General features: G+C 45.5%; 1 protein-coding gene across 4 annotated transcripts; it reads right to left on the bottom strand.

Moving 5' to 3' along the window:
* Positions 1–11831: 11831 nt before the first annotated feature.
* On the bottom strand, positions 11832–61761 carry LOC132389082 (NACHT, LRR and PYD domains-containing protein 14-like). 4 transcript variants are annotated; one of them, XM_059961498.1, is made up of 14 exons: positions 61694–61743; positions 51029–51131; positions 47839–48007; positions 44293–44384; positions 42530–42696; positions 39735–39906; positions 39571–39636; positions 33092–34841; positions 18762–18848; positions 13917–14087; positions 13591–13761; positions 13265–13435; positions 12942–13109; positions 11832–12777 (listed from the first exon to the last, which is right to left on the bottom strand). In XM_059961498.1, the coding sequence occupies exons 4-14, from the start codon at positions 44300–44302 to the stop codon at positions 12690–12692; spliced, it is 3021 nt and encodes a 1006-aa protein (XP_059817481.1). In that variant the 5' UTR covers positions 44303–44384; positions 47839–48007; positions 51029–51131; positions 61694–61743; the 3' UTR covers positions 11832–12689. The 4 variants fall into 4 exon arrangements, with proteins under 4 accessions (XP_059817481.1, XP_059817480.1, XP_059817479.1 ...); XM_059961497.1 differs by lacking the exon at positions 51029–51131 and having other exon boundaries at positions 47839–48003; positions 61694–61761; XM_059961496.1 differs by lacking the exon at positions 51029–51131 and having other exon boundaries at positions 61694–61759.
* Between the last annotated feature and the right edge of the window lie 10328 nt (positions 61762–72089).

Here is a 72089-nt window from a genome sequence, read left to right as displayed (position 1 = left end):
AAGACCAGCAGAGGAGGACAAAGGGCTTAATTAGGAAAGGGAAAAAATATTATGAGAGAAAGCTGGCAGGGAACATAAAAACTGACTGTAAAAGTTTTTATAGATACGTGAAAAGAAAAAGATTGGTCAAGACAAATGTAGGTCCTACACAGTCAGAAACAGGTGAATTGATCATAGGGAACAAAGACATGGGAGACCAATTGAATAACTACTTTGGTTCTGTCTTCACTAAGGAGGACATAAATAATCTTCCAGAAATAGTAAGGGACCGAGGGTCCAGTGAGATGGAGGAACTGAGAGAAATACATGTTAGTAGGGCAGTGGTGTTAGGTAAATTGAAGGGCTTAAAGGCAGATAAATCCCCAGGGCCAGATGGTCTGCATCCCAGTGTGCTTAAGGAAGTAGCCCAAGAAATAGTGGATGCATTGGTGATAATTTTCAAAACTCCGTAGATTCTGGATTAGTTCCTGAGGATTGGAGGGTGGCTAATGTAACTCCATTTTTTTAAAAAAAAAGGAGGGAGAGAGAAACCGGGGAATTATAGACCAGTTAGTCTGACATCAGTGGTGGGGAAAATGCTAGAGTCGGTTATCAAAGATGCTATAACCGCACATTTGGAAAGAGGCGAAATCTTCGAACAAAGTCAGCATGGATTTGTGAAAGGAAAATCATGTCTGACTAATCTTATAGAATTTTTTGTGAAGATGTAACTAGTAGAGTGGATAGGGGAGTGCCAGTGGATATGGTATATTTAAATGTTCAAAAGGCTTTGACAAGGTCCCACACAGGAGATTAGTGTGCAAACTTAAAGCACACGGTATTGGGGGTACGGTATTGATGTAGGTAGAGAATTTGTTGGCAGACAGGAAGCGAAGGGTGGGAGTAAACGGGACCTTTTCAGGATGGCAAGCAGTGACTAGTGGGGTACGCAAGGCTCAGTGCTAGGACCCCAGTTGTTTACAATATATATTAATGATTTAGACGAGGGAATTAAATGCAGCATCTCCAAGTTTGCGATGACACGATGCGGGGCGGCGATGTTAGCTGTGAGGAGGATGCTAAGAGGATGCGGGGTGACTTGGATAGGTTAGATGAGTGGGAAAATGCATGGCAGATGCAATTTAATGTGGATAAATGTGAGGTTATCCACTTTGGTTGCAAGAACAGGAAAACAGATTATTATCTGAATAGTGGCCGATTAGGAAAAGGGGAGGTGCAACGAGACCTGGGTGTCATTGTACACCAGTCATTGAAGGTAGGCATGCAGGGAAAGCAGGCGGTGAAAAAGGCAAATGGTATGTTGGCATTCATAGCAAAAGGATTTGAGTCCAGGAGCAGGGAGTATCTACTGCAGTTGTACAATGTCTTGGTGAGACCGCACGTAGAGTATTGTGTGCAGTTTTGGTCCCCTAATATGAGGAAAGACATTCTTGCCACAGAGGGAGTACAGAGAAGGTTCACCAGATTGATTCCTGGGATGGCAGGACTTTCATATGAAGAAAGATTGGATCGACTAGGCTTATACTCACCGAAATTTAGAAGATTGAGGGGGGATCTTATTGAAACGTATAAAATGCTAAAAGGATTGGACAGGCTGGATGCAGGAAGATTGTTTCCGATGTTGGGGAAGTCCAGAACGAGGGGTCACAGCTTAAGGATAAAGGGGAAGCCTTTTAGGACCGAGATGACACACAGAGAGTGGTGAATCTGTGGAATTATCTGCCACGGGAAACAGTTGAGGCCGGTTCATTGGCTATATTTAAGAGGGAGTTAGATATGGCCCTTGTGGCTAAAGGTATCGGGGTTATGGAGAGAAAGCAGGTACAGGGTTCTGAGTTGGATGATCAGCCATGATCATACTGAATGGCGGTGCAGGCTCGAAGGGCCGAATGGCCTACTCCTGCACCTATTTTCTATGTTTCTATGTCTGCATTGAATTCTATCAGCAATGACCACTGGCCGCTATGCTCTGAATCTCGATGGCTTCTGCAAATGCAGTACACCGCAGTACCAAGGAAATCCATTTTTTTTCTATATCCAATCCCTTCGAAGGCCTGCCAACAATTTAACCACGACTGATGTTAGGCTGAGCTGCCTTTAATTCCCCTGCTTACCCGAACGGGACTTTTTTGAACAACCGAACAACATCAGCAATCCTCATCACTTTTGGCTATAAGCATTTGAAATATTTCTGCCACGGTCCCTGCAATTTCTGCGCCAGCTTTTCACAAATGCGGAGATGACACCCGGTCAGGATGTGAACATATATCGCCAGAATTTCCCTGAAGTCAGCAATAATCTCCTTGTACAACACAGAACACGGAACAGTACAGACCAGGAACAGGCACTTCCGCCCACAATGTTGTGCCGAAACAGATAAAAGGTAAGTAAACATACCAAAATCTAATCACTCCTACATATACAATTTCATATTCCTCATATTAATGTGCCTATCCAAGCGTCTCTAAAGAGACTCTAACGTAGCTGCCTCTGTTACCACACCCGTCAGCACATTCCAGGCACCCGCCACTATCTGCGTGGTTAAACAGAACTCTCTGAATATTAGACGGTGTTTAACATGGCGCGAATGTGGAGTGTTGGACTTTGACAGATCAAATGTCAAGGGACAACTTGCTGTTAATAGCAAGTCCCTTAGCAGCGTTGGAGAGCAGGTGGATCTTGGTGTCGGAGTCCGCATCTCCCTCAATGTGGCTGCAAAGGAGGAAAGCGTGACGTCAGGAAGCATATGACATTCTTGACCTTATCAGCTGAGGGGCTGATTTCAGGAGTCGGGAGGTTATAAAGCTGTCACAGCATAAGATGTTGGAGCAGAATTGGGCCATGTAGATCATCAAGACCGTTCCGCCATATCATCATGGCAGATCCATTTTTTTCTCTCAGATCCAGTCTCCTGTCTTCTCCCCGTTTACCTTCATGCCGTGTCGATCAAGAATCTATCAATGCTGCCTTAAATATACCTAAAGAATTGTCCTGCAAGCTACGTGAGGCAAAACATTTCACAGGCTCGTCGATCTCTGGCTAAATAAATTCCTTCTCATCTCCTTTATAAAAGGATGTGAGGGTGTGTCCTGTGGTTGACTCTCCCACCATAAGAAATATCTTCTTGACATCTACTCTATCGGGGCCTTTCACCCTTCATTCTTATGAATTCTTGTGAATTCATGCCATCAAATGTTCTTCATACGACAGCCCTGGAGGTACTTTCGTGAACAACCTTTCAACCCTCTGTGATTACATTACATAACTGCTGAGCTAAGGCGTCCAAAACTGCTCACAATACTGTAAGTGAGATCTCACCGATGCTTTATAAGGTCTGTACTCTAACAAATGAAACGTCAAACAGGCGGTGCTGACACATCCAAGAACGACGAAGTCACCTTTCTGAGCGAGATCCTTACCCCTCTCCACCGGGAGGAATCTCAAGTGGATTACGAGTCACCACTGACATTGATCGTGTGGTGTGTGAAGCTGTAAGCTGCGTCTACCACCCGCTCTGCTGGTTTGAATAAACGACTAGAGTCAATCATTCTCTCTTGCTGTTTGTGTGAAGCGACTTAGCTGGTATCCAGACTGTGGAACAACCTCTTTATTTTGTGGACTGACATGCCTGATTACATCCTGAAGCCGGGGATCTCGTGAGACAGTTTATCTGAAGTCATTTCTTTATATTTTCTGTGAAGTCTTTGCCTGACTATTTTAGTGTGAACCCGAAGAAGTGTATGTGGCAAGAGCGCCTCGGACTATTAAAGTAACGGTTGAAATCATTTGACCCATACTGTCGCTGTCTCTGTCTGCAAACACATCAACATTACATCCTTTTTTATAGTCAATTCCCCTTGGAATGAATGCTAACCTTATATTTGCCTTCCCCACTACATACACAACCTGAAACTTAAACTTTAAGGAATCCTGCACATGCACTCCCAAGTCTCTTTGCGCCTCAGGTTTTTGTGCTTTCTCTCTATTGAGAAAATACCCTATCCTTTCATTTCCTCTACCAATATACACTCCCCAACACCGTATTCCATCTGCCATTTCTTTGCCCTTTCACCTAACCTGTTTGTCCTTCTGTAGCCTCTCTACTTCCTACAACCTACTTTCTCCTCCGCTTGTCGTCATATCGTCTGCAAACGTTGCAACAAAGCCATCAATCTTATCACCCAAATAATTGACATTTAATGTGAAAAGAATCGGGCCCAACACAGACCCCTGTGGGACGCTACCGGCAGCCAAACAGAAATATTCCCATTCTTTCAGCCATTGCTTTATCCACACTACATTCGTTCCAGTTATACCATGAGACCGTAGCCCGGGGGTCGGCAACCCGCGGCTCCGGAGCCACATATGCCTCTTTTACGTCTGTGCTGTGGCTCCCTGTTGCTTTGGGAAATAATTGGTCAGTATTTAATTAAAATGTATTTTATGTTAGTTTGTTAGTTTTTGAAATGTAATTCTAAATTTGAAGATTATGGTGATCTTGTACAACCTAATTAAGACGTTGTGGCGACCCATTTCCTGACACATCCGAACCGGCTCACAATTAGCCAGCGTTCAGGCTAAGGGAGATAGCCTACGGGGGTTTGTGAGTACGTGTCTTTTGCAGCATCCGCGCCCATGGGGGGCGGGTTGAGGGAGGTTTAAAAGCAAGGCTGTTTAGTTCGAATAAAGCTATCTTTGACTGCAGTTTACTGACTGCGTGTAGCACACCGCTACAACGTGCTTTTATCGCTGGCTGTCCAGAGGGGAGGTGCTGAAACGCTTTGTCGCGTGTCTGGAAGAAGTGAAAACTTTCCTGGGCAGCAAAGGGCCCACCTTTCCTGAGCTGGAACAGCCAGAGTGGCTGGAAAAGTTACACTTCATGGTAGACATGAGAGCGCACCTGAACACGCTGAACACAGCTCTTCAGGGGTAAGGACGTACAGCCCTGCACATGTTGGAGGATGTTTTGGCATTCGAGCGCAAGTTGAAAGTGCTTGCCAGAGATTTACAGAAAGGCACATTGTCTCACTTCCCCAATTTGAGAGAGTTCAAACAAGGTTATGACATGATAAATTCAGAGTATTTACATTCTGCAATCATCGCAATGCAAACATCGTTTGGGAAACGCTTCTGTGAGTTCAGAGAGGAAAAAAACACATTATCCTTCCCGGTCACTCCCCTAAGCATCGATCCATCCCTACTGAATACGACTGCATTGTCAGGTGTGAGTCAACCTGACCAAGTATGATAAATATTTTAATTGCCTATTATTTTACGTATATTCATATGTTTTCATTATTCAGTGAAATAGTCCTTTTATTTTTCAGGTTGACAGCTGGCTGACGTTATTTTTGGTTTGCTGCTGGCGGCAAATTTAAGTTTGGCGTTTTTCATAAATACAAGAAGGACTCAAATAGACGTTGAGTATTTTACTTAAAAGTAACCTTCAACCCAACGTCTTTTTTTCGGAGTTCAAAATGTTTTTGTTGCATGCAGAAATGTAATTTCGTTTTCTCTGCAGGAGTTCATCAATTTCATAAATGCAACACATTATAGTTTGTTTATACAAAGCATAAAGGCAAAACAAAACGTTGTATGCAGTGTTATTTCATTTTAAATGTCAAACGGGTTTTGCGGCTCCCAGTGTTTTCTTTTCTGTGGGAAACGGGTCCAAGTGGCTCTTTCAGTGGTAAAGGTTGCTGACCCCTGCCGTAGCCTGTTAAGCAGGATCGTGTGGTACCTTGTCAAAGGGCTTCTGAAAATCCAACTACACGGGGATTGGGATCCAGTCCCTGGGAAAGTGCGGTCCCTCCACGTGCTCTACTCGGTACTTCATGTCCATGCAATCGGCGATCTACCTACAACCATCCTGGAGATCATACCTTGCAGCTCAGCTATTATTACTTACCCGTGACTTTCTTGGAAATCACCCTGCTATACAGTGTGGTCTCTGTCCTGAGAGTTGTAGCCACTGAATATTCTGTCCGGTTCACTATCACTTTTATGTTTGATCGATTTGACGCCATTTGTTGGCAGCAGCTGATAGCAAAATATGGTACCAAAGATACTGTTGCGTTCTGCTCTGTTTTTAGAAATATTCCCTATTTCTTCAATATTCATTCTTCGAAACTGATTGACGATTTAGCTTTGGACTGTTTTATAAAGCTGGGGTACTATGCAGATCGCGAGTGAAGTTGGATATGACTGATTACTACCATTCAAACAACATTACCCGCATTCGTGTTAATACTACAGAACAGAAGGGGAGGGAGCAGAAACTGTACTGGGTGTCTTTCATATATACCCCAATAGTAACAACATACCGAAAAGCTTCGAAAAGCGGTAAGTCAGAGCATTCGCCAGAACCGGACAAGATATTGTTCAGGCTACAGTGCGAATTGAGGGAGCTGATTGTTGAGCCTCTGGTTATGATCGTTTCATCATCAATAGGGACGGGAGAATTACCGGAAGATTAGAGGGATGCAAATTTTCTTACCTTGTTCACGAAAAGTAGAAGAGATAACCCAGGAAATTATAGACCAGTGAGTCATACTTCAGTGCTGGGCAATTTGTTGGAAAATAACCTGAGAGGATCTATGAACATTTGGAGAGACATAACCTGATAAGGAATAGTCAGCATGGCTTAGTCAAGAGCAGACCGTGCCTCACGAGCCTGTTTTAATTCTTCGAGAATGTAATTGACATATTGATGACGGTAGAGCAGCAGATGTAGTGTATTTGGATTACAGTGAAGCGTTTGATAAGGTTCCCGATGCAAAGCACATTGGGAAAGTAAGGAGAGATGGAATCCAAGGAAACCTTGCATGGTGGATCCAGAATCAGCTTGAAATTTGCCTCCAACTTTCACCCTGCCCTCAAGTGCCAGGAGGGAGATCGGTGGGAAGGGATGGGGGAGGGACGAGTGGACAATGTAGTGGCGTAGGGAGCGATCCCTGCGGAAAACAGAAAGGGGAGGGGAGGAAAAGATGTGCTTGGTAGTGGGTCCCCGTTGGAGGTGGCGGAAGTTACTGAGAATTATACTTTGGACCTGGAGGCTGGTGGGGTGGTAGATGAGGACAAGGGGAACCCTATCCCGAGTGGGGTGGCGAGCGGATGGGTTGAGGGCAGATGTGCGGGAAACGGCAGAGATGCGTTTCAGAGCAGAGTTGACGGTGGAAGAAGGGAAGCCCCTTTGTTTAAAATGAAAAACATCTCCTTCGTCCTGGCATGAAAATCCTCATCCTGAGAGCAGATGCGGCGGAGACGGAGGAATTGTGAGAAGGGGATAGCATTTTTGCAAGAGACAGGGTGGGAAGAGGAATAGTCCAGGTAGCTGTGAGAGTCTGTAGGCTTGTAATAGATATCAGTAGATAAGCCGTCTCCAGAGATGGAGACAGAAAGATAATGAAAGGGGAGGGAGGTGTCGGAAATGGACCAGGTAAATTTGAGGGCAGGGTGAAAGTTGAAGGCAAAGTTAATGAAGTCAGCGAGCTCAGCATGCGTGCAGGAGGCAGTGCCAATGCAGTCCTCGATGTAGCGAAGGAAAAGAGGGGGATGGATACCCGTACAGACTTGGACATGGATTGTTCCACACAGCCAACAATAACGCAGGCATAACTGGGACCCATACGGGTGTCCATGGCTACACCCTTGGTTTGGAGGAAGTGGGAGGAGCCAAAGGAGAAATTATTGAGAGTAAGAACTAATTCCGCTAGACGGAGGAGAGTGGCGGTAGAGGGGAATTGGTTAGGTCTGGAATCCAAAAAGAAGCGAAGAGCTTCGAGACACTCAGGTTGGAGGAGCAGCACCTGATATACTGGCTGGGTAGCCTCCAACCTGATGGCATGAACATTGACTTCTCTAAATTCCGTTAATGCCCTTCCTCCCCTTCCTACCCTATCCCTGACATAGTTAGTTGTTTGCCTGTTCTCCATCTCCCTCAGGTGCTTCCTTAACCCCTTTCTTTCTCTCGAGGCCTCCCGTCCCATGATCCTTTCCCGTCTCCAGCTCTGTATCACTTTCGCCAATCACCTTTCCAGCTCTTAGCTTCATCCCACCCCCTCCGGTCTTCTGCTATCATTTCGCATTTCCCCCTCCCCCACTACTTTCAAATCTCTTACTATCTTTCCTTTCAGTCAGTCCTGACGAAGGGTCTCTGCCCGAAACGTCGACAGCGCTTCTCCCTATAAATGCTGCCTGGCCTGCTGTGTTCCACCAGCATTTTGTGTGTCCTGTTGGTAGTAGGGATGCGTTGCTTTTTTAGTAAAATATTAAATAAACTCGTCAGAAAGAGGTTGTATCGGGGTGGAGGGTGTAGAATCTCCAGGTAGGGGATTCTACTTCTGTGGTGGGGATTTACGGACATTCATCTCCTTCGGAGTGGAGACATTTCCCCTCATCTCAGTCCCGGACTGTACACCCCCTTTTTCAGAGACTGGGATCCCTGGTTCAACCGTTAATGATGTTGTGCATTTCAATGTGTTCACCTCTCAGTCCTCGATTCTCTAAATGAAAGGGTTATCGCATTTGATCTTTCTTCATATGATGACCCACCACTCCAGGGATCAGTCTGGTGAATCCTCATTGCACTCTCTATAACAAATACTCTCTAACCTCTTTGTTAATCCTCTGTGGAATTATTTTCAATCTTCTGCAGCCCCGTGTTGCCCCAACCACTCACCTCCCACCCCTGTCACTATTTCCACCTTCCAACCTCCCCCCTCACCTGGATCCACCTCTCACTCTCCAGCTCTTGCCCATCCGCACACCACACCTCTTTTCTCTGACTATTTCCCCTCCACTCTCAGTCCAGAGCGACGGTCTCGGCCTGAAATTTTGACGGTCCATTTCCAACCGCAGATGCTGCCCGACCCACTGTAAAGTCCCCTGTTATGTGTCCGGCTGTGCCATGTTGTTGGTGGAGTGGACAGCGTGGTGTTTGTCTCTATTCGGGTCACAACACCAGAATTGCCAGCGTGGTCCACACACAGTGTATTAGTCAAAAGAAAACCTCTCGTCCCTGCAGTCTTTGTCTCCTGGTAAACCCAACCCTCTGACAGTGTGAACGATAGTTATCCTTCCTCACCCACCCCGTTTTTATTCACTTTATGAACATGCAATCAAACCGTGCACAGTATGTAAGCTGTGGAGATATGTTTTAACTATTGTGTTGTTGTGTTGCATTGGTGCTGGAGTAAGAATTATTTCGACCTCCATCACATTTGTCTGCTGAAAATGGAATTAAACAACCCTGAATCTTGAATAAACATTTCAGCAGGCTGAAGCGTCACTTTTCTGTCTCTCAGAATTATTGCGGCAGAGCGCCACCTGGTGACAATGGAGTCCACAAATCAGGGGCTCCTGTTATTGCGGCAAATCACCGCCAAGGGGCAGTGTTGTCCACAAAAGTGAGAGGTTTGCGGCGATAAGGCGGGGTGGAGAGTGCTGGAAGCCAATTCTGCACGTGGATGAAGTACTAGACCTGCCCCAAACTACACACCTCACCAAGAGTTAGGGTCCGAAACGAACCTTCCATCTGAGGCAACTTTTCAACATCGTGCCTGTTGGGATCATCTGCTGTTTCCAGTTTTCCAGGTTTTCCTCGACATCAGTGAGACCCGATGTAGTCTCTGCATTCTGCTCTCCATCCCGATGAGATTCTGCAGATGTTGGAGATGCAGAGTCACAGACACAAAATGTTGGAGGAAGTCAGGAGGTCCGGTAGCTTCTATAGAGGGGATAAAGCAAAGCAGAGATTTCCTGCCGAGACCCTTCATGAGGACTGGAAGTGGGGAGAAGCCAGAATAAGATGGTGCGGGGACTGGAAAGAGCCCAAGCTGGTAGGTGATAGGTGAAGCCAGATAAGAGCGAAGGTGAGTGGGTGGGCGAGGTGGGAGATGAAGTGAGACGCTGTGAGGTGGTAAGTGGAAAATGTAAAGGACGGAAAAGAAGGAATCTGATCGGAAATGAGAGCGGACAATGGGGAGAAAAGGAAGTAAAAGAGGAACCAAAGGGAGTCGATCCGCAGTGGAGAAGAGAGAAGTGAGGAGGCAGAATGGAGGAGACTGGCATGTGGGTTGATGAAAGAAAAGATGGAGGTAGTGGTTAAAGATACCGATGATCCTGCCATCAGGTTGTAAACTACCCGGATGTAATATGAGGTGTTGCTCCTCCAACCTGATAGTGCGCTCATCGTGTTAGTTAAACAATGAACCGGAAGAGAGAGTGGGTTACTAATTTTCCCCTGGGATCCCTATTAAATCAATCCCCTCTCACCTTAAGCTGGTACCCTCTGGTTGCTGATTCCACAAAGGTGGGGAAAAGGACTGCACACATTCCCCATTTCTGTACACTGATAGTTTGGAACACCTGCATAAGGTCACCTCAATCTCCTGCACTTCAAGGTGTGAAGTCCCAACCTGTCCAACCTCTCTCCAGAACTCAGTCCCTCGAGTGCCGGAACCATTCTCGTAAATCTCCCCTGCACTCATTCCAACTTGACGTCCTCTCTCCTATAGCAGACTGACCAAAACTGAATACAATAATCCAGGCGTGGATACCCTAACAATATGCGAACCCAAATGCAATTTCACTGGCCTCTTCTTCAGACCATGAGCCATGAGATATCATACAGGGGCTGCTCAGCCAATCAAGTCTGCTCCGCCATTCCTTCGTGTCCAATTGATTATCTCTCAACCCCATTCTCCTGCCTTATCCCCATAACCCTTGAACATCTATTTAAAATACACTCAGTGACCTGGTGTCTACTCCGACCGTGGTAATGAATTCTAAAGATTTACCACTCCCTGACTAAAGAAATTCCTCCTCATCTCTGCTCTCAGTGGGTGCTCTGTATATTGAGGCCGTGGCCTCTGGTCCCAGACTCACACAGTACAGGGTGCATCTTCTTCATGGCCACTCTGTCGAGGCCTTTCAATATTTAATAGGTTTCAATCAGATCCCCTCTCTTTCTTCCAGACCAGCGAGTACAGGGTCAAAGCTATCTATCGCTCCTCATTCGTTACTGGAATCATTCTCGCGAACCTTCTCCGGATCCCCTTCCAATACGAGCACATCTGTTTCTCAGATAGAAGGCCGGAAACTGTTCACAAAACACCAAGAGCGATCTGACCAATGCGTTTTAAAACAATAGTGTCACAACCTTGATTTGATATGCTGACATTACAGTTGTCATCCTTCATCAACACAATCTGCAAGCAAAACTTTAGGGACTCCTGCTCAAGGATTCCCAAGCACCTATGCCTCTCCGATTTTTGAATTTACTCCCATTTAATTGTCTTACTACGCCCTTATTCCTTCTAACAAGTGTACATGACCGTACACCCGCATACACTGTATTTCATCTGCTACTTCGTTGCCTGTTCTCCAAACCTACCGAAGACCTGCTGCAGACTCCTGCTTTGCTCTAAACTACATGTCCCGTACCTATCCTTGTATCAACTGCAAAGTTCCTCACTAAGGGATCAATTCCGTCATCCCTATCATTCAGATTTAACATGAAAAGAAGCGGTCTCAATACCGACCCAGCGGAACGCCATTCGCCACCGGCAGCAAATAGAATCGGTTTGCATTGTTCTGGCCATCTCCTGCCAGTAAACCAATCTTCGACCGATGCTAGTATCTTTCCTGTAATACCATGAGGTGTGATCTTGTTCAGCAGCTTCATGTGGAAGACCTTGTCAAAGACCATCTGAAAATCCAAGCAAACAGCATCCACTGTATTTCTTTTGTCTATCCTGCCTGTTATTTCATCAAAGAACCTCTAATGAGACTCAAGTCCAACACCAAGACAGGAAGTTACAGTGGTTTATTGATTTCATCAAGACAAATGTAATTAAACAATGTGTGAGCTGCTGACGTGCGGGAATAAATAAGCTGCTCCCGACTCACTCACAGTCAGACACAATTAACTGACCAGCGACAACGGGTGACCGGTTGAATAATCAGTCCCGTTTCTCACCGTCACTCTGCATCGGGGAACCGATGATTATAAAATCACACTTCAGGGCCGTGCCCGGGATCGCTGCAGATCCAGGGTCACTGCCGAGGGATTTGTCCATTTAACATCATTATATGGGCCAGGCTGCCGAATGCACCGTCCTCAGCAAAGGGGGCAAAAGGATTCTCTCCCGGGATCATCCCCCCCACCCCGGGACACTGGAGTCCCAGACTGAGCCCCGGACCCCCGGGCTCTTCCCGTCCGGGTAATTCCCCGGGGTGCCACGTGGGGAGTCTCGTACACGCACTTCCGGCGGAAGCTGCCCCGCCGGACAACAGGCGGAAACACGTCACTGCGGGACCTCTCCGAGCGACGCACACAGCGCGAGGCTTGAGCCGGTCCAGTTAAAACCGTTGGGAATCAGCCCCGGCGCGCGGCCGTTAAAGGCGGCGTTAAAGGTAAGGGCGGGAGTTAAAGGGGAGGGCGGGGAGTCGGCCAAATGTCCCCATCCCGCGGGCGGGGATGTTCACACATTCGGATGTTCACAGATCCACTGTCAGTCCGGGTCTGGGTTCCTGCAGAGATCTCAGTTCCTTCTTCCCGGTCTCACTGAACTGATTCACCACATTCAGATGTTCACAGATCCACCATCAGTCCGGGTCTGGGTTCCTGTAGAGATCTCAGTTCCTTCATCCCGGTCTCACTGAACCGATTCCCCACATTCAGATGTTCACAGATACACCATCAGTCCGGGTCTGGGTTCCTGTAGAGATCTCAGTTCCTTCCTCCCGGTCTCACTGAACCGATTCCCCGCCAGCCTGAAACAGATGGGAGAATAAAGATGAAATAAACAGATTACACAACAGTGTCAGTAACAGGGGACCGGGGTTAATGTTTCAACAACACTCACAGACAAATATCACCAGAAAACCCGCGGATCCGCTGATATTTTATCACATTGAACATTAACAAAAACACTCACCAGATCCACTTCAGACTCGGGAGGGTCAGTATGAGGCGGCGGAGACCGGGGACAGATCGGTCTGTCAGAGAGTTTTCACTCAGGTTCAGCTCCGTCAGTGATGGGTTTGTACTGAGAGCGGAGACAAGATCCTCGGCACCAGAATCTGTGAGACCGACATTGTTCAGCCTGGAGATGAGAGAGAGTGAGGGTGAAGGACATAGAAAGACAGGAGACAGTACAAATCCCCAGTGTTTATCAGTAACACAATTACTAATCACATTAATATTCAGTGTCAGACACCCAGTGACTGTAAACACGATCTCCCACAGTCTGGTACTTACCACAGTTTCTGTATTTTACACTCCCGGTTCCTCAGAGCCGCAGACACCAGTTTCACTCCTGAATCTCCCAGTTTATTATCACTCAGGTTCAGCTCCGTCAGTGATGGGTTTGTACTGAGAGCGGAGACGAGATCCTCGGCACCAGAATCTGTGAGACCGACATTGTTCAGCCTGGAGATGAGAGAGAGTGAGGGTGAAGGACAGAGAGAGACAGGAAACGGTACAAATCCCCAGTGTTTATCAGTAACACAATTACTGATCACATTAATGTTCAGTGTCAGACACCCAGTGACTGTAAACACAATCTCCCACAGTCTGGTACTTACCCCAGTTTCTGTATTTTACACTCTGACTTCCTCAGAGCCGCAGACACCAGTTTCACTCCTGAATCTCCCAGTTTATTATCACCCAGGTTCAGCCCCGTCAGTGATGGTTTTGTACTGAGAGCGGAGGCGAGATCCTCGGCACCAGAATCTGTGAGACCGACATCCCTCAGCCTGGAGATGAGAGAGAGTGAGGGTGAAGGACACAGAGAGACAGGAGACGGTACAAATCCCCAGTGTTTATCAGTAACACGATTACTGATCACATTAATGTTCAGTGTCAGGCACCCAGTGACTGTAAACACAATCTCCCACAGTCTGGTACTTACCCCAGTTTCTGTATTTTACACTCTGACTTCCTCAGAGCCGCAGACACCAGTTTCACTCCTGAATCTCCCAGTTTATTATAACTCAGGCTCAGCCCCGTCAGTGATCGGTTTGTACTGAGAGCGGAGGCGAGATCCTCGGCACCAGAATCTGTGAGACCGACCTCCCTCAGCCTGGAGATGAGAGAGAGTGAGGGTGAAGGACACAGAGAGACAGGAGATGGTACAAATCCCCGTTGTTTATCAGTAACACAATTACTGATATTTTTTCTTCAGCACGACTGCGCAAGTCGGCCAGTGAGAACAGCGAGAAGAGTTTAAAAGGAAGACAGATTTACAGAGCGAGCGTCAGAGGAGCGGGAGACAGAGTAGGAAGGCTTTGGCTCAACGGGGCTTTGGCGATAAAGGGTCGAGGCGAGGTAGGTTATCTGTTTACAATACAGACAGAGAGTATGTGTGTGAGGCTGGGTTTCTGTGCTCGGTGTCAGATGTGGGAGATCCTGGAGACTCCCAGCCTCCCGGACGGCAACATCTGCACCCGGCGTATCGAGCTGCAGTTCCTTAGGGACGGAGTTAGGGAACTGGAGATGCAGCTCGATGACCTTCGTCTGGTCAGGGAGAGCGAGGAGGTGATAGAGAGGAGTTACAGGCAGGTGGTCACACCAGAGCCACGGGAGACTGAAGAAGTGGGTCACAGTCAGGAGAAGGAAGGGCAACAAGCAGGCACTAGAGAGCAAGAAGGAGATACTAGAGAGTACCCCAGTGGCTGTACACCTTGACAATAAGTACTCCTGATCATGTGCTGCTGGAGGGAGGGACGGCCTCGGGAGGGGGGGAGGGTGGTGGGGAAGCAACAGTGGACTTGTCTCTGGCACAGAGTCTGGCCCTGTGGTTCAGAAGGGCAGGGAAAGGAAGAGGATGGCAGTAGAGATAGGGGATTCTGTAGTTAGCAGGTCAGACAGGTGATTCTTTGGATGCTGGAATGAAACACATGAATGATGGTAGTTTGCCTCCCAGGTGCCAGGCTCCGGGATTTTCAGATCGCATCCAAGATAGCCTGCAGTGGGAGTGAGAACAGCCAGAGGTCGTGGTACATATTGTTCCAAATAACATAGGTAGGAAAAGGGAAGAGGTCCTGAAAACAGACTACAGGGCGTTAGGATGTAAGTTCAGAAAAAGGATTACTGCCTGTGCAACTAGACAGTGTGAATAAGATTAGGATGAGGTTAAGGATAAACATGTGGCCGAGGGATTGGAGCAGGAGGCAGGGATTCAGATTTCTGGATCATTGGGACCTCTTTTGGAGCAGGTGTGACCTGCACAGAAAGGACGGGTTGCACTGGAATTCCGGGGGGGGAGCAATATCCTGGCAGCAAGGTTTGCTAAGGCTGTTGCGGAGAGTTTAAATAGAATTGCTGGGGGTGGGAAATGAGCTGATGTGATGGAGGAGAGGAAGGTTGGCTCACTAATAGAGAAAATTTGGAGAGAATGCGAAAGGGAGGATAGACAGGAGATAGAGAAGGGACACATTCAGTCCAATCATTTGAGATGTGTCCATTTTAATGCAAGGAGTATGATGAATAAAGTGGATGAGCTCCGAATGTGGATCTGCTCTTGGAGCTATGATGTTGTGGTCATTAGAGAGACGTGGATGGCTCAGGGGCAGGAATGGCTACTTCAAGTGTCAGGCTTTAAATGTTTCAGAAAGGACAGGGAGGGAGGCAAAAGAGGTGGGGACGTGGCACTGTTAACCAGAGATAGAGGCACGGCTGCAGAAAAGGAGGATGTCATGGAGGGGTTGTCTACGGAGTCTTTGTGGGTGAAAGTTAGGAACAGGAAGGGGGTCAATAACTTTACTGGGTGTTTTGTATAGACCACCCAACAGTAACAGGGACATCGAGGAGCAGATAGGGAGTCAAATTCTGGAAAGGAGTAATAATAACAGGGTTGTTGAGGTGTGAGATTTTAATCTCCCAAATATTGATTGGCATCTCCCTAGATTGAGGTGTTTTGATGGGGTGGAGTTAGTTAGGTGTGTTCAGGAAGGTTTTGTGACGCAATATGTAGATAAGCCTACAAGAGGGGAGGCTGTACTTGATCTGGTATTGGGAAATGAAACACGCCAGGTATCAGGTCTCTCAGTGGGACAGCATTTTGGAGATAGTGATCACAGTTCTGTCTCTTTTACCATACCCTTCGACAGGTATAGGATTAGGTAAGTTAGGAAAACCTTTAATTGGAGTAAGGAGAACTATGAGGCTATCAGGCTGGAACTTGTAAGCATAAATTGGAAACAGATGTTCTCAGGGAAACATACCGAAGAAATGTAGAAAATATTCAGGGGATATTTGCGTGGGGTTCTGAGTAGGTACGTTCCAATGAGACATGGAAAGGATGGTAGGGTACAAGATCCATGGTGCACAAAGGCCTTTGTAATTCTAGTCAAGAAGAAAAGAGCTTACTAAAGATTCAAAAAATGAGGTAATGATATGAATCTGGAAGATTATAAGGCTAGCAGGAAGGAGCTTAAGAATGAAATCAGGAGAGCTAGAAGGGGCCATGAGAAGGCCTTGGCAGACAGGATTAAGTAAAACCCCAAAGCATTCTGCAAGTATGTGAAGAGCAAGAGGAAAAGACGTGAGAGAATAGGACCAAACAAGTGTGACAATGGAAAAGTGCGTATGGAACCGGAGGAAATAGCGGAGGTATTTAATGAATCATTTGCTTCAGCATTCATGATGGAAAAGGATCTTGGCAATTGTAAGGATGAATTGCAGTGGACTGAAAAGCTTGAGAATGTAGATATTAAGAAAGAAACTGTGCTGGGGCATTTGGAAAGCATCAAGTTGGATAAGTCACAGGGCCATGAAGGATGTACCCCAGGCTACTGTGGGAAGGGAGAGGGGAGATTGCTGAGCCTCTGACGATGATCTTTGCATCATCACTGAGGATCTGAGAGGTTTCGGAGGATTGGAGGTTTGCGGATGTTTTTCACTTTTTCAAGAAAGGGAGTAGGGATAGCTCAGGAAATTATAGGCCAGGGAGTCTTACTTCAGTGGTTGGTAAGTTGATGAGAAGATCCTGAGAGGTAGTATTTATGAACATCTGGAGAGGCAAAATATGATCAGGAATAGACAGCATGGCTTTGTCAATGGCAGGTTGTGCCTTCCGAGTCTGAATGATTTTGTTGAGGATGTGACTAAACACATTGATGAAGGAAGGAAGAAGTTGCAGTGTATATTGATTTCAGCAAGGCATTTGATAAGGTACACCATGCAAGGCCTATTGAGAAAGTAAGGAGGCATGGGATCCAAGGGGACATTGCTTTGTGGATCCAGAACTGGCTTGTCCACAGAAGACAAAGAGTGGTTGTAGATGGGTCATATACTGCATGGAGGCCGGTGACCAGTGGAGTGCCTCAGGGATCTGTTCTGGGACCCCAAGTCTTTGTGAATTTTATAAATCACAATAAATGAGGAAGTGGAGGGATGGGTTAGTAAATTTGATGATGACACAAAGGTTTGGGGTGTTGTGGATAGTGTGGAGGGCTGTCAGAGGTTACAACGGGACATTGATAGGACGCAAAACTGTGCTGAGAAGTGGCAGATGGAGTTCAAACCAAATAAGTGTGAAGTGGTTCACTTTGGTAGGTCAAATATGATGGCAGAATATAGTATTAATGGTAAGACTTGGCAGTGTGGAGGATCAGAAGGATCTTGGGGTCCGAGTACATAGGACACTCAAAGCTGCTATGCAGGTTGACTCTGGAGTTAAGAAGGCATACAGTGTATTGGCCTTCATCAGTTGTAGGATTGTTTAAGAGTCGAGAAGTAACGTTTAAGAGTTGAGAGGTTTTAAGAGGGATAGATCGAGTTGACGTGGATAGGCTTTTTCCATTGAGAGTAGGAGAGATTCAAACAAAAGAACATGATTTGAGAGTTAGGAGGCAAAAGTTAAATGGGTAACACGAGGGGGAATTTCTTTAGTCAGAGAGTGGGAGCTGTATGGAATGAGCTTCCAGTAGAGGTGGTAGAGGCAGGTTCGGTATTGTCATTTAAAGTAAAATTGGATAGGTAAATGGACAGGAAAGGAGGATTATGGGCTGAGTGCAGGTCGGTGGGACTAGGTGAGAGTAAGCGTTCGGCACGGACTAGAAGGGCCGAGATGGCCTGTTTCCATGCTATAATTGTTTTATGATGAAATGTTGCAGCTATGCAGGACGTTGGTCAGACCCCACTTGGAGTACTGTGCTCAGTTCTGGTCGCCTCACTACAGAAAGGATGTGGGAACCATAGAAAGGGTGCAGAGGAGATTTACAAGGATTTTGCCTGGATCGGGGAGCATTCCTTATGAGAATAGGTTGAGTGAACTCGGCCTTTTCTCTTGGAGTGACGGAAGATGAGAGGTGATTTGATAGTGGTGTACAAGATAATGAGAGGAATTGATCATGCAGATAGTCAGAGGCTTTTTCCCAGGGCTGAAATGGCTAGCATGAGAGGGCATAGTTTTAAGGTGCTTGGAAGTAGGTACAGAGGAGAGGTCAGGGGTAAGATTTTTTACACAGAGAGTGGTGAGTGTGTGGAATGGGCTGCTGGCAGCGGTGGTGCAGGCGGAAACGATAGGATCTTTAAACTCCAGGATGGTTACATGGAGCTTAGAAATATAGAGGGCGATGGGTAAAACCGAGGTAATTCTAAGGTAGAAACATGTTCAGCACAGCTTTGTGGGCCAAAGGGCCTGTATTGTCCTGTATGATTTCTATGTTTGTTTGTTTCTACTGATCACAGTAATGTTCAGTGTCAGACTCCCAGTGACTGTAAACACAATCTCCCACAGTCTGGTACTTACCCCAGTTTCTGTACTTTACACTCCGGGTTCCTCAGAGCCGCAGACACCAGTTTCACTCCTGAATCTCCCAAGTCGTTCTCCCCAAGTCTAAACACAAACAGACAGATTGATGAACAAAGTGATTCAAACCGTGGATCTGAGGGAATTTCTCTCACTCGGATATTTCAGGAAACATTAAACTGTCCAGTAAATCACTGATCGGAGTTCCCATCACTGTCAATGACCCTCACTGCCCAGCTCCAGGGTATTCGACGAATGTCGAAAATGTAGTCTGTCAGTGTGACCCTGTAAAGTCCACATATTCTCTCTCATTTCCAGATGGCTCAACAAAATGTTCCACACAGAAATGCAGAAATGTCAATGGGACACAGTGAAATAGACTGACCCCAGCTAAAGGGATGGTGAAGAGAGACCCCACAGAAGGAAGGGGGATGGGGGAGAAAGATCCCACAGGAGGAAGGGGGATGTTGCAGAGAGACCCCACAGGAGGAAGCGGGATGGGGAAGAGAGATCCCACAAGAGGAAGGGGGATGGGGAAAATAGATCCCCCAGGAGAAAGGGGGATGGGGAAGACAGATCCCCCAGGAGGAAGGAGGATGGGGAAGAGAGATCTCACAGGAGGAAGGGGAATGCAGAATAGAGACCCCAAAGGAGGAAGGGGGATGGGGGAGAGAGACTCCATAGGAGGAAGGGGGATGGGGGAAAGAGATCCCAAAGGAGGAAGGGGGTTGGTGAAGAGAGACCCCACAGGAGGAAGGGGGATGGGGAAGAGATATCCCACAGGACGAAGAGGGATGGGGAAGAGAGATCCCACCGGAGGAAGGGGGACGGGGAGGAGAGATCCCACAGGAGGAAGGGGGACGGGGAAGAGAGTTCCCACAGGAGGTAGGTGGACGGGGAAGAGAGATCCCACAGGAGAATCGGGATGCAGAAGAGAGAGCCCACAGGAGAAAGGGGGATGGGGTAGAGACCACACAGGAGGAAGGGGATGGGGAAGAGAGACCCCACAGGAGGAAGGGGGATGGGGAAGAGAGACCCCACAGGAGGAAGGGGATGGGGAAGAGAGACCCCACAGGAGGAAGGGGGATGGGGAAGAGAGAGCCCACAGGAGGAAGGGAGATGGGGAAGAGAGATCCCACAGGAGGAAGGGGGATGGGGAAGAGAGACCCCACAGGAGGAAGAGGGATGCGAAAGAGAGACCCCACCAGAATAAGTTGGACGTGGAAGAGAGACCCCACAGGAGGAAGGGGGATGGGGAAGAGAGATCCCATAGGAGGATGGGGAAGAGAGATCCCTCAGGAGGAAGGGGGATGGGGAAGAGAGAGCCCACAGGAGGAAGGGAGATGGGGAAGTGAGATCCACAAGAGGATGGGGGATGGGGAAGAGAGAACCCACAGGAGGAAAGGGGTTGTGGAAGAGAGATCCCACAGGAAGAAGGGGAATGGGGAACGGAGATCCCACAGGAGGAAGAGGGATGTGAAAGAGAGACCCCACAGGAGGAAGGGGGATGGGGGAGAGAGATGCCACAGGAGGAAGGGGGATGGTGAAGAGAGACCCCACAGGAGGAAGGGGGATGGGGTGGAGAGATCCCACAGGAGGAAGGGGGATGGGGAGGAGAGATCCCACAGGAGGAAGGGGGATGTGGAAGAGAGACCACACAGGAGGAAGGGGGATGGTGAAGAGAGATCCCATAGGTGGAAGGTGGACGGGGAAGAGAGATCCCACAGGAGGAAGGGGGATGGGGAAGAGAGACCCAACAGGAGGAAGGGGGATGGGGAAGAGAGATCCCACAGGAGGAAGGGGGATGGGGATGAGATCCCAGAGGAGGAAGGGGGATGGGGAAGAGAGATCGCAGAGGAACTAGGGGGATAAGGAAGAGAGATCCCACAGGAGGAAGGGGTATGGCGAAGAGAGTGTTCCCAGATTAGGAAGGGGGATGGGTAAGAAAGATCCCACAGGAGGATTGGGGATGGGGAAGAGGGATCCCACAGAGGGAAGGGGGATGGTGTAGAGAGAACCCACAGGAGGAAGGGGGGTGGGAGAGAGAAATACCACCCGAGGATGGGGGATGGGGAATAGAGATCCCAGAGCAGGATGGAGGATGTGGAAGAGAGATCCCACAGGAGGAATGGGGATGGGCAAGCAAGATCCCACAGGAGGAAGGGGATGGGGAAGAGAGATCCTACAGGAAGAAGGGGGATGGGCAAGAGAGATCCCACAGGAGGAAGGGGATTGGGAAGAGAGTTTCCACAGAGGAAGGAGAAAGGGGAAGAGAGATCCCAGAGGAGGAATGGGGATGGGCAAGAGAGATCCCACAGGAGGAAGGGGATGGGCAAGAGAGATCCCACAGGAGGGAGGGGTTGGGGAAGAGATCCCACAGGAGGATGCCGGATAGGGAAGGGATATCGCACAGGACGAAGGGGGATGGAGAAGCGAGTTCCCACCGGTGGATTGCTACCCGTGCCATGTGCTACTGAGGCTAGAAGTAGGAAGATAATGCAGCTAAATACATGGCTGAGGGGATGGTGCATGAGGGAGGGGTTCATGTTTCTGGACAATTCGGCTTTCTTCCAGGGGATGTGGGGCCAGTTTGAATTGGATAGTTTACACCTGAACTGGAGGGGAGTAACATCCTTGCCGGTAGGTGAGCAAGTTCTGCTCCGGGGGTTTTATACTAGATCACAGTGGGACGGGAACCAGATTGTTAGATTAGATCGTGAGATGGAGGAGGATAAGGGTCATGCGAGGACTGCTTGTATAGACAGATATCAATGAATCGTATGTGACAGAAATGTTCTCAGTTGCATCTATTTCAATGCAATGAGTATTGTGTGTAAGGCAGATGAGTTTCGGTTGTGGATTGGCACATGATGATTTCGACATTATTGCTATTAGTAAGACTTGGTTGCAGGAGGGGCAGGACTAATAACTACATAACCATATAGCAATTACAGCATGGTAACAGCCCATTTCGGCCCTTCTAGTCCGTGCCGAACGCATTTTCTTACCCAGTCCACTGACCCGCACTCAGCCCATAACCCTCCATTCCTTTCCTGTCCATTTACCTATCCAATTTTACTTTAAATGACAATACTGAACCTGCCTCTACCACTTCTACTGGAAGATCGTTCCACACAGCTACCACTCTCTGAGTAAAGAAATTCCCCCTTGTGTTACCCTGAAACGTTTGCCCCCTAACTCTCAACTCATGTCCTCTTGTTTGAATCTCCCCTATTCTCAATGGAAAGAGCCTATCCACGTCAACTCTATCTACCCCCCTCATAATTTGAAATACCTCTTTCAAGTCCCCTCTGAACCTTCTAAGCTCCAAAGTATAAAGACCTAACTTGTTCAATCTTTCCCTGTAACTTAGGTGCTGAAACCCAGGTAACATTCAATTAAATCGTCACTATACTTTCTCTATTTTGTTGATATCTTTCCTATAATTCAGCGACAAGAACTGTACACAGTATTCCAAATTCGGCCTTACCAATGCCTTGTACAATTTTAACATTACATCTCAACTCCTAAACTCAATTCCCTGGTTTACAAAGGCCAGCATACCTAAAGTTTTCTTCACCACCCTATCCACATGAGATTCAACCTTCTGGGAACTATGCACCATTATTCCTGGATCACTCAGTTCTACTGCAATCTTCAATTCCCTATAATTTACCATGTATGTCCTATTTGGATTATTCCTACTAAAATGTAGCACCTCAGACTTATCAGCATTAATCTCCATCTGTCATCTTTAAGCCCACTCTTCTAAGTGACCTAAATATCTCTAAAGAGTTATTAAACCTTCTTCAATATCCACAACACCACCTACCTTAGTATCATCTGCATACTTACTTTACCCAATTTACCACTCCATCATCCAGATCATTAATGTATATGACAAACAACATTGGACCCAATACAGATCCCTCAGGCACACCACTAGTCACCGGCCTCCAACCTGACAAACTGTTATCCACCACTACTCTCTGGCATCTCCCATGTAGCCACTGTTGAATCCATTTTACTAATTCAATATTAATACCTAACGATTGAATCGTCTTGACTAAACTTTTGTGCAGAACCTTGTCAAAGGCCTTACTGAAGTCCATATAGACAATATCCACTGCTTGACCCTCGTCAAATTTCCTCGTAACCCCTTAAAAAAAATCAATCAGATTTGTCAAACATGACCTTCCACGCACAAATCCATGTTGACTGTTCTTAATCAGACGCTGTCTATCCAGATAATTATATATACCATCTCTAAGAATACTTTCCATTAATTTACCAACCACTGATGTCAAACTGACAGGCCTTTAATTGCTAGGTTTACTCTTAGAACCCGTTTTAAACAATGGAACCACGTGAGCAATACGCCAATCCTCCGGCACCATCCCTGTTTCTAATGAAATTTGAAATATTTCTGTCAGAGCCCCTGCTATTTCTACACTAACCTCCCTCATGGTCTTAGGGAATATCCTGTCAGGATCCGGAGAATTATCCACTTTTATATTTTTTTAAAGGGCCAGCTTCATGTTCCGTTGTTTCAGAGGTGATGGGGGTAGGGATGAAAGGTGAAGGAGTGGCATGACGATTCACGGAGAATAGGACAGCTGTGGGTAGATGGAGGGATTGTCTACAGAGGCCATATGGGTGGAGCTGAGGAACGGGAAATGTGTGAGCACACTAATAGGGTTGTATAATAGACCGCCCAATAGTCAGAGAGAATTGGAGGAGCAAATCTGTAGATAGGTAGTACATCAATATAAGAAACAGAAAGTTGTAATCGTTAGGGGATTTTAACTTTCCACATATTGACGGGGTCTCCCACTCTGAGAAAGGGTTAGATGGTGTGGAGTTTGTCAAATGTGTTCAGGAAAGTTTTCTAAATCAATATGTTGAGGTACCAACGAAAGAGGGTGCAGTACCTGATCTCCTATTACGGACCCAGACAGGTCAGGTGACAGAAGTATGTGTAGGTGAACATTTTGGGTCCAGTGACCATAATGTTATTAGTTTCAAGATAATTATGGATAAGGATCAGACTGGTCCACCAGTTAAGGTTCTGAATTGGAGAAGGGCCAATTTTGTGGAAAAGAGAGAGGATCTGGGAAGAGTGGATTGGGATAAGTTGTTTTCTGACAAGGATGTGTTCAGTAAGTGGAACGCCTTCAAGGGTGAAATTTTGAGAGTGCAGAGTTTGCGTGTTCCTGCCAGCATTAAAGGTAAAGTTAACAGGCAGAGGGAACCTTGGTTTTCAAGGGATATTGGCGATCTACTTAAGTAGGTGTTTAGCAGCTATAGGAAACAAGGAACAAATGAGGTACTTGAAGAGTATAGAAAATGTAAGCAAATACTAAAGAAGGAAATCAGGAAGGCAAAAAGAAGACATGAGGTTGCTTTGGCAGATAATGCTAAGGTAAACCCAAAGGGTTTCTACAAGTATATTGACAGTAAAAGGATTTTAAGGATAAAATTGGTCCCCTAGAAGATCAGAGTGGTCGTCTATGTTGGAGCCTCACGAGATGGGGGAGATCTTAAACAGTTTTTTGCGTCAGTGTTTACTCAGGAAACTGGCATAGCGGATATGGAATGAAGGCAAACAAGCAGCAGTGTCATGGAACATACAGAGATTAAAGAGGAGGAGCTGCTTGCTGCCTTACAGCGAATAAAGGTAGATAAATCCCCCGGAACTGACATGATATTCCCTCGTATCTTGAGAGAGACTAATGTAGAAATTGCAGGGGCCCTGGCAGAGATATTTAAAATATCCTCAGCCAGGGGTGCGGTGCCGGAGGATTGGAGGGTAGCTCATTTTGTTCCGTTGTTTGAAAAAGGCTCCAAATGTACACCAGGTAATTACAGACCAGTGAGCCTGACATCAGTACTAGGTAAATTGTCAGAAGTTGTTCTGAGAGATCGGATATACAAGGATTTGGACAGCCAAGGGCTGATTAACGATAGTCAACATGGCTTTGTATGTGTTAGATTGTGTTTAATGAATCCTGTAGTGTTTTTCGAGGAGGTTACCAAGAATGCATATGAAGGAAAGGCTGTGGATGTTGTCTACATGGACTTTTGTAAGGCCTCTGACAAGGTCCCACGTAATAAGTTAGTTCAAAATGTTCAGACACTAGGTATCCATGGAGAGGTTGTAAACTGGATTCAAATTGGCTGTGTGGGAGAAGACAGAGAGTGGTAGTGGATGATTGTTTCACAGACTGGTGGTGTGTCTCAGGGATCTGTGCTGGGACCATTGTTGTTTGTTGTCTGTATCAATGATCTAGAAGATAATGTGATAAATTGGATCAGCAGGTTTGCTGATGACACTAAGATTGGAGGCGTTGTGGAGAGCGAGGAAGGCTTTCAAAGCTTGCAGAGGGATCTGGACCAACTGGAAAAATGAGCCAAAAAATGGCAGATGGAATTTATGACGTATGACATTTAACAATATAACAATCACAGCACGGAAACAGGCCATCTCAGCCTTTCTGGTCTGTGCCGAATGCTTACTCTCACCTAGCCCCACCTACTTGCACTCAGCCAATAACCCCCCATTCCATTCCTTTCCTGTCCATATACCTATCCAATTTTTTTTTTTAAATGACAAAATTGAACCTGCCTCTACCACATTGACTGGAAGCTCATTCCACATAGCTACCACTCTCTGAGTAAAGAAGTTCTCCCTTGTGTTACCCCTAAACTTTTGCCCTTTCACTCTCAACTCATTCCCTCTTGTTCGAATCTCCCCTACTCTGAATGGAAAAAGACTATCTACATCAACTCTATCTATCCCCCTCATAATTTTAAATACCTCTTTCAAGTCCCCCCTCATCCTTCTATGCTCCGAAGGATAAAGACCTAACTTGTTCAATCTTTCCCTGTAACGTAGGTGCTGAAACCCAGGTAACATTCTGGTAAATTTATTCTATACTCTCTCTGTTTTGTTGACATCTTTCCTATAATTAGGTGACCAGAACTGTACACAATACTCCAAATTTGGCCTTAACAATGCCTTGTACAATTTTAACATTACATCCCAACTCTTATACTCAATGCTCTGATTTATAAAGACCAGCATACCAAAAGTTTTCTGCACCACCCTATCCACATGAGATTCAACCTTCTGGGAATTATGCACCATTATTCCTGGATCACTGTTCTACTGCATTCCTCAGTGCCCTACCATTTACCATATATGTCCTTTTTGGATTATTCCTACCAAAATGTATCACCTCACACATATCAGCATTAAACTCCATATACCATCTTTCAGCCCACTCTTCGCAGTGGCCTAAATCTTTGAACAACAAGATTTGAAAACCTTCATTATCCACAACAACTATCTGAGTATTATCTGCATACTTCCTAATCCAATTTACCATTCCTTCATCCAGAACATTAATGTATATGACAAACAACATTGGACCCAGTACAGATCCCTGAGACACACCACTATTCACCACTTTAATACAGAAATGTGTGAGGTGTTGCATTTCGGAAGGACAAATCAAGGTAAGACATACACAGTAACTGGTAGGGCACTGAGGAGTGCGGAGGGTCAAAGGGATCTGGGAGTTCAGATACATAATTCCCTGAAAGTGGCGTCACAGGTGGACAGGGTTGTAAAGAAGGCTTTTGGCATCCTAGCATTCATAACTCAAAGTACTGAGTATAGGAGTTGGAATGTTATGTTGAGGTTGTATAGGACATCGGTAAGGCCAAATCTGGAGTATTCTGTGCAGTTCTGGTCACTGAACTATTGGAAGGATATCAGTAAGATTGAAAGAGTGCAGAGAAGATTTACTAGGATGTTGCCCGGTCTTCAGGAGTTGAGTTACAGGGAATGATTGAACAGGTTAGGACTTTATTCCTTGGAGCATAGAAGAATGCGGGAATATTTCAAAGCGGTTTACAAAACTCTGAGGGGTATAGACAGGGTAAATGTGAATAGGCTCTTTCCACATAGATTAGGTGAGATAAATTACAAGAGGACTTGGCTTCGGGGTGAAAGGGGAAAGGTATCGGGGGAAATTCTTCACTGAGAATGTGGTGAGAATGTGGAACGAGCTGCCATCTGATGTAGAAAATGTGGACTCACTCTTAAGCTTTAAGAATAAATTGGATAGATACATGGATGGGAGAGGTCTGGAAGGTTATAGACTGGGTTCAGGTCAATGGGACAAGTGGAATAAAGTTTCAGCACAGAGCAGAAGGGCCGAATGGCTTGTTTTCTGTGTGCTGGTGTTTTATGATTTTATGATTCTATGAAGGGGTGTGGGGAGGAGGGTTCACTCAGGCGGGAAGATGCGGAAGGGATATCCCACAGCAGGATGTGGGAAGGGGAAGAGAGATCCCACAGGAGGAAAGGGGAGGGGGAAAAGCAATCCCACCGGAGGAAGGGGGATGTGGAAGAGAGATCCCACAGGAGGAAGGGGGATTGGGAAGAGAGGTCCCACAGGAGGAAGTGGGATGGGGAAGAGAGATCTCACAGAAGGAAGGGGAATGGGGAATAGAGATCCCATAGGATGATGGGGATGGGGACGAGAAACGAAACAGAAGGAAGTGGGTGGGGAAGCGGGATCATACAGGAGGTTGGGGGATGAGTAGGAGAGATCCCATAGGAGGGAGAGGGATGGGGAAAATAAATGCTACGGGAGGAAGTGGGATGGGGAACCCACAGTAGGAAATGGGATAGGGAAGAGAGATCCCACAGGAAGAAATGGGTGGGGAGGTTAAATGCCACAGGAGGAAGGGGGATGCGGAAGAGAGATCCAACAGCAGGAAGTTGATGGGGAAGTGAGATCCCACAGATGGAAGTGGGATGGGAACAGAGGCCCCAGAGGGTGAAATGGGATGCGGAAGAGAGATCCTACAGGAGCATGGGGTGTGGAGAAGAGAGATTCCACTTTAGGAATGGGGATGGGGAAGAGAAATTCATCAGGAGGAAGGGAGCTGGTGATGAGAGATCCCACAGGTGGAAGGTGTATAGGGAACAAAGAGCCCACAGGAGGAAGGGGTATGGGGATGAGCGATCCCACAGAAGGAAGGGGGATGGGGAAGAAAGATTCCACGGCAGGAAGGGGGATGGTAGTGAGAGATCCCACAGAAGGAAGGGGGATGGGAATGAGAGATCCCACAGGAGGAAGGTGGATGCTGAGGAGAGATCCAACTGTTGGAAGGAAGGGGGAGTGGGAACAGAGAGCCCAGAGGATGAAAGGGCGTTGGGAACGCGAGATCACACAGGTGGATTGCTAACTGTGCCGTGTGCTAGTGAGGCTAGAAATAGGAAGATAATGCAGCTAAATACGTGGCTGAGGAGATGGTGCATGAGGGAGGAGTTCATGGTTCTGGACAATTGGGATTTCTTCCAGGGGAGGTGCGACCAGTTTGAATTGGACAGGTTGCATCTGAACTGGAGGGGACTAATATCCTTGCCCGTAGCTTAGCAAGTTCTGCTCCGGGGGTTTTAAACTAGATTGTAGGTGGAGGGGGTAGAGTGTGAGAGCAGATAGTGAGGTGGTGGAGGGTAAGGGTCATGCAATGACTGCTTGTATAGGCAGATATCAAAGGTGTGTACGTGATAGAAATGTTCTCAGGTGCATCTATTTCCATGCAAGGAGTATTGTAGGTAAGGCCGATGAGTTTAGGGCGTGGATTGGCACATGATAATTTTGACATTATTGCTATTTTAAGACGGTGTGCAGGAGGGGCAGGACTGGCAGCTTCATGTTCTGGGTTTCCATTGTTTCAGATGTGATAGGGGGGAGGGATGAAAGGGGATGGAGTGGCATTACCAGTCAGGGAGAATATCACAGCTGTGTGTAGACGGGAGAGCCCAGAGGGTTCGTCTACAGAGGCCATATGGGTGGAGCTGAGGAACGGGAAAGGTGTGACCACACTAATAGGGTTGTATTATAGACCGCCCAATAGGCAGAGAGAATTGGAGGAGCAAATCTGTAGAGAGGTAGCAGACCAATGTAAGAAACAGAAAATTGTAATAGAAGGGGATTTTAACTTTCCGCATATTGATGGGGACGCCCAGTCTGAGAAAGAGTCAGATGGCGTGGAGTTTGTCAAATATGTTCAGGAAAGTTTTCTAAATCAATATGTTGAGGTACCAACGAGAGAGGGTGCAGTACCTGATCTCCTATTAGGGAACCAGACTGGTCTGGTGACAGCAGTATCTTTAAGCAAACATTTTTGGTCCAGTCACCATAATGTCATTAGTTTCAAGATAATTTTGGATCAGGATAGGACTGGTCCACCAGTTAAGGTTCTAAAATGGAGAAGGGCCAATTTTGTGGAAATGAGAGAGGATCTGGGAAAAGTGGATTGGGATAAGTTGTTTTCTGGCAAGGATGTGTTCAGTAAGTGGAACACCTTCAAGGGTGAAATTTTGAGAGCGCAGAGTCTGCATGTTCCTGCCAGGAATAAAGGCAAAGTTAACAGGCAGAGGGAACCTTGGTTTTCAACGGATATTGGCGATGTGGTTAAGCAGGTGTTTAGCAGGTATAGGCAACAAGGGACAAATGAGGTACTTGAAGTGTATAGAAAATGTAAGGTAATATTAAAGAAGGAAATCAGGAAAGCAAAAAGAAGACATGAGGTTGCTTTGGCAGATAATATGAAGGTAAACCCAAAGGGTTTCTTCAAGTAAATTAACAGTAAAAGGATAGTAAAGAACAAAATTGGTCCCCTGGAAGATCAGAGTGGTTGTCTATGTTGGAGCCTCACGAGATGGGGGAGATCTTAAACAGTTTTTTGTGTCAGTGTTTACTCAGGAAACTGGCATAGCGGATATAGAATTAAGGGAAACCAACAGTAGTGTCATGGAACATATAGAGATTAAAGAGGAGGAGCTGCTTGCTGCCTTACAGTGAATAAAGGTAGATAAATCTCCGGGCCTGACTTGATATTTTCTCGGATCTTGAGAGAGACTAATGTAGAAATTGCAGGGGCCCTGGCAGAAATACTTAAAATGTCCTCAGCCACGGGTGCGGTGCCGGAGGATAGGAGGGTAGCTCATGTTCTTCCGTTGTTTGAAAAAGGCTCTAAAGTACACCAGGCAATTACAGGTGTTATGTACTCGTGACACATGACAGTGGAGCCCTTGTCACGTGACTGGGTTTGAAGCTGTGCTGGTCTTGAGGTGATGGTCTTGTGATGGTGGAATGACGTCATTTTCCCGCCAGTAGAGATCATGTGATGGTTTTTTTTTACAGGTTATAAAAGGTAGACCCCACCCTGTGAGGAGGGGCAGTTCGTGGCTGGATTTGCCAGGTTGATTTCATGCCACTGCGTGTTTGAAGTGATGACGCAGTTTAGCTGAAGGATGAAGTTTTTATTTAATGCCTAAAGTTTAAGAGGTCATTGCCAGCAGGTTCTTTACGATTCTGCTAGTTCGGAATTAGTGGAGAGTGAAGATCGAGGAGAATCGCTTTCTACGGTGAAACGGGGGCGACCTTTGTTTGATCCTTATTTGGAAGGATTTCATTGACTATCTTCTTGTTAATCCCTAGGTTTAACTAGAAAGGATTGAAGGTAGTGGAGAAGGAAAGGTCAGTGCCTTTAAGCCGTTCTGTTTCGTGAATTCTTCGTGGGAAGTTCGACGTCGGGGATCGAAGCAAACGACGTGAAAGAGAACCTAAATCGTCTTATAAAGTCTCTCCTTTTAGATGGACTGTGAGCATATCGAACTTTTGGCAATACCACTTTAAAGAACTGTTTCTGGAATATCACTTTACGAACTGTTTGGACTGCCGCTCAGCAGCTGTTTCCGGTTACGGTAGTGTTTGTTTACTTTTGGGGTGTTTGTTTTCTGTGTTTAATAAACGTGTTGATTGTTATAAGAAACCCTTGCCGAACTCATATATTTATTGTTGCCTGAATACGTAACACAGGCCAGTGAGCCTGACATCAGTAGTAGGTAAATTATTGGAAGGTTTTCTGAGAGATCGGATATACAAGGATTTGGACAGCCAAGGGCTGATTAAAGATAGTCAGCATGAATTTGTGTGTGGTAGATTGTGTTTAATGAATCCTGTAGTTTTTCGAGGAGGTTACCAAGAATGCATATGAAGGCAAGGCTGTGGATGTTGTCTACATTGACTTTTGTAAGGCCTTTGACAAGGTCCCACGTAATAAGTTAGTTCTAAAGGTCCAGACACTAGGTATCCATGGAGAGGTTGTAAACTGGATTCGAATTATCTGTGTGGGAGAAGACAGAGAGTGGTATTGGATGATTGCTTCTCAGACTGGAGGCCTGTGACTAGTGGTGTGTCTCAGGGATCTGTGCTGGGACCATCGTTGTTTGTTGTCTATATCAATGATGTAGATGATAATGTGATAAATTGGATGAGCAGGTTTGTGGATGACACTAAGATAGAGGTGTTGTGGACAGCGAGGAAGGCTTTCAAAGCTTGCAGAGGAATCTGAACCAACTGGAAGAATGGGCCAGAAAATGGCAGATGGAATTTAATGCAGACAAGTGTGATGTGTTCCATTTTGGAACGACAAATCAAGGTACGACATACCCGATAAACAGTAGGGCACTGAAGAGAGCGGAGGAACAAAGGGAGCTGGGGGTTCAGATACATAATTCCCTGAAAGTGGCGTCACAGGTGGACAGGGCTGTAAAGAAGGCTTTTGGCATCCTGGCATTCATAAATAAAAGTACTGAGTATAGGAGTTGGAATATTATGGTGAGGTTGTATGAGACATTGGTGAGGCAAAATTTGGAGTATTGTGTGCAGTTCTGGTCACTGAACTATAGGAAGGATATCAGTAAGTTTGATAAAGTGCAGAGAAAATTTACTAGGATGTTGCCGGGTCATCAGGAGTTGAGTTACAAGGAAAGATTGAACAGATTAGGACTTTATTCCTTGTAGCATAGAAGAATGAAGGGAGATTTGATAGAGGTTTACAATATTATGAGGGTATAGACAGGGTAAATGCGAATAGGCTCTTTCCACATAGATTAGGAGAGATAAATATGAGCAGACATGGCTTCAGCGTGAAAGGGGAAAGGTTTGGGGGGAGCATTAGGAGGAACTTCTTCACTCAGAGGGTGGTGAGAGTGTGGAACGAGCTGCCATCTGATGTGGAAAATATGGACTCACTGTTAAGCTTTAAGAATAAATTGGATAGATACATGGATGGGAGAGGACTGGAGGGTTATGGACTGGGTGCAGGTCAATGGGACTAGCAGAATAAGGTTTCGGTACAGACTAGAAGGACCGAATGGCTTGTTTTCTGTGCTGTAGTGTTCTATGATTTTATGATTCTATGGGGAGGAGAGTTCCCACAGGCGAGATGGGGATAGGGAGGAGAGATCCCATAGGAGGAAGGGGGATGGGGAAGAGAATCCATAGAAGGAAGGGGGATGGGGAAGAGGGATCTCAGAGGTGAAAGGGAGATGGGGAAGAGAGATCCCACAGGTGGATGTGGGATGGGGAGGAGAGATCCCACACTGGGAAGGGGGTTGGGGAAGAGAAATCCCACGGGATGAAAGGGAGATGTGGAAGAGAGATCCCACAGGAGGAAGGGGGATGGGGAGGAGAGATCCCACAGGAGGAAGGGGGATGGGGAGGAGAGATCCCACAGGAGGAAGGAGGATGGGGAGGAGAGATTTCACGGGGTGGGGTTGTGTGGAAAAGACATTCCACAGAAGGATGAGAAAATGGGAATGGGGGCGAGATTCCAAAGAATGGAAGGGGGTTTGGGATGAGAGGTCCCACAGGAGGATTCCAAGGGTAAACGATAATCCTGCAAGATGAGAGGATGCAGAATTTTTTTGTACGTGTGTGTTGGGTCTGAACAGAGGCCCAGAGGAGATGCACCCTCGCTCTTTGCGTATCTGGAAGTGAGCAAAGTCACACACGGGGAATGGCAGTGGGAGGACAATCTCACAATGGTATTTCTTTCCTTCTCACTGGGACAGTCTGCTGACGGTCTCTTTTCCCTCACCGGGAAGGGGGTGTGAATCTCTGACCCACCTGCTGCAATCAGTGTCGGTCTGGGTGTCAGTAACAGTGAGAAGGAACATTGTCAATGGACGTGTCACAGGCAGCGAGAAACACGGCCATTCCTGTGATTTACTACCATTAAACCAATAGTCGTTGTTCACTGATCTGATGAAGTCTCCAACATCCCTTCACAAGGAACCTCAGAACCCTCCCGTCCTTGGGGAATTACTGACCGATCCCCTGGGCATTTGTCACAATTTTTCACAATCTGATTTACTACAAATTTACCGAAATCCCTTTACATTGAAACAACACAATGAGACAGTCTCACAGTTCAGAGTGAGAGATAAACCAAGTTACCTCAAATCCTGGCACTTGTGCAGCCCGGGTCCCAGCCGCTGGATTCCTTCACACTGAATGTGGCAGATCCCCAGGTACAGGTGTTTTATTGCATCACAGAGTCCGATGACATGAGACAGGACCGCGCAGTCCATCGGGGTCAGTGTCATTCCACTGAATGAAAGCATTTCCACAGATTCCAGTGCGGCCTGAGCCAGTCCACGATTCTGAGACTCAAACAGGTAGTGCAATGTGTTCAGGAGGCTCCTTTTACCAGCTTCACTCTCTGTGTTTCCACTCTGGCGTTGAACCTCCTCCTTCACCCAGTCAATCACCCGGCAGGTTGTTTGATGAGGAAATGGACCCAGAAACTCCTCCAGGCCCCGAGCTGTCATTGGGGAGGAGAGACCAGCAACAAAACGAAGAAATACCTCAAATCGTCCATCTGTCGTGTTGTGGGCTTCAGTGAGGAATTTCAGGATATCCCCGGGATGTGGATTCAGGAATTGTGCGACTGCAGCTACAAACTCTTGGATAGTGAGGTGTGGGAATGTGTACACCACGCTCCGGGCAGAATCCTCTCTCTCCAAAAGCTCCATCAGGAACCCAGACAGGAACTGGGAAGGCTGCAGATTGTAGTTGATCAAATCTCCATCTGTAAACACAATCTTCCTCTCGTGCACTCCTCTGAAGGCCATCTGACCAACCCTGAGTAACACATCACGCGGGTTCTCAATCTCACGGCCATGGTTTTTCAGGATGTTGTAAATATAGTAGGAGTACAGTTGGGTGATGGTCTTGGGAACACGCAGTGGGTCCCTGACTCTTTGTGTGAAGAAGGGGCCCAGTGCCAGAGCTAGGATCCAGCAGTAGGAGGGGTTGTAGCTCATGGTATACAGGACCTCGTTCTCCTTCACATGTTTGAAAACAGCTTCCGCCACCGTCTGATCTTCAAAATACCTGATGAAATATTCCTTCCGTTCCTCACCAACAAATCCCAGGATTTCAGCCCAGACACTGATGTCTGCCTTTTCCAATAAATGTAACGCAGTGGGACGGGTGGTCACCAGCACTGAACACCCTGGGAGCAGCTTGCCCTGGATTAAACTGTACACAATATCAGACACCTTGCACTTGAATTCAGGATCTGTGTACTGTGATTCTGTGTCTCTCCGACGATCAACAAAGTTGATTTTGTCCTTGAATTCATCCAAACCATCGAATATGAACAGCAGTCCCTCTGTCTGTTTCCAGATCTCTCCCAGCATATTCCCAAAGTAGGGGTAATGATGCAGAATCAGTTCTTTCAGGTTTATTCTACAGTTAATGGTGTTTAAATCCCGGAATTTGAAACTGAAGACAAACTGGAATTGTTGGTATATCTTCCCCGCGGCCCAGTCATAAACAATCTTTTGTACCATTGTTGTTTTCCCGATCCCTGGGACTCCGGCCACTGCTGCGGATATCCCTGATTTGTTTCCAAAGAAATATCTTTGCAATTTTTGAACAAAGCTCTTCTTGAATAACTGATCAGTACGGATTTTTTCCAGCTTACCACGGAGATCTTTTTCTCTCCACTCCTCGTGATCTCTGCCTCTTGCCAGCAGCTCATGTTCCACCAGTTTCCGATCTCGAACAGTAGAAATGACCGTGAGCTCAGCGTATCGATCAACCAGCTGGAAAACCTTCACCTTCTCCCTCATCAGGATCGTGTTCACTCTCAGTGTTTCAGTTTGTGTCCGCAAAGTCTCCATGTGTTTCCTTCGAACATCTTATGACGGAAAGAAATAGGTTGTCAATGCCTGATCTGATGTACATGGAGCATACAACATATACTCGTTAAAGACACTGTTCGGGTGAAATCGGGTGATCAGAGATTAGAGTGTCTGAAAATGAACGACGGCCCAGGAACATTTCTGATCTGACTCAGATCCGCTGTTAAAGGCTCCACTCTCCCCTCTGTTGGTAGTTTGCAGATTCCCCGGTGATCCAGCGAGGACCAAGTGCACACGTGATTCTGGAGAGGAGAGTGTTGTGTGGAGCGGGTGGTTTCACTGCTTTCACTGCTCAGCTTCTGCTGAACTGTGCAACCCTACAGAGGGTAACGGGGGGGGGGGGAAGGGGGCATTTACTTGCTCTACTGACTTTTACTTCTCTCACAATGGACCCCATGTTCTTGACACTCCTTTAGGATTAAGCTGTCAGTACTGAGCCACAGAAAAGGAACATAATTTCTGTTTCCTTTTCCAGGCTGAGCCAGTCACGATGTGACACACCCCGCACTGGTCTACAGTCTCTAATTCTCCGAGGAGCTGGTACATGAACCCAGGCAATTCCCCGATGATGTGCGGAAGAGCAGGAAGCTGAAGAGGATGGCAGTGGTAATAGGGAACTCTAAAGTCAGGAGGGCAGGCAGGCGATTCTGTGGACACCGATGGGACTTTGCCTCTCAGGTGCCATTGTCCGAAATGTTTCTGGACGCGTCCACAATACCCTGAGAAGGGAGGCTGAGCAGCCAGAAGTCATGACAAACGTTGGTAACAACGACAAAGGAAGAGAAAAGGGAAGAGGTCTGGAAAACAGAACACAGGGGGTTAGGAAAAAAGCTGAGGAGCAGGAACTCAAAAGTAGTGATCTCAGGATTGCTGCCTGTGCCACCCAACAGTGGCAATAGGAATAGAATGAGGTGGCAGAGAAATGTGTGGCAGAGCATTTGGAGCAGGGGGCAGGAATTCAGATTTCTGGATAATTGGGACCACTTCCGGGGTAGGTAGGACCAGTACAAAAGGCACAGGTTGCACGTGAATCCGATGAGGACCAATATTCTTATGGGCTGATTTACTGGAGCTGTTGGGAGTGTTTTAACCTAAAATGGCCGGGGGACTGGACCTAGGATGACAGAGCTGTGGATGAACCAGCAGTTTTACAAGTAGATGACGGGTTTAACATGAATGTAAGGAAGGACAAGCCAATGACTTGGTTCAAATACAGACGGAGCAAACTGTTAAATTGTACCACATCGACAACATTCAAAAGGGTGGAGATGCTGGACTAAACGCATTATATTTAAATGCACGCAACATTCAGAATAAGGTGGACGAACTTTTGTTGCAATTAGAGATTGGTCAGTATGATGTCGTGGGCATCACTGAGTCGTGGCTGAAAGAAGACCATAGCTGGGAGCTTAACGTTAGAAGATTTACATCTTATCGAAAGGACAGGCAGGAAGGCATAGGCGTTGGTGATGTGGCTGTGCTGGTTCGAGGTGGAATCACATCTGCAGAAAGAGGTGACATAGGCTTAGAGAATGATGAAGCTTTGTGGGTGGAGGTAGGAAACTGTAAGAGTTAAAAAAAAAGCTTTATGGGGATCCTATATTGGCCTGAAAATAGCGAATGTGTGGGGTTGAGATTGCAAAGGGAGTTGGAAAAGGCATGTGTTAAAGCCAATGACGCAGTTGTAATGAAGGACTTCAATGTGCACGGGGAATAAGAAAATCAAACAAACGTCAGGAATCAGATTGCAAGAGAGGGAATTTATTGAATTCCCACGAGATAGGGTTGCAGAGCAGCTTGTGCTTGAGACGACGTCTTTGATTGGGTGTTGTGTAATAGCCCTGATCTGATGAGGGAGCGTAATGTAAAAGAACCATTAAGAGATAGTGATCATAATATGAGTGAATTCATAATACAGATTGAGAGGGAGAAGCATAACTTACAGTATCAGTATCGCAATGGAATAAAGCGAATTACAGAGGCAGGAGAGAGTAGCTTTCCCAGGTAGATTGGAGAAGGATACTAGCGGAGATGGCTGAAGCTTCTGGGAATAGGTCTCAAGTTGCAGGATGGATACGGCCCATGGAGGAAGAAGTTCTCAAGTGACACGTGTAGGCAACCATGGGTGACAATGGAAGTTAAGGATTGCATAAAAGCCGAGGAAAGGGCATACAAGATAACAATAGTCAACTAAAGAAGCTATAAGTAAGGAAAAGATGAAATATGAGAGCAGAAAAGCCAATGATATAAAGCAGGATAATAAACACTTTTTTTCAGTTATATAAAGATTAAAAGAGAGGTGAGAGTCCATGCTGGAACACTGGAGAATGTGCACTCTACATATATCTTCACTGTGGAAGACGCTACCAGCATGCATTGGTTTGCGAGTGACAGGCAGTAGCAGTGAGTGCCATTGCTATTACAAAGGAAAAACATCTCGGCATACTGAAAACTCTTAAGGTGCAAAGTCACCTGGGCCAGATGGACTGCATCCCAGAGATCTGAGAGAGGTTGCTGAAGGGATGACAACTGGATTGGTCATGATCTTTGAAGAATCACTTTATTATGGCATGGTCCGGAGGACTGGAAGATTGCTATTGTCACTCTACTCTTTAAGAAGGGAGGAAGGCAAAAGAAGGGAAATTATAGGCCAGTTAGCCAATCCTCAGCGACTGGGAAAGAGTTGGAATCTCTTATTAAGTTTGAGGTTTTGAGGTACTTGGAGACTAATGACAATATAAGTTAGCATGGTTTCTGGTAGAATTCATCCTGGAAGTAAGAAGCAGGGTGGACAAAGGAGTCAGTGGATGCCATTTACTTGGATTTTCAGAAGGCATTTGATAAGCTGCCGCACAGGAGTCTGCTTAACCAGATAAAAATCTATGGCGTCACAGGAGAGACACTGGTATGTGCAGCGGAATTGCTGACAGGCAGCAGACAGCGAGTGGGAATAAAAGGGGCCTTTTCTGGTTGGCTGCCAGTGTCCGGTGGTGTTCCGCAGGGATTAGTATTGGGACCGCTGACTTTCAGATTTCTTGTCAGTGATTTAGATGATGGAATGAATGGATTTGTGGCAAAGTTTGCGGATGATACAGAGATAGGTGGAGGGGTCGGTAGTGCGATTGCAACAGGACTGAGGCAAATTGGAAAAAAATGGGCAAAGAGGTGGCAGATGGAATACAGTGTTGGAAATGTATGATAATGCATTTTGGTGAAAGGAGCGGACTATTATCTAAATGGGCAGAAGGTCCAAGGATCAGATGTGCAGAGCGACTTCAGTGGGACCTCGGAGCCTCGAGCAAAACTCACAGAAGATTAATTTAGAGGTCGAGTCTGTGGTAAAGGGGCAAAAAAGAGAATCGAATATAAATGCTGAGCCTGTACAAGACTGTGTAGTCAGGCTGCACTACAGGCGTGTTGTCAACAGCTTTTCAGTACCTCTCAAAAGATGTGTGGTCATTAGAGAGAGTCCCGAGGAGATTCAAGAGGATGACTCTGGGAATGAAGGGGTTAACATATGAGGTGTGTTTTGGCAACTTTGGGCCTGTACTCACTGGAATTTTAAGGAATGCAAGGGAATCTCTTTTAAACCTGCAGAAGGTTGAAAGGACCAGATAGGGTGGATGTGGAAAGGATGTTTCCTGTGGCAGGTGCATCCAGAACAAGGGGCCAAGGCCTCAAAATTGAGGGGTGATCCTTTACAACAGGTAGGGAGGACTCTTTGAGCCAGAGAATAATGACCGTCTGTAAGGCTCTGCCTCAGACTGCAGTGGAGGCCGAGTCCATGGATGTAATGAAGGCAGAAGTTCCTCATCGGTCAGGGCATCAAAGGATATGGCGAGAAGGCAGGTGTATGGTGTTGCGTGGAATCTGGGATCAGCCATGATGGAATGGCGGAGCAGACTGATGGGCTGAATGGCCTAATTCTGCCCCTATGTCTTATGGAGGAATAACAGCAAATCTCAGCTCCACTTTGGATCAGATGTGCGAGATTTCCCTTGCTGGAGTTGGATGTTCTAATTGGAATGGTTTGGCTTCAGTTTTGTCAAATCTCCAGATACTCGGCCCTACAGAAAAGGTGTTGTGACAAATGCAAATTGCTTCGTGTCCTCCAGCCTCAGCAACAAAAACCTGTCTCCCAGACTCTGACCGTCTCTAAACAGGCCTCTAAAGACACGTACTCAGACTCTCAGTGTGAAATAACAACAAAAACCTGTCTCCCAGACTCTGACAGTCTCTAAACAGGCCTCTAAAGACACTTACTCAGACTCTCAGTGTGAAATAACAACAAAAACCTGTCTCCCAGACTCTGACAGTCTCTAAACAGGCCTCCAAAGACACGTACTCAGACTCTCAGAGTGAAATAACAACAAAAACCTGTCTCCCAGACTCTGACAGTCTCTAAACAGGCCTCTAAAGAGACGTATTCAGACTCTCAGTGTGAAATAACAACAAAAACCTGTCTCCCAGACTCTGACCGTCTCTAAACAGGCCTCTAAAGACACGTACTCAGACTCTCAGTGTGAAATAACAACAAAAACCTGTCTCCCAGACTCTGACAGTCTCTAAACAGGCCTCTAAAGACACGTACTCAGACTCTCAGAGTGAAATAACAACAAAAACCTGTCTCCCAGACTCTGACGGTCTCTAAACAGGCCTCTAAAGACACGTATTCAGACTCTCAGTGTGAAATACAGACTTTCAGATTTCCGTTCCATCACTTACCTTCCAGATGCTTGGGCACTTCAGAGAAACCCCGCTCAGTGTCCATGTAGGCGAACTGGCCGTTACCTGTTCAAACAGATTAACCTGCATGAAGTCGGTTCTGTGTAATACTGTAAATTCATCAGCATTTACATCTGTAACACACAGTGTATTGTTCACCGTACCTCGCTCCCGTATTTCATTCAATATTCTGCTCAGCTTCGGTAAATGGTGATGTAGTTTCACAAAGGATTCCCACATCACTTTCCGGGCCCCGGAGCCCTTCTCCATCACCAGATCCAGGAGGAGTTTGGAAGCGCCCGCTCGGTTTCCCTTCTCCGCGAGCTCAGTCACGCTCTGTAATGAACAATGGGAAATATATTGAGGAACGGAGGGATGGGTTCAAATCTACCCTGAACATGGACAGACCCAGCACATTCTGCTCGTCGCAAATCACTGACAGCAATTGTTCGCAGCAGGAAAAAGAAATTAAAAGAAGTTAGCATGGCCAATGATGACTTTCTGAACGCCACAGATTGCGGGGTACTTATCCACTTGGCAAGGTTTAAGCAAAGCAGTCATAGTGTGAGTGAGCCAGAGATAGAGTAGGTTATTGATGCTTTGTGTCAGAGAGGGTTCATTGAGGAGAGGCGGAGGCTTGGGTTGATCTTGGGTAATATTTCCCTTCTCTTTTTCACGGTTAGAACAGTGGGAAAGCCAGGCAGGATAGTGGGATGCTCTTCCTACAGGGTGCGGCAAGACAGGGAGACGTTCAGTGTCCCCGATAACTACACCTTCAGGAATTTCATCCAGCTGCAGCTTAATACAGACTGTGCTGAGGAATCGGAGCTGGAGCTGGGTGAACTCAGGATCATTCCGGAGGCTGAGAGATTGACTCAGGCTATACAGGGAGGGAGCTGTACACAAGGCCCGGAACACAGGGAACTGGGTGACTGTCAGGAGGGGGAAGGGAACAGGCAGCCACTACAGGAAACTCTTTGTAACAGGGATACGGCTTTCTGTTTCGGGGTATGGCCTAGCAGAGGAAAGCCACGGTGATTATGCCTCTGGCTCTGAGTTTGGCTTTGTGACTCGGAAGGGATGAGAAGTGCTGAGATGCACTGACGGGGAATACAATGATCAGGAGAATAGACTGGAGATTCTGTTTACGAGAACAGGATTTTTGGATAGTGTGTTACCAAGGTCAGTGATATCTCGTATCGACTCTGAAACTTCCTTAAGGGCAGGATGAGCAGGTCTTGGTCCACGTTGGTACCAATGACAAGAGTAGGAAGTGTGATGAGATACTACAAAGTGATACAGATCCAAAATTTCTTGAAAGTATTATCGAAGGTAGATGGCGTTGTAAAGCTTTTTGGACATGGGGCTTCATAAATCGAAATATTGAATACAGACGTTGGGATATTATGTCGAAGTTGATGTTTCAGAGGCTAAATTGAAGCAATGTGTACATCTACCTCCTGAAAGGATATCAATAAGATTGAACGAATGCTGAATTAAATACAGATTGTTACCAGGAGTTGAGGATCTAAGATATAGAGGAAGTGTGAATAGGCTAGGACATTATTCCATAGAGTGTAGGAGGACCATGAGAGATGTGAAAGAGATATACAAGTTTATAAAAGGTATACAGAGAGTTATTGCGAAAATGCATTTATTACTGAGGTTGAGTGAGACTGGAATTAGAGAGCATAGGGTAATGATGACAGGTGAAAGGCAAAGTGAAGGGGAACCTGTTCACTCAGAGGTTGCTGAAGAGCGCGGAACGTGCTGCCATCTTAATTAGTCGATGTACATTCGAGTTGATTATTTAAGATCAGCTTGGATAAGTTCATTCAATGGGGGAGTTTTGGATGTCTCCAGTCCGGGTTCAGATCAATGGGACTAAGCAGATAATAGGTCGGTGTGGGCTAGATGGGCAGAAGAGCCTGTTGCTGTACTGCAGTGTTTGATGACTATGACTAGGTGAAACTATGGCCGGGCCACTGTTGATTTTTGCCAGGGTAATCCTTGGTGAACCGCAGCAGCTTCACCCTTCACTGCCAGGCTCCATGAGGGGTTCCAGTGCCAGCCAACAGCTGGAAACTGGCAGTGAGGAGCAGCCAGCAAACTCAGGACTATTGTGTATGTCTGACAGACCAAAGCCGACCGGTGGTAATGTTGAGTAAGAAGTTTAGACTGAAATTATCAGCTGCCTCACGTGGAATGTTGTGTTCAGTATGGTGTCTGGCTCTTCACTAATATTCATTCTGGGTGGTAATAGGTGAACGCACTCCAGTAGCACGAGGACCATTGGAAAGCTGTTTCCTTGTAATTCTATGTTAGCTGTAGATGTTTGGAATATTTTCAGTGGCACTAATGTTGCACTTCCCATATTAACAGTATATGCTATGGTAATTACAAACTCAAATTGGAAGTCACAAGGAACAGAAGGTAACAGAACCATGAGGCATGTTGGGATATTGATCAAAAAAAGGGTCAGCAGTTCAAATGAGAGATGACAGTCAGTGTTGAACTGACAATGGGGTTGAAGGTAGACCGAGAATGAGCTGAGAAATAAGTCACTATATATTTGATTTGTGGGAAACCCGTGGGTCATCAGGAGAACGCAGACTGGTCAGTGGCCATTAAGGTCGAACATTGGGAACATGATGTGATGAGTGGTGTAGAGTGGTTATCTGTCCACTTGCAATGTCCGTCAAGTGTCACATCACTAAATTCACCAGTCAATCATTGCCTGTATCCTAATCTGACTATAAATGAATGTGATCAGAAAACTGGAGAGAAGGTTGTGTTGTTTAATAAAAGTTCAGGGTTTTTCGCAGATGAAAACTCTTTTCTTGATGTTGACCATAAGCGTTACAGGATTTTTGCAGCCCAGAGGTGTCGTTACAACGGTTCTGTCGGTTTGTGATAGATTCAGTAGAATATACAGTCAGTGTATGTCCCTTCCACTTACGTGATACTCCTGCCCGGTGAAGTGATCCTCGCCCATTAACATGAAGCTGACTCCCTCCACGCCCTCCTCAATCGCCTGCTCCAGTCTCTCCATGTAGAATCTCGTCAACCGGAACAGTTGGTGATCGTCACAATTTGACAGGAAGGCGCAGATGGCGGAGTTCAGATCTGTAGTCGGTCATAGAACATAAAATAGTAGATGTACCATGCGTATGCGGACACGATGCCATTTTAAACCAATCCCATTTTCAGGAACAAGGTCAATGTCCCCCGTTCCCGGCCTACTCATGAGTTCAAACGCCTCTCAGACGCTGCTGAGTATCTGTTTCCAGTCCAACCCTCGGCAGCTCATTCCAGACACCGATCACTCTCTGTGGAAAACCTGCATCGTAAATCCCCTTTAAACTTTACCATCTAAACAGACCTGTTACCTCAGGTTTTTGTGGTGAAACTCGTCTACACCCTCTACAGACCCTCCACATCATTCTCGATTTGCGCACAATACTGAAATTGTCTCTTAACCAACGCGTATCCAGTTACAGTCTAACTTTAACAAATACCTCAACTCATCGTTAGCACACTACCAATTGTGTTGCCACCTTAAGGGAGCTGTGCACACCCATCACAGGACCCGACAGTACATCAATCTTGTTATCAGTCCCAACATTCACCGTGCACATTGCTCGCGAATTTGACCTCTCAAAATGCAACTTCTCACATTTGCCTGAATTATCTGTACTTGGTGACTCTCTGTTCCTATTTTTAACTGGATGCCGAACACTTTGACAACAGTCCCAAATTTATTCATCTCCTCCAACTCTGTAAATCAACGAATAAGTCCACCCAGTATATCATATGATTAACCTGTTTGATTCACACACACGACGCATGGCGAAACAGTGATCCTTGCGGACACTGCTGGTCACAGACCTTCAGCCAGAACAACGCTCCTCTCGTGCTGACTCCATTTTATGTACCCAAGGCGACTTTGAAATCAACTTACAGATTCTCAGCCCGAAACATTGAAGGTTATTTTTTTCACTATAGGTGCTTCCTGACCTGCTGAGTTCCTCCAGCATTTTGTACGATGCCCTCTCCACTTACTATTTTGTTTTACTTTCATCCTATTCGCCAAGAGCATTTCATTGCTTCAGTAGCCACCCCCCGCCCCCGCCCCAGATTCCCTGTGTACAATTTCTCTTGTTCACTGTCTCCTGCACCCAGCCCGTCCTCCCTCAATATAACGTCCTTTAACTCGGCCACAGAAAACAAACACCGGGAACTCCCCTCACCTCCATTGTGCAACAACCCGTTAATCTGGGGAGAATTCTACATTGCCCTTCCAAACAGAAAACACCTTCTGTTTCTCTCACTGGCTGTTGGAGGCATTTCCCACATCAGGGCGTACCAAATGCTGACAGAAATTCTATCTGTTCCCTCGACTGTTACATTGCCCGCTGTTGTATTCCTGTCTGAGTGTTACCCACAGCCACCTTATTTAGGGGCTCCTTCTCCTTTCACTCAGGTGAAGATCTGTGTGGTGAGGGGAGCGATTCGATCATTCCCCTCGTTAGGTCCCAGCGCTGGAGCTAGTGAATTGTTCCAGTGCTCATGGACACTTTACCAGTTGGATCAATGACTCCTTTTGATGGTACCTTCTCTCTGCCCCTTTATCTCCCAAGTTTATCCCTCTGAATTATTGATGATTTGATTACACGTGTACCACGATGACAGATTTAATGAGAAAGAGCCCAATGAACATACCTGTGTCCATTCTGACTCTGACTGACGTTGGTTGATTATCGTCTGCTTGTCCGACGTCCGGGTGGAAGAAAGCCCCACCTGCTGGCAATGACCTGAATTACACAAATAAAAAAGTATGATTCAGTTACTCTGTCCTTCAAATATAAAACACTTATGTAAGGTCACTGCTCATCTCCGACATTCCATGGAGTAAATGGAAATCGGTACAAAGACCTCCAACTAAACACAAAGTTCAAAAAGATAGCAAGGAAATATAAGGAAACTTACTTAAAGGAGCAATGCACTGAAGCTGTAGAAGCCAACAGAATTGTAAAAAAAAAGACATCTGTTGCAGAAGATTAGAGAAATCAAAGGAACATTTCATGTAAAATGTCATAGGAAATGACAAAGAAGGGAAGGACCTTACAGAAGCAAAGGACATCAAAGGGAGTTGGCAGGAACACACAGAAGAATTGTAGAAAGATCCAACAGCGAAGATATCTGCAATGACTTCCTCATCGATCTGGAGCCAGACATTCTGGAAAGTGAAGTCGAATGGGTGATAGAAAACATTGCCAATAATAAGGCTGCAGGATGTGACAGGATTCCAGTAAAATTGTTAAAAATTCTAAAAGGTGATGCTGTAAAAGTGTTGCATGCAATTTTCCAGCAGACCTGGGAAAATATAAACAACAATGACTTTTAGTCAAGTATTCACGTGCTAGAAAGGTAAAGCTAAAGATTATGCAAGCAAGACCCTAGCGATATATGGAACACGAACTACCAGATAGAAGCTGCTTTTAGAAGAGGCAGAGGCACCAGAGACCAAATTGCTAACCTACGCTGGATAATGGAGAAATCGCGAGAATTTCAGAAAAGTATTTATCTATGTTTTATTGACTACTCTAAATCCTTCAGCAGTGCGGTCCATAATATACTATGGCAAATACTTAAAGAAATGGGAATACCTGGACATCTGTTCTGCCTTATGAGAAATTTGTACAAAGATCAAGAAGCAACAGTTGCCAGACACAGAACAACAAACTGGTTCAAGATTTGGAAAGGAGTATGACCAGTCTGCATACTGTCACCCAGCTTATTTAATCTATATGCTGATCATATGAGGAATGCTGGTCCAGGCGACTCAAAATGTTGCAGTGAAAATTTCCAGACAGAATATTAACAACCTCAGATATGCAGGTGATACTATTCTAATGGCTGAAAGAAAGGAGGATCTGAAGAAGCTTCTAATGAAAGTGAAAGAAGAAAGTTGAAAGCTGGCTTCTTGCTCAATATTAAGAAGACCAGCCAGTCCTATTAATTTTGTGGTAATAAATGGAAAGGAAGTGGAAGCAGAGACGGATTTTTTCGTCCCTGGTTCAAAGATTTCTATAGATGGTAACGGTGATAGCCTTTTCAAATTTATTGGGTAGGAGAGCTATTTTGTTGCATTGGAAGGATCCTAATCCACCTACTGCTTTTTTCTGGCTCTCCTCCATTATGTTTTGTTTAAACCTGGAGAAAATTAGAAGTCGGACGTTCGATACATCTTTCAAATTTGAACAAACCTGGCCACCTTTCATTCAATATTTTCAGAAGATCTAATTTCTTATCTTTTTTAATTTTTTTCTTTAGTTTTTTTCTTTCTTTTCTTTCTCCCTCCGTGAAGTTTCAGATTTGACTAGAAGGACGCTTTCTTCTTTTTTTGTAATCTTGTCCTCAAGTGGACTACCCAGTTCCCCACTTTTTTTTTTGTTTTAGTTTTTAGTTTGTTTAGTGTTTTTTTTCTCTCCTATAAATAGAACATTTCCAGTCTTTTTTTGAATGAATTGTCAAGAGGAGTTGTGTTTCTCTGTTTATATATAATAGCCTAATATTATATTACACATGATTTTGACAATGTATATCATTTTCTTTGTTTGTACGTTTATTCTATAATGTATTTGATATAACTTCACCTCTGATTCGTATCTATTCATATAAATTTTTAATCAATAAAGAAAGATTGAAAATAATGGTAAATGCAGCGTATTAAACGGCGCTTACTTCTGGGGAGGGTAGCAATGGCAAATTTAGATAAAATACTGAAGTGCAGAGACATAACATTGTCTGCGAAGGACCGTAGAGTCAAGTATATAGTATTTCCAGTTGTGATGTAAGGCTGTAACAGCTGGAGTATTAATAAGGCTGAATACAAAATAATCAACGCCTCTGAACTTGGATGTTGGGGGAAAGTGTTCGCTGGACAGCAAGAAGGTCCAACAAGTCAATACTTGGAGAAATACGCCAGACTGCTCACTAGGAAGCTTGAAAAGCTCAGCTATTTTGACCACATCATGAGGGGACAGGATTCCTTAGAGAAGACTCTCATGTTCGGGGAAACAGAAGGCAAAAGAAGGAGAGGATGACTGAGGCTACGATGGATAGATAATATTAATCAGAAAATGCCTATGCCCTTGGGGTATCTTAGAGAGGCAGTTTCTAGTAAGGAGGCTTAGTGTGCAGTAACGCTGTTGTATTTGGCTGTGTTCATGTGTTTTCATGTATGTTTTGAATGACTATTAAACTTGAACATAAATTGGACAATGATTGTATCATAAACAAAAAAAAGAATGAATATACATGTTTTCAGTCAATAACAGACTTGAAAATGTTGCATTTTGTCCCTCCTGCAGACAGGGAGCAACCATACTCCAAGCATCTGACCACACAACACTCACTGGGGCAGCCTGCTGGTCCAAGGTGTGTCTGTTTACTCCATTGTTTAAACCCAGACACCTCAGACAAAAAGCAGCCACCGGGTCCCTCCAGCCCACCGTGTCAGATAGTAAGATCGTGACTTGCTGTCAAAATCACTCCGACTCCGCACTTGCAGGCAACACTTTATCGGTGTCCACTAAAAATATGCTGAAGCCTTCTCCATCCTTGCTCATTCTGAGGAGATAAACCCCCTGAACTCCCACTTCAATCCATTGCCCTGACAGCTCCGCCAACTCCTTGTTAAGGGGACTCCTTAATAACGAAACCCATATCTCCATTGGTTGGTATACTAAATTGGTATTTGGTGTCTCCAATGAGAGACAAGTAAATGTCACGTCACTTCACGAGAGATACCGGGCACGCGCAGCATGCTTAAATCTTCTCAACGTCAGACCGAGGGTGACGAATTTCCGCGAGAGGGCGCGCGTTTGCAGTGGGCGGGGCGGTGAGCTGTCGCGTGCGGTAGATGGGGAGACTGTCGAGTCAGTAACAGGGAACGGGGAGCGCGTCCCTCAGTCCCGTACAATGCGGACCAGCTCACCGAGTGTGTCATGGTCGATCCGCAACCTGCTGGGATACAACATTAACACACAAATCTCGATGTATGTACTTAATCAATGTAATGTTTCTTTTCACATGCATAATATAATTCTTATGCAGAACTTATACTGACAGCACTTCAGTACATCTGGAATGATTGCAACTGGCACTTCTACATTTATTCAGTCTCACTCCAGCTATTTCCTATCTTCCTTGGTACAGAAATGTAATGTCTCAAGGAGCAGTGTTTGGGTAAATGAGACTCACCGAACTTTCTCCTGACTGAATTAATGGAAACTCCGAGTCAGAAGGGTTCTGTCGAATTGATGATCTCCGTCCTCGGGCTGGTTCACTTGTTGCTGTTCCCTTGTTTTCAGTTGTGGTTTGCATCCAGTTGTGGGCGTCTCTTCCAATAAATCTCTCACCACAGGTCTAACTTCAACGAAAGAAGTAATGAATTATGTTACTAAAACAAACGAGAACAAAGCGTTAACCTGACATTTAAATTTTGAACGCATATGTCATGATCCGAGTGAAGAAATCAGTAACTGTCCCTCAAACTTTACAAAACCTGATATGGGATACAAAGGAACACAGACAAAATGCTGGAGGAACTCATCAGGCCAGGCAGCATCTGGATGTCAACGCTCCTCTCTTCCAGCTGCTTAGTTCCTCCAGCATTTTGTGGCTGTTGCTTGGATTTCCAGCATCTGAAGATTTTCTCTTGCTCGTGATGGAATACAAGGAAGTCATCATTCAGTCATAGTATAAGATACAAGTCATAATTTATAACAGGAGAATTATGTGATAAAGTCATTCTAGTCTGCTCTATAATCAATCATGGAGGATTACTTTCCAACACCGTATTCTTGCTTCCTGCTATAATTCTCAACCTATTTGTCAATCCAGAACATGAATATACCCAAAGATAGCCTCCACCACTATTTGTGGTGATAAATTCCACAGATCAAACAACCTTTGGCTGAAGTAATGTCTCTCATCTCAGTTTGAAAGTGAAGTTTCTTTATCCTGAGGTAGCACTCTCAGATCCCAGACTCTCCGTCTAATCCAGACATACTCTCCATTCCCAATGTATCCAGGCTTGTTGTTATTCAGTTGGTGTAAATAATCACTGCCGCCCCAACTTCACCCCACCTGCAACAACCCTAGATTTTACGGGGGCGGGGGTTGATTTATTTTTCAGCTGGTCTGGCACACCACTGTGGCCGAAGGGCCTGTTCCTGTGATGTACTGTTCCATGTTCTGTTCCATCTTCAGCATCTTGCGTTTCTGTTTGGCTCCCACTGGCAGATAGACAGGTGAGAATGAGGGGGAACTTCAAAACGTGAATTGATTTCTGAAACCCCGGTCTATGTCTACTGGTGCAAATTTAATCACAGCCTCTCTCTGTGAGGGATGGAATGGGAACTCATTCTCTGCTTTGCTTCCAAAGAGACTTCAGAACCAAACATCTGAGCACAGAACAGAAATACTCGCTCAACTTCTCATAAACCCTGACAACTTGATTCCCTGATTCACTTTATCTGATTTAGACATGGGTGGTGTCCCAGGATCCAACCTCAGAGGGTCACAGCCCGCACATCTTTTCCACATCTCACACTGGGTGTTCCCGCATCTCACACTGAGAGATTCGCGCTACCAATATCCAGCCACCTGAGACATCTGCTTCATTGCGGAAGGAGGAACATCCAGCCGCATCTGAAAAAGCACAAACGTGGACCGAAGCCCAAACACTGCCAGTCCCATATTCCTGGAAACCACATCCCAAGATTGTATCTGAAGGACCAGCTCTCCCAGGGCTCTTTGCTGCCGGTAATATGCGACAGTGTCTCAGCTAATCCCAGTTCAAAAACTTACACTCCCACACCAACCCGTGACAGAACTGGAGCCTGATGATCCTCTTTCTAGACGGGGATTAGCTCTAAAACATGGGCCTTGGACCACAAAGAGGGTGCTGATACATTTTAGCTTGTTCCCACAGTTTCATTGAACACAGTTGTTCATTATTTTTTTGAGTGCGGTGTAGCCCAGGTCAATTAGTAGCCATTTTCCCCGTCGGGTAACAGGAAGAAAATGTTTTAAATATAAAATTGAAAATATAGCACTGGAAACCCAGTGCAGGAGATTTCATTTTGTTCTTTTGATGCAGAAGCAATTGACTGACTGCAAGATGTGTGACACCCAGAACAGAATTGCATAGATGCAATCCCTACAATCATCTTCATTTCATCCCGAACAGTAAGTAGACAATAGACAATGGGGCAGAAGTAGACCAATCGGTTCTTTGAGCCTGCACCGCCATTTTGAGATCATGGCTGATCATTAACTATCAATACCTGGTACCTGCCTTGTCCCCATAACTCTTGATTCCCCTATCCATATGATATCTATCTAGCTCCTTCTTGAAAGCATCCAGAGAATTGGCCTCCACTACCTTCCAAGGCAGTGCATTCCAGACCCCCACAACTCTCTGGGAGAAGAAGTTTTTCCTTAGAGTTAAGGAACGAAGTTCCTAAATGACCTACCCCTTATTCTCAAACCATGCCCTCTTGTACTGTACTCTCCCAGAATCTGGAACATATTTCCTGCCTCTATCTTGTCCAATCCCTTAATAATCTTATTTGTTGCAATCAGATCCCCTCTAAATCTCAGTAATTCCAGCGTATACAAGCCCAGTCTCTCTAACCTTTCTGCGTAAGACAGTCCGGACATCCCAGGAATTAACCTTGTGAATCTACACTGCCTTCCTCTACAGCCAGGATGTCCTTCCTTAACCCTGGAGACCAAAACTGTAGACAATACTCCAGGTGTGGTCCCATCAGGGCCCTGAACAAATGCAAGAGGATTTCCTTGCTCTTGTACTCAATTCCCGTTGTAATAAAGGCCAACATTCCATTAGCCTTCTTCACTGCCTGCTGCACTTGCTCATTCACCTTCATGACTGATGAACAACGACTCCTAGATCTTCTTGTATTTCTCCCTGACCTAACTCTACACAGTTCAGATAATAACCTGCCTTCCTGTTCTTACTCCCAAAGTGGATAACCTCACACTTATTCACATTAAACGTCATCTGTCAAGTATATACCCACACACCCAGACTATCCAAGTCATCCTGAATTCTCCTAACATCCTCATCACATGTCACACTGCCACCCAGCTTAGTATCATCAGCAAATGCTGAAAGCATCCTCGTATCTGAGGCCACTCTCTCTCCGCTGAGAGTCAGCAACCAGAGAGCGATAAACACGTTCAACACTCTCTGCCGCTCTGGTGAGCTGTTGCCCTGGTGACGGAGGAAGTGGCTCGCAAAGATAACCGAGCGGGGAAATAACAAACTCGGTGTGACACGTTCTCGGTTTCATTGCGACAAAATTAAACTGAACATTCAGCCATTTTGTAATGGTGATACTAAAATTTCACTGGTTGTTTTTACCCCTTCGAGGTGCATTCCGTAAATTTCATGGTGGTTCCATCTACTACAGAGCTCTCAGCAGTGCTGACGCTGGTCCAAAATAAATCGCAGTGCTGGATACGACCTATAAGTTAAATGTAATATAAGTTAGATATGGCCCTTGTGGCTAAAAGGATCAGGGAGTATGCAGGGAAAGCAGGTACAGGGTTCTGAGTTGGATGATCAGCCATGATCATACTGAATGGCGGTGCAGGCTCGAAGGGCCGAATGGCCTACTCCTGCACCTATTTTGTATGTTTCTATGACCTGTCTGCAATAAATGTCGATTATGTGTAGAAGTTTCAATTGAGATTCACAGAGCCCTTACAGCACAGACACAGGGTTGTTAAAGTCCATCCAGTCCGTGCCACGTTCGGTGTGGTTCCATCCCCCTGCACCCAGACCGCAGCCTCTATACCTCCCTCATCCATGTACCTCCCCAAACATCTCTGAAATACCACAATCGGACCTTCATCTCTTACATCTGCTGGGAACTTGTTCCGCATTCGCACCACCCACTGAGTGAAGTAGTTCTCCCTCATATTACACTTAAATGTGTCACTTTTTGCCCTAAATCCATGATTTTACCCAATCTGAGGGGGAAATGACTAACTGCATTCACGCTATTTATACCATCATAGATTTCTATAACCCTAGCAGGGCTTCCCCACCTAGGGTCCTGCACCTTTCCTTTAATTGTAGTGGCAAATGGCATAAAAAAAATTGTAATCCTGCTAGGATACCCCATCATTCCCCTGTATTCCAGGTAATCGAGTTCTAACCTGTTCAACCTATCAATGTATTTATTTCCTGAAACACTAGCAATGTCCGTGTAATTTTCCCTACACTCTTTCACGTTTATCGACATCTTTCCTCCAAGTAGCTGGCCAGAACTGCACTCAATTGTTTTTTTTTTTTGGATTCTCGGTGTCTTTTACAACTTTAGCATTAATATCCCAGCCCCTCTTCGTAATATCCTGTTATAATGGTCAATATGTTCTAAACTCTCTTTACAACTCTGGTGCTACCTTAAAGGAATTGTGGATCTGTAACCTCCACGGCAGGACGATCGGGCTCAAAACAGTTATTTACACCAAGCAGTAAGCCTGATCAACACCTCTACTCACTAACCCACCCTTCAAACCCCACCCACTACCAGTTTAACATTTCCTGACAGTTCCAGGCACTCCTCTGTCTAAAGTGACTTTATGGACAGATAGTCAACATCATTCTCCGTAGGTCCAGGCTTTCCTGTGCCAAATGTCACTTTACGGACATAGAATCAATATCATTCTCATATGTCCAGCCTAACGTCACTTCATGGACACAGAATCAATGTCAGTCTCAAATGGCCAGACAATCCTGTGCCTACCGTCACTTTATGGACATACGATCAATCTCACAGACCGGAGAATTGTGCAATATTGCAAAGGGAGAACGGCTGAATCAAAAAATGAAATGAAGTTGAAGGCCATATTAACAACAGCAAAGAAATGCACTGGAAAATTTAAGGAAGTTACTGGAATTAAGAAAACCTCCTCTGCATGATGAATAGGATCAGCAGACGGATCCATCCTAACAGATCCCGATAAAGTATGTGAGAGGTGGATTCAGCATATAGAGCAGCTTTTTGAGATAATAGAGGGGAACCCCCATGTCTGAAGCACTCTCATTCTGGCCCACCTATTACCAAAGAAGAAATAACGAAAGCAATGAAAACAATGAAACAAGGTAAAGCCACCGGACCTGATGGAATTTTAGTGGAAATGAAACAAGCCCCAGAAGATCTGGGCATAGACATTCATTTTGAAGCGTTTAATGGCATTAATGAGCCTGGTGTATTGCCTGACGATCTCTTGAAATCAGTATTTATAAAATTACCGGAACTATCGAGAGCGAAAGTTATAGAACAATCAGTCTGATGAGCCGCGTAACAAGGATTTTGTTGAGATTTGTTCTGAGTCAAATCAAAAACAAGTTATGGCCAGTTCATATTCTGAACTGTAATATGAGTTTATGGTGGATAGAAGAACGAGGAACGTAATTTTCATACTACGAATGCTTTCAGAAAGGGCAATTGAATATCAAAACGGTATCTTTTTATGTTTTATTGATTTCACTAAAGCTTTCGACAAAGTGCAACATGAAAAATTATTTCAAATTCGGAATTAACTAAATATTGACGGAAGGGATAGATAACTGCTTCAAAATTTATATTGGAATCAAACAGTGGCGGTAAAAATGATGATAATATAAGCAGATAGACTAAAATTCAAAGGGGAGTTAGACAGAGATGCGTTGCCTCACCGGAATTATTTAATATCTATGCTGAAATGATTCTCAGAGAAACAGACGACCTGGATGGGATAAAAATTGGAGGTGTTTACATCAACCATATAAGATATGCAGACGATACCACCTGAGAGCAAGTGCTGCAGAAGACCTACAAGTCCTCCTGGACAAAGTAGTACAAACAAGTCCAGATTTTGGACTAACCATCAACGGTAAAAAAAACACATATATGGTAATATAAAAAGTGCAGGATACTCCCAACTGCCAATTGTCCATCGGTAACCAAGAGTTTGAACAAAAGACCAGCTTTAATTAAGTTGGCAGCTTTACATCACAAGATGCTAGAAGGAAAGTAGAAATAAAAACAAGAATTGCCATTGCCAAAACCATCTTCCAAAAAATGGAACCTGTTTTTCCCAACAGACACATTTCTATGACAGCAAGGTTTAGGCTACTAAAATGCTACATCTGGTCTATCTTGCTGTGTGCTTCCGAAACTTGGACTGTAAGATCAGAACTCCAAAGAAACGTAGAAGCAACAGAAATGTGTTTTTTTTAGAATGCTGAAAACATCATATAGAGATAGGTAACTAATGAGACAGTGCTCAAACGTACCCATACGAAAAGGTATTTAATGAGAACATTAAATGAGAGGAAACTTAAATTCTTGGGCCATGTCATCAGAAAGGGAGAAATAGAATACCTTACATTACAAGGCAGTATACCTGGGAAACGCGGAAGAGGAAGACAAAGAAGAAAATATATGGACACTGTGAAAGAACTAACAGATCTAAGTGTGCGACGGATCATTGACGCTGTGAAGAGTCATCGGATGTGGACACCCATGATCGCCCAAGCGTGTGTAACGCGCAAGTCGCATGCAGAAGAAAAATCAATGTCAGTCTCACATGTCCAGACACTCCTGTGATTAACGTCACTTTATAGACGTACAATAAATCTTTTTTAAACTATCATACTTCAAGTATTGTGTTTTGTTTATTTTTTCAGAGCGACAATCATTTTGTTCTCCTTTACACTTGTGTACTGTAATGACATCAAACAATTTTGAACCCTGAAACCTGGGTAAAATATCACGATCAACCACATATCTACACTCCCACTTGATTTCATGAACTCCTACAATGTCACCCTCATTCTCCTCTGTACTAAAGATCCAGCTCGGCCAAATTCTTCCTATGACTCGGCCCTCTAGTCCAGACAACATCTTCAGCAATCTGTTCTGCACCCTCTCCAGCTTGATAATATATTTACTACAGTAAGGTGAACACAACGGTACATAATACTCTGTGTAGCCATGTACATTCATATACAAATCAATGTCATGAATAGTAAATTACAGAGGTGTCGATACAGACACACATGTCCCACTCGTCACAGGCCTCCATTCGCTAAAACCATCTTCAATCATCTCCCCCTGCTTCCTGTTGTGAGCCCGGTGTAAATCCACCTCACCAGCTCCCCGTGACTCCCACGTGACCGAACATTCCGGATCAGCTGCCGTGCGGGATCTTGTTACAGACTCTACCAAATTTCAGATGAACAACATCACTGCCCAACTTCACCCAACTCCCCAGTTAACTCTTAAATAATGTCCAAAATACTTGACGGAGATGATGTCCTATTGGACAGAGTAGACGGTCATTTCCCCATAACCAATGCCCAACCGCCCGGGATTTCAGCCTCAATTCAGACTGAGAAAATTCCGATCCCAGCTGTCGAATTACCAACCTGGACTGAAGCCCATATACTGCCGGTTCCATATCCTCAGAGTCACCGGCCCAATATCATCACCCATACAAAGTCGCTTTGGTACCGGTGATTTGCCGAGGTGTTCCTGCCATTTCCCATTCACAGACTAAGGTGTAATTGGACCCTAATGACCCTCTGCCGGGGCCGGTGCTCAGGCTGGTTCCCCGGTCTGTATAGAGGATGCGGATACACTTCAGCCTGACCCCAGCAGCTAAACCGAGCACATTTGATGACGACCTTCCTGCTGTGTGGGATCTTGCCCAGCACAGCTGGCTGCCATGTTACCTGCAGTGTAGCAGGAACAAAGTGTAAAATTATAAAGTAGAAAATGCTGGGAACTCGGTGCATCAGACTACATCTCTGAATGGAGAAAAGGTGGAAGACCCAGTTCCAGAACTGAGACTGTACAAGATGCTGCAGGTCTGCTGAGCGTTTCCTGTATTTTCTCCTCCTGACTTTAAATTCCCTGCATCTGTAGTATTTCTGCCTCTTAATTTTAATGCACTGATAGTAACTGATTGCTACGCTAGCCTGAAAATACCACCCCACCCCAAAAAGTTTGCTAGTTCTCAGTTATTTCAGACCCTGGTGTAAAACATCCCATACAGTCAATGCTCACAGCATCCTTTCCTCCCACTAGCACTCTGTTACATTTGCTCCCGAGGTCACTCTCTCTACGCTGAGAGGCGGTGACTACAGAGCGATAAAAAGTGCAACACTTGCTGCAGCTCTGACGGCTGTTACCCTGGAAACAGAGGAAGTGGCTCACCGAAAATAACCGAAAAAGGAAATAACAAACTCAACATCAGATGCTATGAGCTCCATTATGACAAAGATTAACACTGCAGCCATTTTGTAAAAGTGAAACTAAATTTGAAATGGCTGTTTTTACCCTGCCACATGTTGTGTTCAATTAAACCTCTGATACTTCTAGCTATCGAAAAACTAATTTTGGAAAAGATGCAAAAGAAAACTTCACAATGAAGGCAAAGATTGAAAGAAAGATTGTTGAAATATATAATTGCAGCATTGGGGTTCAGACTGGACAGAGGTTGAACAAGATGCTTGATATATATCATTGAGGTGGTGGGATACAGACTGGACAGAGATTGAACAAGATGGTTGATATATATCATTGAGGTGATGGGATACAGACTGGACAGAGGTTGAACAAGATGCTTGATATAAATCATTGTGGTGGTGTGATACAGACTGGACAGACATTGAACAAGATGGTTGATATATATCATTGTGGTGGTGGGATACAGACTGGACAGACATTGAACAAGATGGTTGATATATATCATTGTGGTGGTGGGATACAGGTTGGACAGAGATTGAACAAGATGGTTGATATATATCAGTGAGGTGGTGGGATTCAGACTGGACAGAGGTTGATCAAGATGCTTGATATATATCATTGAGGTGATGGGATACAGACTGGACAGAGGTTGAACAAGATGGTTGATATATATCATTGTGGTGGTGTGATACAGACTGGACAGAGGTTGAACAAGATGGTTGATATATATCAGTGAGGTGGTGGGATTCAGACTGGACAGAGGTTGATCAAGATGCTTGATATATATCATTGTGGTGGTGTGATACAGACTGGACAGAGATTGAACAAGATGGTTGATATATATCATTGAGGTGATGGGATACAGACTGGACAGAGGTTGAACAAGATGCTTGATATAAATCATTGTGGTGGTGTGATACAGACTGGACAGACATTGAACAAGATGGTTGATATATATCATTGTGGTGGTGGGATACAGGTTGGACAGAGATTGAACAAGATGGTTGATATATATCAGTGAGGTGGTGGGATTCAGACTGGACAGAGGTTGATCAAGATGCTTGATATATATCATTGAGGTGATGGGATACAGACTGGACAGAGGTTGAACAAGATGGTTGATATATATCATTGTGGTGGTGTGATACAGACTGGACAGAGGTTGAACAAGATGGTTGATATATATCAGTGAGGTGGTGGGATTCAGACTGGACAGAGGTTGATCAAGATGCTTGATATATATCATTGTGGTGGTGTGATACAGACTGGACAGAGGTTGAACAAGATGCTTGATATATATCATTGAGGTGGTGGGATACAGACCGGACAGAGATTGAACATGATGGGCAGGGGATGGGCAGATGGAGCCAGATGGGAGAAGGGGATGAACGGCGATCTCTGATGGTCCTGAAATAATAGTACGGGTTAGTAGATAACAGATACCAATATAACAAAACCAGAACAAACAATAAGAATTTTGGTATGTGCCCTTTTCTACTCTACACACTTTATCAAAGCACCGCAGAAAATATCCCATCCCGATACTTCACATCTTCATACGGCTACTGCTCTTCCTTTAACTGAATGAAATAGCGGAGAACTGTGGACACAGCTGAGCACATCATAGAAACCAACCTCCCCTCCATGGACTCTGTCTATACTTCCCACTGACTCAGTAAAGCAAACAACATAATGAAAGATCCCCACACCGCTGGATATTCTCACTTCTCACCCTCCCATCGGGCCGACGATAAAATAAAACAGAAACATGCCACCGGGCTCAAGGACGGTGTCCATTCTGCTGTTAGAAGCGAACAGCGTGATGAGTGGACTCCTGACCTCACAGTCTAAATCGAAGTGACCTTGCACCACATATCTACCTGCACTGCACTTTCTCTGTAACTAGAATGATTTGTTACACATGTCACCTGCCAGCCTTCTCCTTCGCACCCTTCCCCACCTTCTTGATAGGGCCCCTGCCCCTCCTTCTTCAGTCCTGACAAAGGGTCTCGGCCCGAATTTGTTGACTGTTCATTTCCACGGATGCTAGCCGACTTAATGAGTTCCTCCAGCCTTGACCCCAGCTTCTGCAGAGTATTTTGTGTTTATGATGATGGCTCCTCTCCGATCTCAGCCACAGGTTTTTCCTCGATTCATTCATTCTGCTGATCTCTGTTTCCCTCCAGGAAACAGGCCGGTAAATCTCTAAAATAAGCATTCTCTAACCTCTTTGTTAATCCTCTATAGAATTAAATTTCATCTTCTGCTGTCCCGTGTTGCCCAAACCACTCATGTTCCACCCCCGTTACTATTTCCAACTTCCCATCTCCCCCCTCACCTGGATCCACCTCCCACTCCCTAGTTCTTACCCCATCCCGAACCCTCACTTGTTTTCTCTGACTTTTTCCCGTCTGCTCTTATTCCAGAGGAAGGGTCTCAGACCAGAATGTTGACGGTCCATTTCCCTCCACAGATGCTGCCCGACCCACTGAGTTCCTCCGACAGTGTTTTTTCTTTGGTCTGTATAACCCACGTTATTATGGGGAGCGGGATTATACACCATATTCCAGGTACAATCTCAACAAACCCCAAATGTACAACACTCATTTGAGCTCTGGTGGTCAGTTACCCTGGTGATGTAGGAAGCAGAACTAACTGAAAAAGGAAATAAGGAACTCGACCTCACATGCTCTGAACTTCATTATGACAAAGATGAATACTGAGCTCTCAGCCATTTTTTAATGGGGAGGCTAAAATTCCAGTGGCAGTTTTAACCCTGTCTCGATGTGCATGCAGTAAATATATTGGTAATTCCATCTCTACAGAGCTTCCAGCAGTGCAGAAGCTGATCCAGAATCAAAACACTTTGTTGGATGTGGCCTGTCTGTTCTAAATATCAGCTGTGGGGTATTTACAAAGGGCATCACACAATGCATTGTGGTGATAACCATGAAGTTCCCTTCTTGGGTAAGTGGTTAAAATTTTCATCATATATGTCTGCAAATATCTTCTAGCTGCGATCAACCCCCGGCATTGATACAGGTGCAATTCAGATCCTGCTACTGGACAAAATGATGAAAGGGTAGTTCCCCAGATACAATGGAATGGATTGAGAATGTGACAGGTTCTAGACCCACCCCCCCCCCCCCCCCCACTGTTGAAAACATCTTGTCCCCATCAACTCTATCCTGACCTTAGGGGTTCATTGAAGTTCCGGTTCCCAGAGTCACCATTCCTCCATTGAGAATAGGGCCAGAGACACCAAATGCTCCTCGTGCATAAAGCTTTTCATTCCAGAATCACTCTTGTGAACAACAACTGTAATGAGCACATTCTCACAAATAACAGGCAATGTGGTAGTAGGATAAATTATTGAGAAAACCTGTTACCTCCTCCCCGCCCCGCTAACATTTAAAAAAATATCTTCTGACGTTCAGCGTGCTCAACTATGCATGAAACCGTAAGAGATGGGAGAGATCTTCAATGACATCTCTGCGCCTGTGTTTACTTGGGAGACAGATAGAGACGATAGAAATGAGGAAAGCCAGTCAAGCCATGGATTGTGTACGGTTATACAGCAGGGGTTTGCTGCCTTGAGGAGAATTAGGATGGATAATTCCCCAGGGCCTGACAAGGTCTCCCTCGGACCCTGTGACAGGCTGGTGCAGGAGGCCTGGCAGACACGGATGTTGCTGTCATTTAAGGAACTGAGTTACAGGGGCAGGTTGAACAGATTAGAAATTGCTCACCTGGAGCACATGAGAATCAGGAGAGATGCTCGCAGGGGTTCCCAGCCTTTTTTATGATATGCGTCAATGGTGGGGCCTGCGGACACAAAGTTGGGAAGCCCTGCTGGAGCATACAAAACCCATGATGCTATAAATCGGGTGAATGTATGTAGGCTATTGCCCTTCGGGATGGGTGAGGGCGTGGATTTGGGCCGAAAATTTAAATACTTAAGGGAATTTGAGGGGGAGCTTCACTGAGAGGCTGTGATCACGGAGCGATAAAGATCTGCAACAGTCCTTGCAGCTCTGGTGCTTTGTTACCCTGGAAACGGAGGAAGTGGCTCACTAAATTTAACCGAAAAAGGAAATAAAGAACTAAACATCAGATGCTGTGTGTTTCATCATGTCAAAGATTAACACTGCAGCCATTTTGTAACGGTGAAACAAAAATCGTAATGGCTGCTTTTACCCTGCCACGTGTTGTATTCAGTTTAACCTCTGGTAGTTCTAGCTAACGACAGAAAAAAGAAACCCTGGAATAGGTGCAAGACAAAACTTCACAATTAAGACAATGTTTAGTAGCGAGATTGCTGATATATATCTTTGAGGTGGTGGGACGCAGGCTGGACAGATGTTGAACAAGATGGGCAGGGAATAAACAGATAAAACAAGGAGGGAGAAGAAATCAAGGCAATGTCTGATTGTCCTCCAGCAATACACCGTACTGAAATAATGTATACACACTGCTAGATAACAGATTTCAATAAAACAAAACCAGAACAATCAATAAAAATTGTGGTTATATGTCCTTTTCCACTCTACAAGCTTTATCAATGCTCCACATAAAGTATCCCATCCAGATGCTTCATATCTTCATACGGCCATTGCACTTCGTTTAAATGAATGAAATAACAGAGAGCAGTGGGCACAGCTGAGCACATCATATAAACCAACCTCCCCTCCATAGACTCTGTCTATATATACTGCTGCTTCAGTAAAGCAGCCAACATAATGGAAAATCCCCTTCACTTCTCAGTCTCCGATTGGGTCGAGAATAAAATTAAACAGAATCGTAACACCAGGCTCAAGGACAGTTTCCGTTCTGCTGTTATAAGCGAGATGAATGTTCCCCAGTGTGATGAGATGGACTGCTGACCTTACAGTCTAACTAGATGTGACTTTGCACCACATACCTACCTATACTGTACTTTCTCTGTGACCATAATGATTTGTTACTCTCTGTTATTGTTTTACCTTTTATCAGCTCGATGTAATTTTGTAATGCGTGATCTATGTGGATGATGGCAAAGACAGGATTTTCACTGTACCTCGGTTCATATAAAAAAAACAGATTACCCATTTTAATCATGTGGGATTATTAGACAGCCTGGGTTGCTCCTTTGGAAATTCCGGAGGGAGTGTACACATTTCCGAGAAACCCAGATAAATGAACAAGACTTAATTCTCGCATTAATAGGGTCACATAACGGGAAACATTGGCTGGATGTCGGCAAGTCACAGCAATGGAAAGAAGACGGAAAGAAATTTCCCAGTTCCCCGAGAGGACGTGAGAGATCTGGATGTCACTGTCCTGTCTGAACGGGGAAAGATGGAACTACTCATACACGTGGAGGGGTCTCCCGAGGGTGCGATTACTCTGTCTGCAAGAACACAAAAAGGCCGAATGGCCGCTTTCAGTGTGCTGTAAAACCATTATCGACGCCAGGCATCGATCCAGGTGAAGTTTGGATCGGCTACCGGGCCGGGTGATGGAGGTAACGTTCCCCAGGTACAAGTGAACGGATGGGATCAGTCCCGGCAACACCACCTCATCCCTCTCCTGGGACCCGAGCAATAGAGGCGGAGCGGCGGCTCATCTCTCCGGCGGTTCGGTGTGAAGGTCCCACAACCCATTCCAACCCCGGGCAGGTTGTGTCCAGGAAGTGGGACGCGGCCGCCCGTTCGGGGAAGTTAACGGGACTCACTGAACAACATCAGGTCTCCCCCCAGAAGTTGTCGGTCCCGTTCCCTCTCAGGTCTGACCTCAATACTCACCGATGGGAACTTGATCAATTTGTCCCGCAGACAGTGATCCGACCCCCGGCTCTACTCCGACTATCCGCTTCAACACTGGAAGGAAAGAAAACCACCGCCCATCCGGGGACTGTGAGAGCGGGGGCGGAGCCTCGAAAAGCCGCAGATGCTGCAGATCTGCGTTTGAAATGGGAGCGAGAAGTGGATCACGTGACGGGCGGAGGTTCTCCCACCTGAACCGGTGTCACACTCCGCCCGACCTACCTGCCGGATTTTACACATAATTTCATATTTACACCAGCTACGTTTATAGTTTTTCCCTCAGTGCCTTCGCCGTCCCCTCAGCTCCACCTTCCGGTTCTCAGGGTTACGGGTTCGATTCCCATCCCGTCCGATGCACAATTCAAACCCAAAACGGAATTGTACTGTTTTCATTCAAAACAGTTCTATACTTACAAACACAAATTCCAATTAACATTCCTACAGGACTTCGCTGTACTGGAACACTGAAATATCAAGTGAGAAACAGGAAGAAGTGGCCATTCAGCCCCTCTAACCAATAATAAGATGGCGGCTGCTCTCTGATCTCAGCCAACTTTTCCTGCCTGATCACCATTTCCTCGATCCCTTCGGTCTCCACACATCTGCCGGCCCCTGTTTTATGTGAAGACGATCACTGATCTTCATCGTCCTCCTGGTATCAGTCTGGTGAATCTCTAAACCATGTACTCCATAACCTTTTTGTTAATCCTTCATGGAATTATATTCCATTTCTGCAGCCCCGTGTTTCCCACCACTCACCTCCCACCCTCTGTCACTAGTTTCACGTTCCCACCTCCAACTCACCTGGATCCACCTCTCACGCCCCATCTATTGCCCCATCCCCACCCCTCACCTCTTTTCTCTGACTATTTTCCGTCCATTCTCAATCCAGAGGGAGGGTCTCGGCCTGAAATGTTGACGGTCCATTTCCCTCCACATATGCAGCCCTACCCACTGAGTTCCACCGGCAGTTTGTTATTTGGTCTGTATAACCCGTGTTAGTATGGGGAGCGGGATTTTACACCATTTTCCAGTTACAACCTCAACAAAGCTCAAATAATTGTTACGGTATTTATCATACTTAAACAGTAGAAAGCTTGCAAATGCTGGAAATCCAAAGCAACTCACACAAAATGCTGGAGGAACTCAGCACAACAGGCAGTATCCATGGAGAAGAGTAAACAGTCCACATTTTGGACCACGAGCCTTTTTCATTACTGAGGGGTGGGGGTGGACAAGTGATCTGAATATGAAGGTCGGGGAAGGGAAAGAGGCGAACTGGAAGCTGATAGGTGAAGTCAAGTCATGAGCAGTTCAAGGGCTGGAGATGAAAGAATTGGAGCGTCGTCAATAGGATAAAGGGAAAGAGGAGACCCAGGGTGAAGTGATAGGCTGGTGAGCGGTAATGAAATTTCAGAGTGGGGAATAGAGACGTAGGTGGGGGGATTTGTTTAGTGGAAGGAAAATTCAATATTCATAAATCAGGTTGGAGGGTACCCAGATGGAATATAAGTTGTTGCTCCTCCACTCTCTGTGTGGTCTCATCTTGGCACAAGAGGAGGCCATTGATCGAGACGTCGGAATGGGAATCAGAATTGAAATGTTTGGCTATTGCGGAGTCCCCCTTGTGGCAGATGATACAGAGATGCTCGACATAATGGTTTCCCAATTTATGGCGAGTCTCACCAAAGTAAAGGAGGGGGCATCGGGAGCACCGGACACAGTAGATGACGCCAGTAGATTCGCAGTGAAGTGTTGCCTCACCTGGAAGGACTGTTTTGTGTCTTATTGGAGGTGAGAGAGGGGGTGTACGGGTAGGTGTAGCCCTTAGGACGTATGCAGGGATAAGTATCTGGAGGAAGATTAGTGAGGAGGGATGACTGAACAAAGGGATTGTGGAGGGAGTGATCCCTGTTGACCCCTCTTTGTGACATCCTAAACAGATTTGCATAAATGCCATCCCTACATTCATTAGTCATCTCTCTATTGCAATATAAACATCATATATTCAATACAGTGGATGCTCAACACATCCGGGCCTCCACACCGGCTCCTGAGGCCACTGAGGGGCGGTGACCAGACAGCGATAAAAATGTTCAACACTCTGCAGCTCTGGTGGGCTGTTACCCTGGTGATGGAGGAAGTCGCTCAGCAGAACTAACTGAAAATAGGAAATAAGGAACAACCTCGCATACTTTGAGTTTCATTGTGACAAAGATGAATGCTGAGCTCTCAGTCATTTGATAATTGGGAAACTAAAATACTAATGGTTGTTTTAACCCTGTCTCGAGGTGCCTCCATTAAATCTGTTGGTAGTTTCATCTCTACAGAACTTACAGCAGAGCAGAAGCTGTTCCAAACTCAAAACACATTGTTGGATGCGGCCTGTCTGTTCCAAATGTGAACTATAGGATATTTACAAAGGACATCACACAATGCATTGTGGTGATAACCATTAAAGGTCCATATTTGTTCAATTAAGTAGTTAAAATACCATTATATTCTTGTGCATGCAATTAACCTATAACTACGATCAACACTAGGCATTGATACAAGTGATATTCAGATCCTGGTACTGGACAGAAGTATGGAAATAATGTCCCTGTATATAACTGAATACATTGAGATTGTGATCTCAGATACTAGACTCCCCTCCTGTTTAAAACATCTTGTCCTATCACTCTATCCAGTACTCAGGATTTCATTGACATTTCTGTTCCCAGAGTCACCACCCCTCCTTTGAGAACAGACACAGAGACACAAAATGCCCTTCATACATAAAACTTTTCATTCCATAACCACTCTTGTGAAATTTGTTAACAACAACTGTAATAAGCACATTTCCACGAATTGGTGGCAGGATAATTTATTGAGAGGAACTGTGCTTTCCTTACTGCCCTGTTAACTTTCACAAGATATCTCCAGGTGTTCAATGTGCCTATCTATGCATGGAGCCGAAAGAGATGGGACAGATTTTAAGCAAATTCTCTGTGCCTGTGTTTACTTGGGAGACAGGAAGAGACTGTAGAAATGACGGAAGCCAGTAGAGTCATGGATTGTGCATGGATTGCACAACAGGTGCTTGCTCTCTTGAGGTAAATTAGGATGGATAAACCCCAGGAACAGGGTAGAGACTGCAGGAGCCCTGCCGGACGGGGATGTTGCTGGTATTTAAGGAGTAGAGTTAGAGGGGTAGGTTGAACAGGTTAGAAATTGATTCCCTGAAACACAGAAGAATGAGGGGAGATACTAGCAGGGGTTCCCAATTTCTTTTATTTGTCATGGACACCTACCATTAACTGGAGGGTTTGTGGGCCCCAGGTTGGGAACCCCGGCTAGATGTAAAGACAACCATGATGGTAGAAATAGGGTGAATGCAGGTCGGGTTTTGCCCCCCATGTTCATGGGTTTGGGGCAAAAAGTGAAATATTAAAGGGGAATCTGATTGGGAACTATCTCACTCAGAGGGCGACACGAATGCGGATGCAGGTTTCAAATGCAAATATGAGAAGTTTGTATGGGTGCATGGATAAGGGAGGTGTTCAGGGATATGGTCCGGGTGCATGTGGATGGGTCCAGGCAGAGGAACGCACAGTCTAGATGGGCCGAAAGCCCTGTTTTGGTGCTGTGAGATGGCGAATTTAAATTGAATGTCCTACACAAGTCTATTTACCAGGATACTAAATCATTCCAACTTAATGTTCGAAAATCCTGCAAGCTCAAGGAACACCCTACAGATAAAGAATATCAGTGGAGAGGAACAAAGTTAATGCTCCAACCCCCTGTGTCGGAATGGCTTCAAACATTTTCTGTTTCAATGGCTTCAAACTTGGCAGACGACAGTGAGTGGGAATTTCCAAACACGGAGAGAATACTGAACCCTGGGGAGATAAAGAAGAATGCAAACACTGAACAGTTCGTTCCAGACACTCACTCGTTCTGTGTCTTGAGATTACCTCTCAGGTGTCTCTGGTGTCTCCGCTCCATTGTATCTGTGCCCTTCGGCTTCGGACCCCCCAACCCTGGGGAACAATCCTTGGTGTATTTGACTGGACATCAAAGGCAATACAGACTATGTTAGGAAAAAAAGCTTTGACACTACCAGTGATCGCACCTCCCCCGCCCCCCGTGCTTCGAGGCACCCAACACAAACGGGCCACGAAAGCTACCCGCTCCTACGTTTGAATAGATTGCAATAGGTACACTTAATATCAAAGAAGTGTACACAATATACATCCAGAAATCATCTTTCTTCGCAAACATCCATGAAAACAGAGGAGTGCCCTGAAGAATGAATGACATTTAAATGTTAGAACCCTAAATCCCACCCCAAGCTCCCCTCCCATGCATAAGCAGCAGCAAAGCAACAACCACTTCCCACCCACCCCCCGAGCAAAAAAAGCATCGGCAACCCCATCGAACAATCAAGCGCGGAGGGAGCAAAGCATCAATAGAGACAGAGACTTGCAGAACCCCAAAGACTACTCGTTCATCTGATCATTCGAAATACCACAGTGTGTGTGTGTCTCTCTCTCACCCTGTCTCTTTCACTCTCTTCTCCTCTCTTCCCCTCTCCGCCTCTCTCTCTTTCTCTCTCTCCCTCTCTCTCTCTCTCTCACACTCTGTCTCTCTTCCTCTCTCTCACTGTCTCATTCTCACACTCTCTCTCTCCCTCCTCTCGCTCTCCATCCCCCACTCCGTCCCCCTCTCTTTCTCCCCCTCTCTGTCCCACCTCTCCCCCCTTCAAATAAGGGGAAAAAAGGTGTCATAATTTCACAGGTGAGCAGCCACTCTCTGTAACAACAATGAAAGGACTCTACCGAGATCCAACCCCTGCGAGGCTGCCAGGGCAGAAACATCCCAGGCCGAGTGCTCCGGCAGTGTGGGCACCAGCTCACTGATGACGTCACGGCCCTCGTCAACACTTCACTCATCCAGGCTTCACATCGGCCAGCATCATCCCTGCAACAAAGAACTATACACCTTCAGAATGAAACGACTACAGCCGGGTGGAACTGCCGCCAATCATCACAAAGAGGGTGAAACGGCTGGTAGAGACACATATCAATAACTCCAACCCTGCCACACTGGTTCCTGACCAATATTCTTACTGACAGAACCGCTCTGCGACGAATTCCAACTCTACCATCTAAATACACCCCTGTTCAACTGGGTGTTGGACGACTGAAAAAACCGGCTTCAGACAGTCAGGATGTACAACCGCTCCTCACTCCCAGTCATCCTCAACACGGGCTGTGTCCTGAGCCCATTGCTGTACACTCTGTTCACACATGACCGCACGGCCAAACGTCCGGGGAATCACATTGGGGTCCATCACTTATCAATGAGATGACATAGAGAGAAGGGCTCAGGGCCAGGTACACCTCAACCCACAAACTCACCCCACCACACCTCCATTACCACGTGTTTACCATTTCCTGGCACTCACCATATGTATAGACTCTCCTGTGCCTAACGTCAATTTATGGACATACTACCAATGTTTAAAGCTATGACATGTTTTTATATAATTCTGATATTTATCTCTGCGATTTTTGTTCCTGTATGAGACCCACAGCAACAATGATTTATGTTCCTCTTTACAACAGTTCACTGGATTGACATTAAACAATCCTGAGTCTTGAACCCTGGGGAGAATACCACGACCACCCACATTACCTGTGCACCCTCATGAATTTATAAACTCCGACAACGTTACTCCCAGTCTCCTGTGGAATAAGGATGCAGCTCAGCCAACCTCTTCCTATCACTCGGCCTTCTAGTCCAGGCAGCATCTTAACCAAACTCTTCTGCGACCTGATAATGACTTTCCTACGATAGTATGAAAAGAAAACACGTATTTAATTTTCGGTGTAGTCTTACCAACAATTTATATATCTACAATATAATGTCCATAATCGAGAACTCAATGCCTTAACTGATGAAGGCCAGCATGATTAAAGCCTTCTTTTCCACCCTCTATACTTGCCCGTCCACTTTCAGTGACTGTACTCTCGTACTCCCAGATCACTCTGTTCCACAACACTCCATGACCTCCCATTCACTACACCAGTCCCACCCTGGTTTGACTGCCAAAAATCACCATCTATCACTTGTCCAAGTTGAAACCATTTGCCATTTCTCAGCCCATCTCTATAACTGACTGAAGGGCCCGTTGAAATTATTTGTAACCTGTTGCAATATAAAAAACAAATTTGTTAACGGTGCCAGGCACATTCATGTCAAATCAATGGCATGAATAATGAATTACAGAGGCCCCAATACTGACACACACTTCCCACTCGTCACAGGCATCCATTCGCTAAATCCAATTTCAGTCATCTCCCTCTGCTTCCTGTCATTGAACCCGGTGTGAATCCACCTCGCAAGGTCCCCGCGAATCGCACGTGATCGAACCTTCCAGATGAGCTGCCACGCAAGATCTTGTTAGAGGCTTCACCAAAGTCCGCTTAGACAAAATCTCTGCCCTACGTCATCTATCTCCATCGTTACCTTTTCGGACATCTCCAGAATATTTGAGAGTCATGATGTCCAACTGGGAATCGCAGTCGGTGATTTCCCCATAACCAATGTCTAATCACCCGAGACCTCAGCTTCACAGCAGATTGAGGAAATTCCAAACCGATCTGTAGAATTACCAGCGTGGATTGAAGTCCATATACTGTGAGTTGCATGTTCTTAGAGACTCCATCCCTACATTATAACCCAGTCACAGTGGCTTTGTTGCCGGGGATTTGCCGTTGTGTTCCTACCATTTTCGATTCACAATCTAAGGTGGGACGGGACTCTAAGGACCTTCTGCCTGCGCTGTTGTTCAGGCTGGTTGACCGGGCTGTAGATTGTGAGAGGATACGGATACACTTCACCTTGTCTCCAGCAGCTAAACTATCTTTGATCACTGTCTTCTTGCACTGTGGGATCTTGCCCAGCACAGTTGGCTGCGATGTTTCCCTCAGGGTAGCAGAAACACAATGTAAAATTATAAAATGGAAAATGCTGGGAACTCAGTACATCAGGGTACATCCGTGAAGGAGAAATGGTGGAAGACCCAGTTTCAGAACTGGGACTGTCCGAGATGCTGCAGATCTGCTGAAAGTTTCCAACATTCAACCATTTTATTTTAAATCTCCTGCAACAGCAGTTTCTCTTATTTTAAATGCAAAGATATTAACTGATTGGAGGGTTGCGGATGTTGTTCCTTTATTCAAGAAAGGCAGTAGAGATAGCCCAGGAAAGTATACACCAACGAGCCTTGCTTCAGAGTTTGGTAAATTGATCGGGAAGATCCTAGAGGCAGGATTTATGGACATTTGAAGTGGCATAATATGATGAGGAATAGTCCGCATGGATTCGTCAAAGGCAGGTCGTGCCTTACGAGCCTGATTGAATTTTTTGAGGATGTGATGAAACGTATTGATGAAGGAAGAGTAGTAGATGTAGTGTATATGCATTTCAGCAAGGCATTTGATAAGGTACACCATGCAAGGCTTATTAAGAAAGTAAGGAAGCAGGAGGTCCGAGGGGTCATTGCTTTCTGGATCCAGAACTGGCTTGCCAATAGAAGACAAAGTGTTGTTGTAGACGGGTCATATTCTGCATGGAGGTCGTTGACCAGTGCTGTGCCTCAAGGATCTGTTCTGGCACCACTTCTGTTCGCAATGTTTATAAATGACCTGGATGAGGAAGTGAAGGGATGGGTTAGTAAATTTGATGATGACACAAAGGTCGGGGGTGTTGTGGATAGAGTGGAGGGCTGTCCATGGTTACAGAAGGACATTGATAGGATTCAAAACTGGGCTGAGAAGTGGCAGACGGAGTTCAACCCAGATAAGTGTGAAGTGGTTCATTTGGTAGGTCAAATATGACAACAGAATATAGTATTAATGGCGACTCATGGCAGTGTGGAGGATCAGAGGGATCTTGGGATCCGAGTTAATAGGACACTCAAAACTGCTACGCAGGTTGACTGTGGTTCAGAAGGCATGTGGTGTGTCGAACTTCATCAATCATGGGGTTGAGTTCAAGACCCAAGAGGTAATGTTACAGCTATGCAGCATCCAGGTCAGACCCCACTTGGAGTACTGTGCTGAGTTCTGGTCACCTCACTACAGAGAGGATGTGGAAAACATAGAAAGGGTGCAAAAGAGATTTACAAGGATTTTTTCTGGATTGGGAGCAACCCTTATGGGAATAGGTTGGGTGGTCTTTTCTTCTTGAAATGGAGGATGAGAGGTGACCTGATAGAGGTGTATTAGATGATGAGAGGCATTGATCCTGTGGGTTGTCAGAGGCTTTTTCCCAGGGCAAGTTTTAAAATGCTTGGAAGTAGGTATAGAGGCGATGTCAGGGCTCAGTTTAATTTACGCAGACAGTGGTGAGTGTGAGGAATGTGCTGCCGGCGGCGGTGGTGGATGCGGATACATTACGGTCTTTTAAGAGACTTTTGGATAGGTATGTGAAGCTTAGAAGAGTAGAGGGCTGGTAACCCTAGGAAATCTCTAAAGTATGTTCATGTTTGGGACAACACTGTTGGCCGAAGGGTCTGTGCACTATGCTGTAGGTACTCAATGTTTCTATGCTTCTGTGTTCTCAGTTCATTCAATACAGCCAATGCTCTCAGCATCCTTTCCTCACACTATCATGCCGCTGTATTTACTCCCGAGGCCACTCTCCCTGCCCTGAGAGGCAGTGAACACAGAGCGATAAAAATGTGCAACTCTTCTTGCAGCTTTAGTGGGCCGTTACCCTGGAAACAGAGTAAGTGACTCACCAAAAATAACCCAAAAGGGAAATAACAAACTCAACATCGTATGCTGTGAGTTTCGTTATGATAAAGTTTAACACTGCAGCCATTTTGAAATGAAGAATCTAAAATTGTGACGTCTGCTTTTGACGTGCTGCATTCAATTAATCGTCTAGTAGCTCTGGCTAACAAAAATGATCAATACTTAGCGATCAATAATATATTAACCACTGCGGTGAATATACCCAGTAACAGCCTCAATCACCATCTGTTGCAACAAACTCCTCAAATCGACAAATTAAGGGGAACATAAATCATTGTTGCTGTGGATCTCACGCAGGAACAAAAATCGCAGAAAAACATATCAGCATGATATAAAAGCATCTCATAGCTTAAAACATTGGTGATATGTCCATAAAGTGACGTTAGGCACAGGAGTATCTGTACATATGGAGAATGCCAGGAAATGTTAAACTCGTGGTAATGAGGGTGTGGTGGGGTGAGTTTGTGGGTTGAGGTGTACCCGGCCTTGAGCCCTTCTCTCTATGTCATCTCATTGTTATGTGATGGACCCCACAACTGTCGTGACGCTGGCGAACTTGACAATGTGATTCCCCGGGTGTTTGGCCGTGCGGTCATGTGTGAACAGAGTGTACAGCAATGGGCTCAGCACGCAGCCCGTGTTGAGGATGATTGGGAGTGATGAGCGGTTCTACATCCTGACTTTCTGAAGCAGGTTGTTTCAGTCCAACACTGAAACAGGGCTGAAACAGCCCTAAATGCAGGGCTGTATTTAGATGGTCCTGCAAATCTTTATTTTTATTGATGCATTGCTGCACGTTTGAGTGTTCGTTGGGTTTCCAGATGTTTGTTTTTGCCAGTGGTGGTGGGGGGGTTGTTGCTTTTCTGCTGCTCATGCATGGGAGGGGTAGGTTGGGGGGATTGGGGGTTTTAACATTTAACTGTCATTCATTCTTTAGGGCACTCCTCTGTTTTCATGGATATTTGCGAAGAAAAATAATTTCAGGATTTATATCGTATACATTTGCCTGATATTAAATGTACCTATTGCAATCTATTCAAACGTAGGATGGGGTAGCGTTCGTGGCTGGATTGTGTTGGGTGCCTCGAAGCATTGTTCAGAGTACGTAACGTCCCTGACGTAGTTTGGTGAAAAACGAATTTTTTGAAGAAGTTACGAGGAATGTTGACGAGGGTAAGGCAGTGGATGTAGTCTATATGGACTTCAGCAAAGCCTTTGACAAAGTTCCACATGGTAGGTTAGTTAAGAAGGTTCAGTCGTTAGGTATTAATGCTGGAGTAATAAAATGGATTCAACAGTGGCTGGATGGGAGATGCCAGAGAGTAGTGGTGGATAATTGTTTATCGGGATGGAGGCCGGTGACTAGTGGGGATGCCTCAGGGATCTGTTTTGGGCCCAATGTTGTTTGTAATATACATAAATGATCTGGATGATGGGGTGGTAAATTGGATTAGTAAGTATGCCGATGATACTAAGGTAGGAGGTGTTGTGGATAATGAGGTGGGTTTTCAAAGCTTGCAGGGAGATTTATGCCGGTTAGAAGAATGGGCTGAACGTTGGCAGATGGA

Source organism: Hypanus sabinus, unplaced genomic scaffold, assembly GCF_030144855.1.
Source record: "Hypanus sabinus isolate sHypSab1 unplaced genomic scaffold, sHypSab1.hap1 scaffold_47, whole genome shotgun sequence".
In the NCBI taxonomy this organism is placed as follows: domain Eukaryota; kingdom Metazoa; phylum Chordata; class Chondrichthyes; order Myliobatiformes; family Dasyatidae; genus Hypanus; species Hypanus sabinus.
The sequence above is the reverse complement of the archived record's forward strand: the minus strand, read 5'-3'. Positions and strand labels throughout refer to the sequence as shown.

What these genes read in the sequence shown, in the direction of transcription:
- LOC132389082 (XM_059961497.1), bottom strand. An exon ending in TCACCGGGCAGGAGTATCAC is followed by an intron (nt 39,907 to 42,529) that starts GTAAGTGGAAGG and finishes TGTTCATTACAG; the next exon opens with AGCGTGACTGAGCTCGCGGA. An exon ending in TGTAAAATACAGAAACTGTG is followed by an intron (nt 13,110 to 13,264) that starts GTAAGTACCAGA and finishes TCTCATCTCCAG; the next exon opens with GCTGAACAATGTCGGTCTCA.